This window comes from Haliotis asinina, chromosome 2 (assembly GCF_037392515.1).
Source record: "Haliotis asinina isolate JCU_RB_2024 chromosome 2, JCU_Hal_asi_v2, whole genome shotgun sequence".
In the NCBI taxonomy this organism is placed as follows: Eukaryota; Metazoa; Mollusca; class Gastropoda; order Lepetellida; family Haliotidae; genus Haliotis; species Haliotis asinina.
In genome coordinates this window covers 35,546,196-35,618,284 of record NC_090281.1, presented here as the reverse complement: position 1 = coordinate 35,618,284, position 72,089 = coordinate 35,546,196, and the positions used below count along the sequence as shown (strand labels likewise).

General features: G+C 41.8%; 1 protein-coding gene across 1 annotated transcript; it reads right to left on the bottom strand.

Annotated features, from left to right (window-relative positions):
* Positions 1 to 39,859: 39,859 nt before the first annotated feature.
* LOC137271764 (uncharacterized) lies at positions 39,860 to 70,268 on the bottom strand. Its single transcript, XM_067804168.1, has 9 exons — positions 70,136 to 70,268; positions 51,209 to 51,277; positions 48,675 to 48,712; positions 48,208 to 48,234; positions 44,742 to 44,779; positions 44,312 to 44,419; positions 42,964 to 43,087; positions 42,261 to 42,426; positions 39,860 to 39,960 (listed from the first exon to the last, which is right to left on the bottom strand). The coding sequence occupies exons 1-9, from the start codon at positions 70,266 to 70,268 to the stop codon at positions 39,860 to 39,862; spliced, it is 804 nt and encodes a 267-aa protein (XP_067660269.1).
* Positions 70,269 to 72,089: the final 1,821 nt, after the last annotated feature.

Below are 72,089 nucleotides of genomic sequence, written 5' to 3'. Positions count from 1 at the left end.
ACTGTCCGAGATTACTGTAGAAGTCACGTGGCTTCCATGTTGAGCATTTATATTATGGCTTCCGACTATCTGGCAATATAAGAATTGCTTAAAAACTTATAAAACTTGTAATAAACATAATACCTTACTTGTTGATGGTAAACACTACACTTTAATATTTGTTAGTGATAATTGATCTATAACGCTGATTGCAGTCGGATTTCAAACAGTCCTCGCTCTGCCGCGCGTGTAACCTACTTGTTTCAGCTCTTCTATTGAAACATCAGTGCAGGATGTATGTTAAAAGTACATCATAGCACAATAGAGACAGATTGTGTCAACATTAGATACGACTGGTAATGTAGGAAAGGTGTAGGTCTAGCTGGCTAATTTTCATGCAGAACATCATGTATCGTGTACAAACGTAACATTATGAAGGTGTGACAACCTGCAGAAGAAACAGATCAAACATGTGACTACGAGAAATCTGTTTACGGAAACAGTTATAATGGTGCCCTGTTCATACATAACAAGACCATAGTGACCGGTTATGTTTTGAGAGAAGGAATGTAGAACTGTATTACTCGTAAAGACTTCATTATTATCCACTGGCTCTATTTTATACAGAACATCATTGTATCCTGTACAAGTTTAAGACCATAATAGTATGTATGCATGTTTACTGTTTATTTAGTATAGTATTGTGACTTCCCTCCCTCCGTAGGTGTCTAAAGGGCTATAGGGGCGTTGAGACATCGGATTGAGAGCTACTCCGCAGTTCAGGGGGCCGTTACACAAAACTCTCGTAAGCCTAAGATCTCGTAACTTTTCTCGCAACATTCGTACCTCTTATTTTGTAACACAGGAGATGCGAATGCTACGAGAAAAGTTGCGAGATCTTAGGCATACATGAGTTTCGTGAAACTGGACCCGGGTATACTGTAACATAGGAGGTGCAAATGCTACGAGAAAAGTTACGATATCTTAGGCTTACGAGAGTTTTGTGAAACAAGGCCCAGTACAAGATGTCCTACCTGTGTGACACATGCCTCAGTCTGCTATCCGTGGATGACAACGGTGAAGATTACTAGGCTTTCGCTCCTTCTGCGTGCACCTATTGTGCTATGATCTACTTTCAACACGCATCCTGCATTGATGTTTCAGTAGATGAGGTGAAGCATCTGACTGCATTCAGCGTTACAGACAATGGAGAATGCTATGTGGGTAACACCAGCCGGCTTTATCCAGGCGAAGGAGTCAATGGTGTCTCAGAAAGACACTGAGTAATCATTTTGTCTTATAAAGCTTCTCCACAAATGACCGACTTCACCTGGTTCACTTTTATGACTGGAAGAGCAGTAAGATCACATGAGGTTTGTCAAACTCCCTGTGAATACTGTGTATTCAAACATGTGATATGGCGGAAGTGTTTGGGATGAGTCAAGTCAGAGGTTTTGGTAGGAGTATTGTGCGACCTCTACAAAACCATAGAGGAACTTGTGTCCACGAAAGAATTGAAACTGTAATTGTGTTTGGTCACAGGGGAACACTTCTCAGTACCGGTTTCAAATACCATAAGGTCCTGGAGGTTATAATATTTTGAGTTTTTGATATGTCTTTTCAGGCAATCAGATGAGATGTAACAGACAAACGACTTGTTATTGTGTGCCTCTAGGTTAGAGTCATCGGGTACAGACCACAACTGTTTCCAAAACCTTTCATTGGCATCCATGGGAGGCCGCTTGTCATTTTCACCATCACCCTTTGTTTGAAGTTTGGAATGGCATCAGGCCTTGGAGACCAGTGAAGGTCCGGGGGTAGAATAGGCCTTCAGCAACCTATGCTTGCCATAAAAGGCGCCTATGCTTATCGTAAGAGGCGACTAACGAGATCGGCTGGTCAGGCTCGTTGACTTGGTTGGCCCATGTCATCGGTTCCCGATGGATAGTCTGGTCCAGACTCGATTATTTACAGTCCACCGCCATATAGCTGGAATATTTGCTGAGTGCGAGGTAAAACTAAACTCACTCCCTCAGACCTTGCAGTTGTATAAGGCTAATCATCAGCTCAGGACCCTCGCCCCATGTACACGCAGCCCAGACAGCAAATGGGACTTCTCCCAGGAGACACTGCCTAGTCGAACCCACCAAGGAGCATATGAAGGTTCCCCAACACTGCAGCCTTCTGCATTACCCAGATTGTCACAAGGGCTATGTTCCCGGTAAAGAAACACGGGCACTCTCCTGATCTGACCCAAGAGATCAGGATGTACGAAACCAAGGGCACCGAGAACAATGGGGAGCCTGACGACAGTGTACTTGGGATGCAAGCGAAACATTTCAAAGGCGAGGCCCGCATATTTATCATGCTTTTCCCGAATTTTGCCAATCACATTGTTGTCAAAAGGGACAGAAAATTCAATGATATAAATAATTTCATTGTTTTATCAAAAAGGACAAGATCAGGTTTGTTGGCTGGTATTCGTCTCAGACTGTACATGGGCCATATTCCAGAGAAGTTTGAAAGCATTTTCCAGGACGCCCTGGACACGTTCAGGGCCGCACCACCATGGATGGATCTCGGGGTCAAAGCCACAGGCATGGCGGAGACGATAGTAAAAGCAGCGAGCCATGCCATCGTGTCTTTTAAGATATGTTGTTTATGCCAAGGAAGGGCATCCACTGACAAGGTGTTGGGCAGTCTCTGTAAATTTATTGCATGACTGACATTTCATGTTCACATTTTGATTAAGAATCACATTCTGACGTTTGGAAGTGACTGGTCCTGACCAGGAAAAAGGAAGCCCTCAGTTTCACATTTGAGACCAGTCGACTTCATCCAGGCGAAGGAGTCTGTTGGATTGCTGTTCTGTTCCACACACTGCATGTACACACGATGCAATGGCTTCTAAGACACTTTCGCCACAAAGGATGGACTCTGGTTACACTAGGTGAAGGATTTCTGGTTTATTCCATCGCTGTTCCGTCCGGCAGTACATCGCCATCAACAAAATCAACTTCAAATTTCAGATTGTGTCCAACAACCTTGGCTCGCTTAAAATAGCTGTGGAATTCCTTGCTTTCATCATGAGTCTTCACGTGCATCAGAGGATCATCTGACAAATATATGTGTGCAAAAGTACACAATAAAATTTTATCATGAAGAGCCTCCACATTAATCAAACCCCGACCTCCACAACTGATTGGCATATATAAACGATTAAGAGAGAAACGAGGGTGGTGTGCTCTGTTTTCAGACATGATCCCTCTGGACAGGCGGTCAAGACTCTGGAGATCTTGTTTCGTCCAATCAACTACTTCAAAGGAATAGGAGAGGACTACCACAGCAAAAGTATTGGTGTCTTTGATCTTGTTTCGAGCATTTAGCTCTGAGCTCCAGATTTTCTTTAAGCGATATTTATACTCGGCCCGGTGTTTATCTTGAATCTGGGCATTCTGGAGCTTGTCTCGAACTTGCATTCCAAGATTGGTGTAAGCTTGATCTTCCACAAAACACTCAATAACTGCTGCCCCTTGTAACCTGACTGATCTAGCATTAGCTACCTTGCCACGTTTCAAATGAATTACATTTGTCGACTCAAATACCAAAAGAAATGGACTCGACAAGTGGAACCTGTTCTTTCAAATTGGTATCTCCTTTGGCAAGGAGCTCGATGTCATCCATGAGATGAGTAAGAGGTGTCGGGGATCTGTGCTGAGGAGTCCGGGATGGTAACCCCCCTCCCTATGGAGCCCAAAACTCAATGGATTTTAAGACGGACAAAAAAGCAAAGGACTGAAGGAGTCACCCTGAAATATTCCCCTTCTGATTGAAATAGGTTCCGAAGTCTGCACCTGCCCTTGCGAGTACATCTCAAGTTGAGTCGACCAGTGACTCATTAAAGACCTGCGTAAATCAAGTAGTCGCTAGGGGAGGTCAATACACTGAAGAGACTTCAGAATCCATTCGTGAGGGACAGAGTCATACGCCTTTTTGTAGTCTATCCAGCACATGGTGAGGTTGTGGTGATACATTTTAGCCTCCTTCAAAATCATTTTCTACACAAGAAGTTGATCCTTGCACTCCCAACATCCCTTTCTTGCCCCCTTCTGTCCTCTATAAATAATGTCATTGGAAGAGCAGTAAGATGACACGAGGTTTGTCAAACACCCAGGTTACAGACCACAACTGTTTCCAGAACCTTTCATTGGCATCCATGAGAGGTCGTTTACCAAGGTCACCTTCACCACTCGTTTTAAGATGCCTGTAGATTTTTTTCATCGTTTCTAAAATGTTTATTTTGTTTGATGAGTTTGTTTTTCTTTTCCCATTTTTTCTTTCTTTCAGTCCAAACTCGCCTTAAAGGAATCGACAGTTTATAGAAGTGTAGTAGCGTTAGGATGCGGACAAAACCACAAAGCCACTGGGGTGTGAGAGGCCGGGTATTTTATTCCATAAATGTAATAAAGATGATTTAGTCTGGTTGGTGACACCTGTACTACTTCCAACGTGACACATCTACATCATCCTGCCCACGTTATCTATACACACGAAACACAGTCCAGATCACCATGATCCCGATCCAAATGAAAACACAACCTGTCTGACGATGACCACATGAGATACTGACATGGAAACTAGATCAAATTAAACTTTAAATGACTTGATACCTTACACGCTTGGATGAACACGGAATAATAGAACTTACACACTAGCTTGAGCAAAGGACATGTTTTAAGAGTGACTGACAGGAGAAAAGCATGCAGTGCAAATGAGTATTACTGAAATAGATTACATTGAGACTAGATTGGTGTTTAGAGAGCTAGGGTTAAATATATAATATTGAAGATAAAATAACTGATAAAATTTAGGTAGGTTTAGGCTATTTAATGAAATAGTACATCTCATCAAAATAATATCATGACACAATACTATAAAGATTCACGAGTTTATTATATTTACAGTAGTAACTATAAACAAAGTTGACTCAGCCACAGAAGTACCGTTTCTTTTGTTGCCCTGTACTGTAATTTTAATTTTCTCCAAATTGCCTACGTGTGCATTTTTGCCTCATGGTCTACATTATATTGCTAAGTTTGTACACACTGCATTGAATGAACATGGAAGTCAATCTTGTGAAATACCAATTCTTTCACGTGGTGCAATTCGATGCAGTAAATGGCAGTGTTAAGAAACATCTGGCTAAAATCAGCTCATTCATTCAAATCACCACTCGGACCCCTCCAGATGTGCGTTGACTCACATTTCTCGTTACTACTCACAAATCTGAGCATTGCTGTTTCATGGTCATAGTTTCACCTTTTTAAAAACTTTTTGCATTTAGCTGAACCTGATGTAGTGTTATAAGCGAACGCAAACAATTTTCGCAACCAGCAGTCGAAACAACGATGTACATGTGCTTCCTACTCCTGATAACGAACCAAGTACTACCTCCCAGTCTTTGTACTTCCTACACTCTTACTGCTAACGAACCAAAGTACATACCTCCCAATCTCCGTACTTCCTACACTCCTACTGATAACGAACCAAGTACTACCTCCCAATCTCCGTACTTCCTACACTCCTACTGATAACGAACCAAGTACTACCTCCCAATCTCCGTACTTCCTACACTCCTACTGATAACGAACCAAGTACATACCTCCCAATCTCCGTACTTCCTACACTCCTACTGATAACGAACCAAAGTACATACCTCCCAGTCTCCGTACTTCCTACACTCCTACTGATAACAAACCAAGTACATACCTCCCAGTCTCTGTACTTCCTACACTCCTACTGCTAACGAACCAAGTACATACCACCCAATCTCCGTACTTCCTACACTCCTACTGATAACGAACCAAGTACTACCTCCCAATCTCCGTACTTCCTACACTCCTACTGATAACGAACCAAGTACATACCTCCCAATCTCCGTACTTCCTACACTCCTACTGATAACGAACCAAAGTACATACCTCCCAGTCTCCGTACTTCCTACACTCCTACTGATAACAAACCAAGTACATACCTCCCAGTCTCCGTACTTCCTACACTCCTACTGATAACAAACCAAGTACATACCTCCCAGTCTCTGTACTTCCTACACTCCTACTGCTAACGAACCAAGTACATACCACCCAATCTCCGTACTTCCTACACTCCTACTGATAACGAACCAAGTACTACCTCCCAATCTCCGTACTTCCTACACTCCTACTGATAACGAACCAAGTACATACCTCCCAATCTCCGTACTTCCTACACTCCTACTGATAACGAACCAAAGTACATACCTCCCAGTCTCCGTACTTCCTACACTCCTACTGATAACAAACCAAGTACATACCTCCCAGTCTCTGTACTTCCTACACTCCTACTGCTAACGAACCAAGTACATACCACCCAATCTCTGTACTTCCTACACTCCTACTGATAACGAACCAAGTACTACCTCCCAATCTCTGTACTTCCTACACTCCTACTGATAACGAACCAAGTACTACCTCCCAATCTCTGTACTTCCTACACTCCTACTGATAACGAACCAAGGACATACCTCCCAATCTCAGTACTTCCTACACTCCTACTGATAACGAACCAAGTACATACCTCCCAGTCTCCGTACTTCCTACACTCCTACTGATAACGAACCAAGGACATACCTCCCAATCTCTGTACTTCCTACACTCCTACTGCTAACGAACCAAGTACATACCTCCCAATCTCTGTACTTCCTACACTCCTAGTGTAACGAACCAAGGACTACCTCCCAATCTCTGTATTTCCTACGCTCCTACTGATAACGAATCAAGTACTACCTCCCAATCTCTGTACTTCCTACACTCCTACTGATAACGAACCAAGGACATACCTCCCAATCTCTGTACTTCCTACACTCCTACTGATAACGAACCAAGGACATACCTCCCAGTCTCCGTACTTCCTACACTCCTACTGATAACGAACCAAGGACCTACCTCCCAATCTCTGTACTTCCTACACTCCTACTGATAACGAACCAAGGACATACCTCCCAGTCTCCGTACTTCCTACACTCCTAGTGTAACGGACCAAGTACTACCTCCCAATCTCTGTATTTCCTACACTCCTACTGATAACGAACCAAGTACATACCTCTCAATCTCTGTACTTCCTACACTCCTACTGATAACGAACCAAGTACATACCTCTCAATCTCTGTACTTCCTACACTCCTACTGATAACGAACCAAGTACATACCTCTCAATCTCTGTACTTTTTAAGCCTCCTGGCACCCCTTAAAAACTGCACCCGCGACATACTTGGATGTGCCGATTAGCTTACTACTATTGCTTCTCTGTGACACAGTTAGCGTGAACTGGTCAGGTATGTCTAGTGTTGAATGCAGAGTCGCCTAGACACACTGTGTGTAAGAGCGTGTAACAACAGAGCTATGCGAGCTGTGCACTGAACTCTGTCACAACACCGAACAATAAAGTGTTCTCGATAGTTGAAACGTGGTATGCAGACAAACGGTTACTGAACTATTCGGACACTATTGCAGTAAGGTGTTACACTTTCTTGACTTGAACAAGTCTGACTGTAGATCAACTTCCATGGACATCATCCCCCCAGGTGGTGGTGATAATTGTAGTGGAGATAAATTTTAAAGTCTCTCAGAGAATATCATCGCAAAATGATGTCGTTTCTCAATAACCATAACTTGCTGAAAACCCACAAACTCATTTGAAATGCACAGTACAGAAAAGGATGTCGGCAAAATATCCAAAACAAGGACAGATTGGCTAGAAAGAAATGTATTAGTCACTCGTAAGCCAGAAAGCTGAGGGAAGTTTCCAAATTGTTGATTGAGAATAAACGTTTCAGCAAGAAATATCATCGTAGAAAACAAATGTTTTTTTTTCATGTTTTTTTTGCCACAAGTTCCCATGTGTCTACATTCCGGAAACAGACTGACTAATATATTTAGTCTGTTTAATCCCATTATTCTACATAAACGGATGCATTTGATGTAATCAACTTTGAGTTGATTCACTATCGGACATGAAAGAAAGTGTCACACCTCAACCTGAATGGGCTTGGTTGGTGACATGTAAACCCAGTGTTCACGCGCGAGCGATGAGTTGAGTCGGCTTGTACCCCAAGCAGGAGGATGAATACTGGGACCATGGTTGACTGTTTTTTTCTGCTGTGGTTTAAGTGTCTATATAATAAATTTATTATCACATGTCAGCCATTCTCATATATAATCCTAAAACAATGGCTTTTGTCATTCGTCAATATACCTACTACAGTAGTATAGGGAATGATAGTCCGAAAACACTTTTCAAAAACCCCTCTAAAAAGCCTCATTTAGTAAATGAGGCTTTGGTGGGACCATTAGCTCTTGCTATTATTGCCCCTACTACAAAGCCACGCCATCACGTTTACCGTGACTTGGCAGGCGGTAACACTGTGCCGTACGGTACGATCAATAATTCTTCTCTTACAAACCCCTTACCCGGCCCACCCCTCAAGTAGTACAAGTTAGGTTCGTCGGCTTTCATATCCACTTTATCTATGTTGTAAGTTTTGACCGACCATATAGGATCGGTGGCTCGCTTACGGCTATCGCCCTCGTGTTCCCCCGGCTGGTATAGATACCTCACTAGGGCCCTATCTGGTATTTGTTTCTCCTTCCCACGCAATGGAGCGGCCGACTCTGCTAACACTGATTTTAGTTTGATAGCGTCTGCCGGTTTCTTACCGGTGAGACGGGTGACTTCATGGTTGATTGCCGACACCACCTCGGGTAACCTCGTGACCCATTCGGTCGATCGTTTTCCAGGGGTGGTCATCTCCCTAGCATACTGATGGCCGAACAAGCGCTCAGCCAAAGTCCTATTAAATCTCTCAACTATAGCTTGGCTGCGATGGGCTCCGGCCGTGCCACGTCTGACCTTTGTATCGTGTTTGGCTAGCAGTTGTGAAACGGCACCCATGAACTCCCGTCCGGGGTCAACTTGCAGCTCTGTTGGCCAAGTCAGCGGGCTGCGTTTGTATATGCGTTCTAATCCTTTGGCTACTTTGGCCGAATCTTTCGTGGTCAAGGGTTCGGCTTCCTTGTAACGACTGGCTACGTCCACTACGGTTAAGGCATACTTGTACCTCTTATCATGACGTAGGAACAGTAGGTCTGCCTGGTGAATGCTATTAGGTATGTTAATTCCGAAACTCCTTCTAGGTACGTAGCGTGGCGCCGGCAAATAGATCTGCCACAGGGCTTGTTTTTCAAGCCACGCTTTGGCTTTCTCCGGTGATACTCGCGCCATTTTAGATAGATTATCTACTGCGCTAGCTCCTTTCCAATATCCACGCGGGCTGTAATAAATAGCCTCAAATTTTTTCATGTCCATACGCGTATGTGTTTATACCATCAATAGCTATCCAACGTTTCGTGTCCATAGGCGATAGGGACGTCTTGTTTATAGTCAGTCCGTATATCTTATGTCCATCACTTCTAAGCGTGTTCATCTTATGCCTAAAGGTACGGGTCTTGAACAGGGCCTCCTTGAATCTGGCGTGTTTGATGTGTTGTTTCACCACATACTTCTTAACCCCTTTAGCTTTTCGGATCTCACTATTGTCGGCTTTCAATATGGAGTACATCTTAGGTCTCAAACCTATGTACTCAGCTATTGGCGTGCCAGCACACTCGTCCTTCATCTTACCTAGGACCTTTTTATTTACCGTGCTGTGTAGGGTATGGGTCTTAGGATAGTCGCTGGTGTCGTATAAATCGATGTGTTTTTTCATGTCCTCGTACACGTCCTCGGTTCGAATCTCCATCAGCAGGGAATCCGTGTCAGTGTACAGCACTTCGCACCTGTCGCCGTACTGTTTCTTGAGCTCGTTGTAGTAAAAGTCGTACATCAGGTGTTTGGATAAATCGAGGATGCTCATCCCAACGTAAACAGGTCGGTTGAATTTTATGTGGCTTTTCTTCATGTGTATGGCAACTAGGTCGTCTGTGAATATTTTATTACGGTTGAATGCCGGACTGGCTATCAATTTCCTGAGCTTGTCTTCCTCACTAGATCTAACCAGTTTCACGGTTACGCGTTTCCTCAGGTTTTCCATAGTCTTACCAAACACCGAGTTGTTCATGAGCTTGTAGAGATTTTTCTCAAAATCACTGGTGGCTTTTTTTCGTAGGTCTGTGTTCATTCTGATGTAGGGCTCCATCCATGGGCTCTGGTCGAACATGAGCACCCTGTGTATTTTGGTCAGCCTCATACCCAATGACAGGTACAGCTGTAGGTTGCGATAGTGAACGATGTACTTGGTCTTATTCATTAAGTTAGGCACGAGTTTCTCAACGTCCGCCACACGACCACCTGACAAGTTATGTTGGTACTCAGACATCCAGTCTGTGTTAACCTTCATACGTTCGGGTGCAAGGGGATAGCTGTTGTGCGATGTGTGTAATTCCTTGGGATACTCTAAGTCAACTTCGAGGATATACCCTTTGTTCGAATCTGGTGCAATACTCATAATATCAATGTTTGGTACCCATTCGAATCCTCCTGTAGGTAGATACTGGCTCATGGCCCAGCCGTACAGGTTATTTGCGTCGAGGTAGAGAATGTGATTGGTTGGTTTGTTAGGATCGTAACCTTTCACGTATTGATTATTTGCTTTCGCGTATCGTTTGGATACCATGGAAATCCCACCTCGCAAGCCTTTCTCAATGAATAGGTGCATGTCGTAATCTGTGAGCAATTCTAAATTAACTCCTGTCTTTTTAAGCAAGGCGTCCCACGACAGACCTGGGCTGGTGTAATACCATGCGGGGTCGAGTTTATACTGCTTGAAACATGTTTGCCGAAACGTCTCGAACACGTCGGCTAACAGCAGTACATCTGTCCTCAAGTACAGGTCGTGATAATCGCCAAGGTTCTTACAACCAAGTTTATTCCATACGTTAATCGCGTGCGAGTAATCGTCTCGTGAGACGGACGCCTCATTCAGCTTGCTATAAAAGCAGTCGATAGGAGGTAGTCTGGTCTCTGTGAACTTAGCCCAGCTATCCATGTACTCATATGGGTATACGCCCTTCCTCATGAGCAGGTGTCTAGTCTCGGCGTCTGTGTATCGATCTGTGATAGGGAAGGTATTGTTGGCCTTGACCAGACTGTCGAGTGACGACAGGAGGAATTGAAACGAGTCAATGAACCTAAGTCCGTTTAAGCTGAAGGAGATGTATCTCTCCATGTTGTTGGGGATGCACGTTATATTACCATCGATTTTCGCGATGGCCTGCATGATCAAGTGAGAGTCGTATCCTCTCAAGTTGTGAAAGACAACGGGAATGTTTATTGTCTTAGGATTGATTTTAAGCTTGAGGTTGCACGCGTTGTGAGCGGCGCCTCTATACTTACCAGTTATGTGGCAGTGATCTCTCACCGAATCACCGTTAAGTGGCGAGTCGCACACATGACAGTTAGTGCTACTGGTGTGAGCTATCTTGTCGGCTCTGGTCATACGCATGGGAGCGATTCTATACAATGCATTCCTAATAATTTTTTCTTCCTCCTGCAAGCACTTTAGAAACCTTTCAGCCGCGTCAGGACCCCTATACACTACCGGAGCTTTCGTTTCCCCGTCACAACGGACGACAATGTATCCAAACGAACAGGCTTTATGCTCTTGTGTTTTGTGTGTGAAACTCCCACTAGTGGATGATTCCCCTACAACTAAGGCTTCGAAGTCGGCGTATATGATATAAGGCACAGACATTTGATTCTTGTGATTGTCGAATTTTAGGATATTTTCACCTTCCTTAGGCATGTCGACTCGTATGGCCGTCTGCCCAACACCTTGGCAATCCTCCAGGTGGGATTCTAATAAATCGGCCCGACTGAAACAGTGTAGGCATCGTACACAAAAGTGTTTTTCCCCAACGTGTTTCGACTGGTCGTGCAACAACCGGCTGAGATGTTTTATCCACGTGTAGTGATACTTTTCACCTTTTTGAATCATGAATAAATTAATAACTTGACAATCCTTCACCGGGCTGACCCTGTGTACTATTGTTGTGTTACCTTCGTGTCCAAAGACATTTATAGCCAGATTATTCTGTTTTTCTACTTTAGTGATCTGGGATATTGGGGTGGGTTCATCTATACCATCCCAGTTGAGCCCATCGTCCTGTGGATAATTAGAAGGCCTGTTCGGATTAGTGGCAGCTGGAAATAAGGCTGACCTGATAGATAACCTCAGGCAATCGTTTCCTCTATTCTTAACGTTTACTATGGCTTGTTTGTTCTTATAGTAGGGAGGCAAGGCTAGGTATGACCCACCTCTGAACGGCACGTATTTAGCTATATCTAGATAGACATTATCGATTTTATCTACAGCCCACCCGGACCCTAAGTGTGTGTAGCGTTCTAGGTATTCTCGTATCTGCTGAAAACTTGTATCGATTGATGCGTCAATGGTCTCTGCATGTGTGACGACCTCTTGTTTACCTCGGAAGTAAGGCTGAACATACTCAGTGGTACTCCCAACCTGCTTATCGAGCGACATTTTCACTGTGATCTGAAACTTGATACTTCCTAGATTATTTAGTTCCTGGTTGACCTTATCAGCTATCAGAGGCTTGATATCTGTAATGTCTATGTTTCTATCAACGTGCATGCGCCAACCTCTCAAATAGTTACCTACAGCGCGCTCAGTGCGCACGAACTGTAGGTCAATAGCTCTATTCTGTCGTAATAATTCTACAAGCTGTGGTTTTCTCATACGGGAATACCCGCCTAAACCCAAATCGTGTGCCTCGGCTTTCAGTTGTTTTACAGTGGGAGGTTTTGCTACGGGGGCATGTGATAACAATGCGGTTAACCCGGCTCTCCTCAGGTTTGAATAACCCGTGTGCCCAAGCTGTTTCGCTTGAGCTTTTAATTGTTTTACCGTAGGAGGGGCTTCTAAACCTAGTAATCTCAACAATGCTGACTTCCGCATTCTAGAATACCCGATAACACCTCTCTGTTTTGCGACCCTCTTGAGCTCGCGCACAGTAGACATCGTGTTTACACCTAAGAGAACTAATGTCTAATTGGTTCACAGTAAGGGGAGGTAACTCTTAAGTGGCTATCTTGAGCAGTCGCCTACGTTCTTTTATGTAGCCTTTTTTATTCTCGTATATGAGTTGATGTCTGACTACGTTCGCTCCGTGAGCTTTACATAAACAGTAGTGCCCTTTAACCCCGATACCACACACAGAACACGTGTAGTTAGGACTTCCCATATGGAAACAACAGAACCCCTGATTCCTGCATTTCCTACCACAGGCCTCGGTCTTCCCCATAAGTATATATTCGCATCGGTATGGAGCGGGTCTCATGTTTACTTATATAGGTATTTTAGTTTAATTGCTTAGCAACCAACGCAGTAGCTGCTATACCCAACACTATGAAGCCCAGTTCACGATTCATTTGCCCCTTGGATGGTGTGTAGTACTGAGCGAGTGTGGGTTTATTGAGCGGTTCCAATTGTTTACCAGTTAGTAGATAGTATTCTTTCATTGCTTCATCGACATCGTTGAATGTTTGAACGGCATGGTTTTCACGCGTGAGTTGTTCGTTAATAAAATCGATCCTCTGGAGGCGTTTTTTAGCGTACTCAGCCTGTGCTCTTTGTAATTTCTCAGTAGCGAGATCGTGTCGCTTCCTTTCTTCCTGTATTTCAGCCGCGTGATCATCTCGTAGTTTCGAGAAGAGGAAATTACTCCCGGAAAATGCCAGGGCATTCACTAACGCCCCACCAACCATCATAGCTATCGTGGCCATCCCTATATTTATTTCATTATATTATCAGGTATTATTCCTTGTTTTACTAGGATGTCTTTTGTGGCCATCGCCATACCAAGGTTCATTATGAGCATACCCATATCCTGCAGGTTGAAATCTAGCTTGATAGTTGGTTGTTTAAGCACCATTTTAGTCAACCGAGCGTACCCTACTGCTAGACTGGCTACCACTGTGGCGTGGTATGCGTCGTTGACGAACGTTTTCCCCTCAGACATTATGTATATGATATAAAATATTAAAATTATAACATGATATGCGGGTCAATAGTGGGGCCTGCCGGCGGCGTGGGGGTTACCTCACCGGCAGGGGGTGTGGGGGTATCCCCCACACGTGTGTATAACCATGTTATAACCACGGCAGCAGTTACGCCTACAGCCAACAACAGTCGGGTTGGGTTGGTCACTTTATGTTGGTTACACCACCGTTTTTTACCGGCAGCTACTCTCTTAGGGTTCTTCTGCCTGGTTACTGTAGGGGGTGTGGGGGGTACCACCACTGGGGTCTCCACCGTCACCTCGGGACTCACTGTTTGGGGTGTGGGGGGTACCACCACTGGGGTCTCCTCCTGTGCAGCATCCATCTATACTATTATTATTATTCTTTCTCTCAAATTGACAATGTTTTGCCGTGATAATCGCCGCCGTCACTGGAGCCAACAACATACCATATTTGTGGTACAGCCCGCAGCTGATAGAGCTCACGGCGTGTTCGATAAAAGGGTCTTTATCTAGGTCCTCCCACAGGTAAAGTCGGCGCTCTGGTGGAATGGGAAGGAAGTGTGATACAATACCGGTGTATATCTGGGTCATAGCCGATCCTATTGTCTTTGTCATTTCTGCTCCGAGTCGGGACTCGTATCTAGCGTACAGCTTATCGATTTCTTCGGCTGACATTTTGTTGATTTTATCTGGAGTGTAGTCTCCAAAGTAATGTTTGGCTTTGCCGCCAACAGCCAACGCCACCAGTTTCTCTCGCTTGGGGGAATCCCCAGTTGGGGAACCCTCCACAGACAATTGTTCGAGCAATTCCTCACACTCCATCTTATAATATAACAAGTAAGATTTAGTTTTAACTATATAATACCCGATACAAACAAAACACAGAGAAATGAAGGTTAAGTTGCACACGACAAATACTTCAAATATCATAGCTATGCTTAGCATTTGCTTAGCTTTAGCTTAGCTTTGCTTAGCTTTAGCATACTATATATGCTACTGGTTGGTCGGTCTTTAGAACGAGCTTAGCGTGTTTAGTTTCAGCGAGCTGTTTCTTCACCCGTTCCCGTTCTAATTTACTCATCACATCGTTCTCTCTCAAACACTCCTCGAACGAATCCCTGTCCTTGCAGTGAAATAAGGCCACCCATCGCGTCTGCTCCCTGAGGTCTTTCAACACCGAGTTGAACTTCTGCGTTAGCACCCAGACGCTGTGATTTGCATGTCGGCCGGAGAAGGCCAGGTACGATAGCATGTCTCTCTTTTTTGTTATCTCGCGATTAGCGCTGCAGTCGTCCAGTATAAACAGCGTCGGTTCCCCTTTAAATTTCTCGTGAAGAGCTTTCAACCAGTCCTGCAGGCGTGTTCCAGGGTCGATTTTGTGTACGTCCGGGTCCGTCATCACCCAAGGTCGCGCGTACGTTTTATTCATGCTCAGAGTAGGGCACATGATAACGATGTTATCGAACACATCCTTGTAGTAACCCTCCAACATATCCAACACGAAAACGGTCTTCCCACAGCCAGTCTGCCCGCATATGATAGCACAGTGTGGGTCAGTGGGGAGGTGGGGCAGTTTATTGTTGGGGGGTGTGGGGGGGTACCCCCCATCAGTAGATGGCTTGCACGAATCTCCCATTGTCTATATTAAGTTGCGCGTCCATAATAACGTACAGATATAATTTCAACTTACCAGCGGTTTGAGCCTTCTTAGTAATCTGGATGGTTATCCCTTCGCTGCCGTTATCTATACGGCGCCCGCTACCGTGCAGTTTATCATCATCCGTGGATCGCATGTCCAACCATAGGGCGTACTTGGTGGTCAGGTATTCACCGATCTGCACGGAGCTTAGGTCCAGGTCCTTTATTATGTAATCCCCCACTGGTAGCTTTTTTATCTCATCCCACTGCTGGTGTGGTCTCATACCATGACTGAACAGCTGGTTGGGCACGCCCTCGATGGTCACTTCCACCTTTTCAATCTCGGGGTTGAAAAACTTCTCGCTGTCCCTCTGGAATGGCTCGTAATCCTCCACGGGGACGACCAGGATACCTTTCATCGATCTCGCCGGCACGTTCAGGTTGATATTCCACACAGTGTCGCTCTTATCTCGCACGACTGATCTATGTCTCAGTACGCGATCGTATAGGATAGCCATCTTCCCAGAGTACTGACTTCGAACCTGCCTGGCCAGCTCCGGGCTAGTGACCATGTCGAACTCCAGAGAGATGTTGTCTATGGCATAACTGGCCTCATCACCGTTCGGCGTACGCACTACTTTGCTATAGTCGTTAAACGTGAGCTCGTATTCGAGCCTATCACCCAGCGCGGCCTGGTAAAACGGCGCGTGTCCCGTGAGCAACTCGAAGTCGAGCGGCACGCAGAATCGATTCCCGTATGCTAGAGCGATGGCCTTTTCACCGGCCGATAGCTTGTCTTGTTGGTCTTGCGTGAAGACATACCCTATGCGCGCCCGGGTTGATTTGCTGATACCCTGGTACACATCATTGACTCGTTCTCCATCGCTTTTCCAGAGATCCTTGTAGCAGTGAAACACGTCGCTGTCGTCGATGCTAAGCACCTCGTTACCGCTGATCTTGACGGTCGTTTTCTTGATGATAGCTCGACCCACGTTCCGCACTAGCTCGCGTTTGTCGTTGTCGGAGGTCAACGTGATATTGAACGCCAGTCGAACAGTGCCTGGTACAATGAGGTCATTCTCACCAAGGTTTGGAAATCTAACCAGCAGAGTTTGATTCTGGTCTATCTTGCTGGGATTGTTGGTGATGGTCACCGACTGTCGCACGGCTCTGGCACCTAATGGCTCTCTCAATTTTCTGAAAGGATCTAATTTTCTACCGTACATTGTTATATAAATAAAATATTTTTTTAATATAAAACAATGGACGAAGACATACCTATGGATGAGATACCGGGCGCTAGTGCCCAGGCATCCGATGTGCAGGAGACCTCATTTACTAGTTCACCATTGAGCCAACAACTTTTAGAAACAACGGTAAATGATTATTACGAAGGATTAAAAAGTGATAAAAACTACGTTGAACCAAAGGGTCGAGACTACAATAATTTTTTTATTGATAAAAAGGGTGTTCTACGTCTTAAGTCTGCCCCAAAGGTTGACCTCTTTAACAAGATCAATAAAAAACCACTGGCCTTGTCAACTCTAGCCAGCCGCAATGGTGGTGTTGAATTTATCCATGAACATCTAAACATGCCTGATTACGGTGGTGCAATACCTAAGGCCGTTAAAGAAGATCTGCAAGCTACCAGATCCCACCTCACCACTATAGATGAAATGACACCAGAGCGTGCTACAGAAGCCTCGGACAGCATAGAAAAACTGTTGAGCACCTACTGGGACAAACCGTTACCGGGGTTTGACTTTCCGGTAAGGGAACTGTACGGCTTAGACGAAGCCGTGAAACGCGTGCGTGGAGAACTCGTGAACAACATGGGGAAACTGAACGAAATCGACGAGCACATCGCTAGGGAAAAAACCAAACTCAACGAAACTGAAAACGATGATATGAAGCGTCGTATCAATGAACGAATACGTGATTTAGAAGACGAGAGACGTACACGATTGGAAGCCGCTTCCTCGAATCGTGAACAGCTTCGATCCCAGATCAGTCGTATTCGGGAAACAATCGATAGAATACTGAACGAGGATACAACTTTAGCCAACAGGATTCGGATATTGTTCCGGGAGCAAGGGATCACCATCGCCAGCATTCTGACTGCATTGGGTTTCATCATATCAACCCTGGTGGTGTCACTGGTGGGAGGAACCCCTGTGGGGCCTGCCGGCGGCGGGGGAACTCCAAGTGGCGGTGGTGGTGTTAAAGACTGGATTAAAAAACTCGGGGAAGGCCTAGCTAAACTGGCTGGTAAAGCCGCCGAAGCCCTTCCCGGCATCCTGGGTAGCATCGTCTCGTGGTTGTTGAGCGCTCTGTCTAAAACTGCCATGTGGCTCAGTCAAAACCTGTGGGCAGCCATCGTCGCCGTGGCGGGTCTGGTGTACGTAGCGGCTAAGAAATCTTTAACCAAATAAGTCCCAAAGTTACCCCACCAACCACTAAGGCTGTTTTATTATCAATATGCTGCTGATAGGAGGCCTGCATATGAGGGGCCACCTCCTGTGGTGTTGGTTGAACTTTAGACTCCGGAGGTGGCGCCACTATACCCTTTTCACGTGGTGGGATGTGTGGGATATAGGGGGTGTTAATATCGGGGTTGATACCCAACTTTTGATCCTTCGTGGCTATGACTATTTCGTTGTTATAACCCACCACTTTTTTTATTCTCAGTTGCATATCACTCGGAGACATGTACAGCCCCACGCCGAACACGTAGTTGACTTTCGATCTGGCGTATTCTAACACGTTTTGGTAACGGTCGATAGCCCTCGGGAGATCAACTGGAGAATTGATAGCATCCTCAACGTTGGAAACGAATTGTGTCTGAGCGTCGTAAGCAGTTCCCTTACCGAGGATGTTAGAACGCGTCATCGACTGCGCACCCAACAGCGCCCACACGTACGTTCGAATCGAGTCGTTCAAGCGTATTGTACCAGCACGAGTGAATCCTTTCGATGTTTTTGAGATCATTTTAGTCCAGGCTGTGGCTGCATCAGGACTTGTTTGTTTTATACAGCTGACATGGATCTGTTCATTCGTTGTGGGGCCTGTAAATGTATGACGGTGTGGGTTGTATGAACCATCTTTAGAACCGGCATAATATTTTCCGGACCTGTAGAAGTACACGAGAACTATACCGAGACCATGGTTCACACCAGGAAGGCGAAAGTCTTTATTCGTTGGAATCTCAAACTCCCCACAAATACGTTCATAAGCGCGTCTATCATAGGGGTTATTCGTCATACTCCACGCTTTATCTTGGGGAAGAGGAGCACTTATTTCCTTCAATATTCGTCTCGTTTGATAATAAATATGAAACAAAATAACCGCCTTACTCAGTTCGTCTATACCGTAGTCTGGTGCCACACCCGACCCTGACGTCGCACACCACACAGCAAAGTTGAGTTGGTTCTGCCAAAACTGCATTGGGTTTTGATTCCAGTTTACCACCGCCTGCGCGTTATTAACGGACACGATATATTTTTCAAAGATATTAATAAAGGTTGTTTTAAACCCCGTACCATCTGCATTCACCACGATTTTCAAGTGTGCTAAATCCATATTATAATATATAATTTATATATTATAATATGTACATAACACTTCCAGGAATAACGAGCGGTGAGGCCGTTCAGCTGACGCACGCGATCGATAACACGTCAGGTCAACTCGAAGTCGCACTCTGCGATATCACCTACCTACTGCAATGGACTAACATTAATATCAGCAACAATAAGCTGTTCGTCAGTGGAACTCGCAGCCAGATAACTGACGGCTACTACAGCGTGTGCTCTCTAAACGACGAGGTCTTCAAACCCCTGGGAGCCGAACTCAAAATGAACGACTCAAACGGCACAGTGGTGTTAATCAACAACGGAAGAACCTCATTGAGGCTAGGCCGACCATTAGCGAGGATACTCGGTATGTCTCCTGACGAGATAAAACCAACAACAACCGTCACAGGTACGAAGTTACCCGACCTAGTACCGTACCGAGAGTTATACATTCATCTCGATCAGGTGAGCACAACGTACAACATTCAAGGAGGCCACCCTTCCACTATACTGAGAGCAGTGCCGGTGAAAACTGAGAAATTCAACGACGGTAGAACCGAGTCATTTTCACCACGGCAGTATAAGAGATTAACCCAGGGCAACATACCTGAGCTGACAATATCGGTGTTAGATATAAATCATAATCCTGTAAATATAGGATACCTCAGCTTAACACTTCATGTAACATGACCAGCGCACAAGGACCCGGAGTGAAAAAATGCGTTAATATCGGGATCTCCGACCTCGGAGACACACGCGGTTTCGACGCTCCCGGAGTAGATGGTAAATCGTATGCCTTGCAACTAAAAAACAACATTTACAAACGCGTTGAAATCCCCTCCGGTGGAGCCCTAAGTGATATGATAGATACCACAGGGGCAACAGCAAACACTAAGTACGCCCTCGTCAACACCGGTGATGACAACTGGAGAATATACCCATCATTCGGAGGTAAACTGTTCGACTTAGGCGATGTTGAGAGCACTACCGTCGTCAAAAACAAACCATATATGCTCGTCTTCACCGAAGATGACAAGTGGGTGTTGTTACCCGAGAACGACTGGTTTATCAATATTAGACTCGTCTCTCCCTACGTGTTTACTGATAACAAAGACAACCACCTAAACAAAGTCGTGAACAATGGAACCCTGCTCGTGGCTTACGTCCCAACTCAGAGACGTAGTATAGTCGTCAGCCCAGTCAACACTATAGCAGCCCACATGCTATCGAGTAAACCAGCCATACAAAACGTGAAATTGCAGTTGGTGTCTGAATTCGAAGGCGTGGTCAAGATACTAGAGAGTCTACCGGTAAACTCAACACTGATCATCAAAGTCTACCTAGGGGAACCATCGGTGAATGAGGTCGAGATCGTGAAGGGGATCAAACTCGGGTGGGTGAAACGACACCAGTATCAAGTTTGCAACGTTTACGTGCGGGTGGGTGTCGGCTCCAACACCAGTCTGCAGGGGGTCAACGTGATCGTGGAAAACAAGATATCACTAATCAATATCTTCCTGCCTGACAACATACACTTCATGGGTATGAAGTTAACCCCTGAATTATTATCAGAAAACCAGTTGGAAATTATATCATAATAGTATAATAATGACTAGTCATCATCCCAACACTACGCTTAACGACCTAGGAGACACGGAGGGATTCGATCAGCCTGGTGAGGAAGATGAATTATACATCCTGCACTTCAAAGACAACGTGTACAAACGGGTGCCGTTATCAGATTTTAAAGAACCCAAATGGCTGGTCAACTTAACACCAGCCTCACCTTATATCACAATAGGTGAAAATGGGGTGATCTCTAAGATTAAGAACAACGGTAGTTGGGTCGGGGATTTCATTCCGGAGAGGTCATTAATCATGATGACTGCTGGTCCCGGGAAAAATAGGTTAAGGACTATAGTAACAAATAAATTACCATTTCGCAATAATTATTATAACATACATCTTGATATATCCCCCCCTTTCACACTCATCATAGAAGTCTTCTTTTTCTATTTAGGTAATGAAAACACCTCAAAAGAACAACAAATTTTACCCGGGGTGTCAATACACTGGTTTGATGAACACACAGGCAAATATTGTCGTATTGTTATACAACAGGATACCCACGGGGCCCCTATAAACCGCTTAATAAGCCTCAGTGGGGTTTTTATTACAACAGAAAAGTCTATTAGCCTCTCACCTATTACCCTGATTGATGGTCTAGATCTTGTAGGCTTCAAATACATTGATAGATTTTTAACTGAACCCCAATTAAAATATCTTTCAAAATATATATTATAGGATGGGTCTGTACCCAGTCGTAGAGGAAGTAGCGAAGACATTGGAAACCGTAGATGGGTTCCGCTTGAGGCAGTTATGTGATATGAAACGCCAACTAGAACAAGACCGTGACACGCGGAAAGCACTATGTAAAAAATATAATAGAGCTTTCAATATCGTGGACGGGGCTGACACTACCCTTATGGCAACCAGCATGGGACTAGGGGCGGCAGGCGTTGGGTTGTTAACCACCATCGTGGCTGCACCTATAGTGTTAGGTATTGAAATAACGGCTGGGGTGACAGGGTTGGTAGGGTTGGCGCTTAAGTTAGTATCACGCAGACTTAATCGTAAGGCATTGAAACACGACGAGATAAAGGTTCTGGCCGAAGCAAAGCTAAACACAGTGAGTGAGCGAATTTCCACGGCACTCTCTGACAGTAAGATCTCAGAAGAGGAGTTTCGTTCAATCCTATCTGAACTCACAAAATATAACGGAATGAAACAAGATATTCGGTCCAAGTCTCGTAAGTCTGCTATCAGCGAGGATGAGAAAAAAAAGTACATAGAACAGGGGATACAAAAAGCCCAACAAGCCTTTATTACGAACACCAAAGAGATCATAGGCGGTTCACGTTAAACTGTTTCATCGATATAAACATAACATAGGGGGCGATAGCCGAAAGCGGGCCACCGATCCTATATGGTCAGTCAAAACTTACAACATAGATAAAGTGGATATGAAAGCCGACGAACCTAACTTGTACTACTTGAGGGGTGGGCCGGGTAGGGGGTTTGTAAGAGAAGAATTATTGATCGTACCGTACGGCACAGTGTTACCGCCTGCCAAGTCACGGTAAACGTGATAGCGTGGCTTTGTAGTAGGGGCAATAATAGCAAGAGCTAATGGTCCCACCAAAGCCTCATTTACTAAATGAGGCTTTTTAGAGGGGTTTTTGAAAAGTGTTTTTGGACTATCATTCCCTATACTACTACTACTCAGATTTTATTTCATGTTAGGTTGACATCTACGAAACAGTTTTAGATCCGTTTTTAGGAGATAATTGTTCTTGGTCAGGAAGGCTTGAATTTGTTGTCGGTCCTGTTTGATCAGCGTTTTTCCCGTCTTCACCGGGGTTGGCGGTTTTCCCGAGTCTTGGTTCTAATTTCTTCCTTCATGCGGCGGTGCTTGGCAAGTTCGGCCAAAATCAAACGGAACTCTTCCTCTGAGAGTTTACTGTCCGTGAGCGGCGAAGACATTTAATCGTGGATTGCATTCAGCTTGGCTTGAGCCAACATCCGGATCTGGTCGTGTTTCAAGGTTTTTGCTGCAGCCAACGTGAGATGAATTTTAGTGCGATTCCTGCCAGTCCCGACACCCCGGCGGCTATTTCCATCCGCAGGACGACGGGGGCGGTCACGATGGTGTACAATGAGCCGACGTCTGCCACGCCCAATCCCATACCGGCGGCCATGAGGGCGGTGTTGATCCCGCTAATCACATTTGTCGCCCTGTGGTACTTAGTCCCAGTCGAGGTCGCGTTCTCGTTCCAGTAGGCGTTTAATGTCGCTTATCTGAGGCAAACGAAATTCGTCCACAATTTCGAGCTTTCAAGCCACCTTGGTCACGGCCAGATACAATCCATTTTATTTTCTATAAGTGAGTGAGTGAGTTGCGTTTTACGCCGAACTCAGCACTATTCCAGCTATACGAGTATATGGTGGTGGTCTGTAAATAATCGAGTATGGACCAGACAATCCAGTGATCAACAACATGAGCATCGATCTGCGCACTTGTACTGTCGCAATGAAAACGATCATCGTTCAATTCTTCCATTTTCAAGGGCACGGCGTCGTAAGGTGTTCACCTTGAACGTTGTCCGTCGTGCTCAGCTGATCGAAATGAATGCACAGTTTGCGATACAGAACGAGGTTGGGTAGTTTTGGGCCCGTGACGATGGTCTGCGGTGGTGTGTCATTCGCCGGCAACCCGAGCGTTATGGTGTGAGATTGGTTCAATCTCAAGTTGGTTTTCCTGTTGTTCTATAGGACGACCGTTCCATTTGAATCGTTCATGTTGAATTCGACTCCCCGGGGTTTGAAGATTTCGTTGTTGAGCGAGCACATGCTGCGGTAACCGTGCGTCGATTTAATTCTCTTTATTCAGTTCAACGTGTGAGCCATCGGCCCTATGTACAACAATACGGTCCATGCCTTATATGCAACTACAGCAGAGCTGTGGAGGCAATGCCATCGATTTATTAGGAAATTTATCCAAGTGCGTCCACGTATAAAAAACTATAGCATTCCATAATCCTAAGTGCCTAGATTCATACTACCAAGCAAATGTATAAAAGTTCCAGACAGAATCCACTGTACAGTGTAGTCTATACACCACACAAGAGTGTATGCAAAAGCAGCAGGGCTATATGATGGTACAATCGATCGGTATTGCAAAATAATTATCCATGTCTATCCGGGCATGAAAGCTTTTGCATTCTACGTTCAATGATGTCAGTTTTACGCTGCAGAATAAATATACAAAAGTAATAAGACGATTTATGCAAGTACGACCAATACATACAATCAGTATTCACAGAATGTGTATACAGGGTGTCTAGGCATGGGATGTATACCATTCCGTGGTCAATGATGCATAATTTTACACTTCGAGGTAGATACAGGGTAACAGACCGTATCAAATGCTACATACAGCATGGCTGAAATACTAGACCACTATCAATTGTGCAGAGATGACATACCATTCCATATTCAATGCTGCTTAAAGGTCACATGCAACGTAAAACACAACTTTGCAGATTCTGACATCTTTCGGAAACAAATCATCACAAAATACCAATTCAACCTATAAAGTTGAAAAAATGCGCTGAAAACAAAGCTCGCGAATATGGGAGTTCAAACGATTCACTAAAGTTCCCCTATCGTTGGTGGAAAAAGTGGTTTCAACAGGTGTGCTGCGCTGCACCCATAACGCATGCGCAGTGAATAGGTTCGTGGAGCTTGAAACAGTATGCCTGCCCGGAGCATGAGATCGTGAGCAGTGGTGTAATCTTGGTTGTGTTCACAAACAAGTGAATAATCTACTCGTTACATAAAAAAATAGTGGATTGTGGTAAGCAGCCTCTGTCACAGACAAAGCTCAATGTCTGGTTTAGGCTGGGTTTACACTACGACCGTTTTTTTTTCATGTGTCGCGTTGTATTGCGTTGCTTTGAGTTATGAACGGCGATTGTTCATTCACACTACATGCGAAATCGCTTTGCCCAACGTCTACGATTTGTACCAAAATATATGCCAACTGGCTGCTTTCTATTTAATCACTGCATACAAAGTGGGATTTTCTTCTACCAGCTGAATGAGCCGTTCTGTGTCGATTACCCCCCTTGCCTTTCTTGTAGCCATGCTTATAGAACATAAATCAGAATTCATACATTAAAATAACAGAAACGTACATATGCAAAATATTACTTCTGTTATATATATTGTTCAAGAATGGCAGTGGTTGAGTATAAACTGTTACTTGATATCAACGAAGCACTCAAAAATGCGTGATAATCACTCACCTCATTTTTCATCCACGTGGGTCTTCGGGAAAGTCCCTGTTGCTCGTGCAAAATATGACGTCATCGATAGGAATTCCCATGCGATTTCCCTTGCGTTGCGTCAAAAATAGGTGCAATTGAAACGCATTGAAAAGTCTGTCGTAGTGTATTGCAATAAATGAAATTACATGATGTGCGTTTTTTGTACGCAACGCATCCAAAAACGGTTGTAGTGTAAATGCAGCCTTATTGACACCTATATGTCTGCTAAAGACAACAAGCAATACACAGCTTCAATCATTGACCACATGCAATTTGAACTTAACTATACGCCATAAACAAACTAAATTAATTTATGACTCATGCACCAGAGTCCTGTCTCTGCCACAACATGCAATTAGGCAGGTTTGATACTTGTACACGTGACATATTTTTATGTCTGTGGGTTGTAAACAAACTACATTCATTTTTCTCGGATGACTGGATCTGACGGAAACTGGTGCAAACTCTTGTCAGTTTCAAGTCCTGCTTTGTACTTGGACGAATGACAGTTTCCAGCCACGCAGTAGTTCACCATCTCTACAGAGATGATTTTTGATTGGATCGAATGCAAATTCAGAGAACCTAATTTTACACTACAAAGTGGACATACAAGCGTTTTAAAAAGGCATATGCAAGTTCGGCATATATTCGCGGTCAGTTTTGCAGGATGGTTGTTCAGGTGTGTCCAGGCATTGGGTAAATAACATTACAATAAGTGATGCATAATATAACATTACAGGGTCGATGTACAAAACAATGTAAGAAAAAGGCTTGAGTCCTAGCAGTTGTAACACTTTATCAAATGCATTACCGAGGATACCCATACAAGGCATCGAGACATGAAAAATAGAACGGTTTGTAACCGGTAATTCATGGGTTTTAACAAGGTACAGATATATCGTGTCATAGAAATAATGCTTATACACATCCTATATACTAGTGCATGAAGTTCGGTTAAGTGCAGCACAGAATATATGCTGAGACCACTATCAATGGTACAAGGATAATATAACCAGCCCAGCTACAAACGCAACAATGCAGTACATAAGATCAGTCCAGGTACAGTAAGATGCTGGGATAGAAGTGTCCCACATTTATGATCAACGATATAATGCTACATAGTATTTATTCTAAACAAGAGCTTTGTTACGATGGTTTGAGGTATGGGAAATGAAGACCAAGTTTCTATAACCGATTCATGCTGGGAGGACATGAGTAGGTTGAACTTTGCCATAGTTTGTAATTCTGAATATTTAAGGGGTATGTATCTTTGGCGGAGGTTATCATAAGCTACACACTTCGACAGAAAGTTATATTCAGTCTCCACGCATCCAGTGTTGCAGACTTTACATAGTCTTCCATTCCTTGGGATAAATGAATATCTGCTAGTTTAAATGGCTAGTATATGTGAGCTGCAGCGAAACTGTGGAAGGACACGGTCACGAACGTCATGGCAGTACACACTTGGTTTCATAACCCGCTGCAGTTCTGCGCGACAACACCCACCCACTTCGATCAAAGGTTGGGGATCAACCCCGAGATCAACTCGAGTCACGTTACACCACCCACCATCACCGGAAAATCTTGGATAGTAAAACTACCACCAACCCGAACTCCAGCGATTCCAATGAGGTTCGTCTCTCGTCTTCCAGATCGCGGTGATGTTTTTGATGGCCTCATCGTCTTGTACCTGACCGAGTTTTATTTAGTTTTGTGCTCGTCGATTTCGTTCAGCTTCGTCATATTATTCCCGAGTTCTCCACAAACGGCTCGTAATATCCTGTCTAACCCTGCAGTTCCTGAACGGGCAATTCCAAACCTAGCAAAGGCTCGTTCCCGTACGTGTCCAGTAGCTTTTTTTATGCCGTCTGATGTTTCTTTGGCGCATTGGGACACGTCTCGCAGATCGTCTCTGACGTTTTGCTGATCTTGACGACCTCGGGTGGAAGTCGTTTGGGTCTTGCGCTACTGTAATCTTGAAGTTACTGTTTTCCGGTCAGAGTCGACAGAGCGAGCAGTTTTCTCGTGTGGGTGTAGATTGATCTTCGGATCCGCTCTCAATCGTAGCATGCCCCTACTATCGGTAACAAACTTGGAATAGTTTCGATACAGTGACTCAATATAAATGTTATCTCATTTTAAACCATCGTAACAACCGCTGACAGTCTGTTTCATGAGTTTGTCGCTCGTGTCCTCGTCACCAAAATCACTGAGCAATGGGGATCTATCGCCAACCAAATATTCCATCTCAATGTTGTCGTAACAACCTCCTTTAGCCATGGTTGTGTTCCTGACGATGTAAAAAACTACGTTCAATATAGCAACGATGTCGCTGGCCTATGGACGAAAAGTCAACCCTTTCCGAAGAATTAGACAACACGTGCCGTGCGTCAGTCGGTGACCATCACCAACTCTCCGAGCACAATCGGAGCAAGATCGATGAGAGCCAAACGTTGTTGTGCGTTTTCCCAACCTAGGCGCGAATGACGTCATCGTCCTCAGGATGGCTTGCCTCTCCTTCCAGATCCGTTTAGAATCCAACGATGATAGACGCGAACTCGTGGGAAACATCAGTTTTTGTACCATTGCCAGGAAAACGACCATCAACATCAGCGGGAACGAAATTTTGAGCATCGACGACACGGACGATTTTTTCACTTACGCGGACCTCTGGAGAACGGCGAGCTAACATGCTATACCAGTGCATTTGACCATCCCAGAGTCTGCCGAATCGGTTGCACGTAGGGTATGCTTTAGACCAAACCGATTTCACCACCATGGCCAATAAACATCGAGTTCCTGGAGGTCACATGCCGTTTTACCAAGCAGTGCTGGGCGGTCGACTGGAATACGGACTCATGTTTAACGATCATAGCCAGGTTATTGTGAGCGGCGAGTGTGGCTGCAACATGACAATATTTCGTAGTTAGACAAGGTCACGACCCGGAACTGGCACATCAGATTTGCAACAAGTATCTTGTACGATCTCGCACTACTCACCGGAATATCAATCTGATCGTGCCCCTGGATCGATGACGGGCATTTTGATCCCATTTGTGGAAGAATTTTCACCGTTTCAAAGGGTCAAGAAATGGAACTGGAACCCAGAGAGGAACAAAGTCGAGGACGTGTCTAATCAGCTGATCAACCAAGGCAAGCGCGCAATCAGTGGGACGAAATCCAAAAGTTACTGGCGATCAAGCGTCCACCGGAAATCAACACGATTGTCAACCTGATGCTAGGAGAGTACCTGACGACCAAGTATGCACTGTGGTTGGACATGCGATCCATGGACAACAATTGGTTGCACGGCAGAGGGAGTCGCATCGACAACGGCATTGAGGGGATCACCAAGAAGGCTCAAACCGCCGGTAAATTAACCCTTTATCTGTACGTGATCATTGCGTGTCAGTCAAACGTACACAGGGTGATGAACGACACGGAGGTCGACCCGGGTGTGCATTTGCAGGAATGGTTACGAGATGTTCGAGGGAGAATCGAAACTGTTCGTCCTGAACGTTTGCAACGCCAACAAGGAGATCGTCAAATAGAGAGACATATATGCATGTGTCATATGTGGCGTTCTCGGGACGACACATGAAACACAATGTTTAGGTCCTCACGCAAATATTCAACGCGGTCATGAAAGACCTCAGGGAACAGACGCGATGGGTTTCACAGCAAGGACAGGGATTTCTTCGAGGAATGTCTGCGAGAAAACGACGTGATCCCCACCATACCAGATAGCGACCTCGTGAAAGAACAGCTAGGCAAAACGAAACACACCAAACTCGTTCTGGAAAGTAACCAACCCGTGGCTTACGTAGTAGCAAAATCAAGCAACCTTCTAAGCAAATTACATGCATGCCAATATGGATATGTAAAATGATGACGTTCGAAATGCTCCTGGGGTTTTACCTGACGTTCTTCGCTTTCTGTTTGGGTCATGTGTTGTATTAGATTACAAATGAGAGTGCTGTATTACAAGATGGACAACATGCTCGAACGCATGAACGAGGAGGAACAGAGTGAACAGGGTTATGTCAGGGATAACCGAGAACGACTAGTGGCCCTGGTCATTCGTGGGAAGCGGAAACAATGCTTTGGAAACCATCACTGCCGATAAACTCTATAACCTGTCCGAGGAAAAAACGAGAAACGGTACGCAAGGTACGAATCCCTGAAATGCCGAAATCCAACGGGTCGATGATCATGCAGTGTTACATCGCGATCGCGACATCCTTCCTTCCAATCCACCATTGTGCGAGGATCTCGACGTGGATCTGTTCATCGGTCACGCCTTGAACACCCTCAGCTGCGAGTTGTATCACCAGTACAACGTAGTCTTCGCTCTCATCATATCGGCGATCATCATGGCGAACGCACTGTCAATTTAGACATAAATGTCCGCTCAACGATAGACAAGATGACGGAGCCAAACAACACCGAAACAACGCCTGCAGAGGAGGAGAGGAGACGACCCCTACTCAGCGATCGACAGCGTCACCAAGAAACCCAAGCATCAAAAGAAAAAAAACAGCCACCGGTGAAAAAGCATCCTCGTCAGTCGACCCCAACATGGATGCCGTGGTAGTCACTGTCACCGCAGGGGTCACCACCACCACCGGCGGTGGCCCCACCGAAACCTCAGTTAGAGATAAAACCCCACGTGATCTTATAACCATGTCCAACCTCTTCCAAAAACACACACCAACTGCTAAAGTACCAATTACATACCACTTGTTTCATAAGCAGTGTAGCAAGTATAGAGATTGGGCGGTTCATTACTGAAACGTCGACATTCGACACCATGTGAAAACAAAATGGCTACTAAGACGTTGACAGTCTCTAAACTGAACTGAACTGAACTTTTATTCCCACTGCAAAACTGCAGCATAAGAGATACACGAATAGTGTTTACATTTGCACAAATTATATACTATTAATTTTTAATTAATTTACTTTTCATTACAGTTTTAAGCCAAGATAAACTTTCAGACTTTGGGGATTTCCAGATGAAACTCAGTCCAAGATCGTCGAAAATGCTTTTGATATACATTTGCCCATTTATGTTCACATTTGCCAAATATACACTCGTTGAATATTAATATATTAATATATTAAGAAGCACACTTTTGACGATTTTCCGATTAAAAGTTTAGCCCAAGAGCATATCATTCTGCTTTTAATCACATTTACAAGGGGGAATCTGCCAAACTTGCCATGTAAGTTAGGTGTACTTTTCCCGAGTGATACTAAGTATGTGAGAAAGTGTAGGTGAACATTTTCAAAGCAAGAGGTATTTTCAAAACCCCGGACCTCACATCCATATAAAAGAACAGGGGTGAGCATACATATCAAACAGTTTAAATGACAAGCAATGGAAAGTTTAAGTTTTCTACCTTGGTTTAATACGAAAAACATTGCCTTTGTTGCCTTTTCCACCAGTATACGTTTGGTTTTAGTAAATTTGCTATTCTTTTGTAGTGTAATGCTAAGACGAAAGTCTTTTATATTCTTTTGGGGATCCACCGAAAATAAGGATTTTTTTAATTGGATGTGTTAATTATAAGTTTCCATTTTTTTACAGTAATTATGAAAAGAATCTAACATATTTTGCAAATCACAAGGGTCTGAGGATATAAGGACGGCATCATCAGCATACAGCAATGTAAAAAGTGTAACGAGCGTACCTAAACGGTTGTGGAATCGCCGGGTTTAAGTTGTAAACCACAGCATGACTGTTTACAATAGGATTAAATTGTTGTTACAGTCACATGGGTTATACAGAAAACAAAAACGACGAAGATGCGGATTGAGTATACAACCGTTTATTAACAGTAAAGCACTAACTTCTAAATGGTGTATTCGTCTGGCATGACGATGTCTCTGAGACGTGAAGGCAAAGGTGGGAAGTGCATTCCGGGAAAGAGAAAGAGAGCAAATGAATGCCACACAATACTGTAACTTTGGAAAGCTCAACCCCTGTCCTTGCGATCGTTCAAAAACGTTAACGGTTAACGTTTGCACAGCGTCATGAGACCACTGGGATATTCCGTGGGGGAATGTCTCAAAGGCAAGTGGCTGCACATTTTCAACACCATTCCTGCACTGGTGAGACGCTACTAGAACACAAATGACGTCATGGATCACCCACGTTCTGGACGTTCAAGTGTAACAACGCCAAGACAGGGCAGATGGATAATAGTGACCCATCTTCGCCACAGGTTTAACGTCATCACGGAGTAAGACCACGACGTTCCACCATACGACCTATCCTGACATAACGTCATCGACAAGCTCGCTGAATGTGGTGCCGAAATCATGTCCAAAGACCCTTGTTTTGGTGGAGTAATGTTTTTATAGATGAGTCCAGGTTTACCATTTCCCATAGTGATAGACGTCAACGTGTCTATGACATGTGGCAGAACGTTACGCACAGGCCTACTGTCTTGGTGAAGAATCGCTTTGGTGGTTCCGTGGTGATTTGGGGTGGAATAACAGCAAGTCAAAGAACTCCTTTGGGGATTGCTAAGGGTAGGGTGTGGACTACAGGGATCAGATTCTTAGACCTGTGGTAATTCCTTTTCGGCAACGTCATGGCCCTGGGTTAACATTCCAACAGGACAATGCCCGCCGTCATACGGCAAAGGGTTGCTATGGATTTCTTGCAACACTGCAACGTTTACTTTACTGCCTTGGACTGCAAATTCACCGGATCTCTCCCCGATAGAGCATGTTTGGGACGAGATGGATCAACGTCTACGCCGTCTTCCTCATCGCCAGATAACGTCCTTGACCTTGTAACTCAGTTTGAGAGAATCTGGTGTGACATCCCACAAACCTGCCTTGCACGTTTGATAGTCTCTATGCGTCGTCGATGCACTGCTGTTCTCAATGCCGATGGTGGACATACCCATTATTGAGCTTGTGGCATGGTCGTGTGACCCCTGTCCCGCTTGTGGAATCGTGACGTCATTGTGATTGACTTTTCAATTGAAATTCTCTAGACTTAGTATGGTCTCATTATCCCTCCATTAATGTCTGACATTATTATCGTACTTATCAACAGGGATAATATTTTGATAATGCACAGTTTCTTTGTGTGGTTAGCATATGTGACATAATTAGATTAACTAGTGGCATTAATTGAACACACTAAATAAGTGACATTGAGACAACTCAGTAAATGATAATATTCCAGAAGGTGAACAGATCTCATACTAAAATTGGTGAACACTTTTCGTACCCGATTTCAACTTTGAGTGACACTCAGACTTCCATCCCTTGAAAGAACAACGCTTAAACAACATCTCACATCAAAGGATTTTTACCGTCAACCCAGGGTTCGATGAAACGGTAAGACACCACCTGCCTAATCTCTTTGCTTTTTCTAACCCCTACTCCTGACGAACCAGGTACATACAAGCCCAATCCCTGTGCGTTTACATCCCCTACTATTAACGAACCAAGCACATACGTGTCACGTCTGTGCTTGCTACACTACTGCTGCTAACGAGCCAAGGACATACATGTCAGGTCAGTGCTTGCTACACTACTGCTGCTAACGAGCCAAGCACATACCTGCACAGGATCTGGGACTTCGATTTTCGAAGCTCTCTTAGCGCCAATATAGTCATAGGTTAATGTTAAAGATCACATGCAACCAAAATATCAAACATAATTAAAACACAATTATCACTTACTCATGACATATAATATACATTGCTGCTTGAAAAAACCCCAAATAAACAAAATTATAAAATTACAATCGCGATTCAAAAATGCAATATTTTGTACTTGGGCTTACTTCCCTCGTAACGAAGCCCTCGGGAGACCGAACCCAGTCATAGCGGGTGGGTGTGCACTCAAGTGTAACGACGGCTTCCGATTGGCTGGTTCATTTGCTGATACGCTGAGGGCGCATTGTGTGTACAGAAAGATGATCTGTTTGATGGGCATTTTTAGAAATATGGCGAGTCACAAGAAAGTAAGATTCTTTATGGATAACAACTTCTTTTATTGTACTTGATATCTCGTTTATGTATGGATTCATATACCGTTGACAAACAAAATCATATACACTATAGAACAAGTTGTTATCCATAAAGAATGTATATAGAGATGTTGGGTGTTGTAAATCAAAAATCATCTCAGTAGAGATGGCGAACTACTGCGTTGCTGGAAACTGTCATTCGTCCAAGTACAAAGCAGGACTTGAAACTGACAAGAGTTTGCACCAGTTTCCGTCAGATCCAGTGATCCGAGAAAAACGAATGTACTTTGTTTGCAACCCACAGACATAAAAATATGTCATGTGTACAAGTATCATACCTGCCCAATTACATAATGTGGCAGAGACAGGACTCGGGTGCACGAGTCATAAATCAATTTAGTTTGCTTATGGCGTATAGCCTGATAGGTGTAAAGTTCAAATTGCACGTGGTCAATACTTCAAGCTGTGTACTGCATATTGTCTTTAGCATACAACAGGCAGACCTATAGGTGTCAATAAACAGCTTTCTCATTGAAAGCATTGAGCTTTCTCTCTGACAGAGGCTGCTTACCACAATCAAAACGTTTTTTTCTATGTAACGAGTAGATTATTTACTTGTTTGTGTACACAGCCAAGATTTCACAACTGCTCACGATCTCATACTCCGGTCATGCATACTGTTTAAAGCTCCACGAACCTATTCACTGCGCATGCTTTATGGTTGCAGCGGAGCACAGCTGTTGAAGCCACTTTTCCCCTAACGCTGGGGGAAATTTACTGAATCGTTTGAACTCCGATTTCGCGGGCTTTGTTTTCAGCGCGTTTTTTTTCAACTTTATAGGTTGGATTGGCATTTTAAATGATTTGTTTCGGTAAGTGCATCCAGAAAGATGTCATAATCTGCAAAGTTGTGTTTTGCGTTGCATGTGACATTTACGTTTATATTGCTAGCGAACCAATTACGTACCGTATAGTCATAAGTTAAAGCAGGGAGCCCATATAGGGAATTGTAGATTATCCCTGGTTAAAGTTAACGAATGGAACTTACGACCATCTTAGTGCTAAAAGAGCTTCGACAAATACTACGAATCAAATACGTACCTGTACAACCCTTGTGCTACTATACTCCTCCTGCTATCGTAGCTTATTATATATAGTCCTTACATCCTTATATAAGTTCATGTGACCTCTCGGTTATGATAACAATTTTTTGCCTTCAGCTACTGGTCAGAACTCACATTATATTCTCCTATCACCGGTGTTCACTGAACGGTTTACGTCTCTTGGCTAAGTATGATTTTGGTGTAGATTAAGAAATTATGCTCGCTTCAATTCATTCGTTCTAGTCCATTTCCTGCAATATAAATTGTAATTTTTGTAATTGCTCTCATTAATTACATTTGATGTCCAGAAATTAGTGTTGTAAAGAAATTAGACTCGTCCTTAATCATTTGTTCTGGTCCATTTTCAGTTAAACAGCTTGTAATTTTTTTCCATTTGCTGTCCTTAATCACATTTAATTTCCCTAAATATGGTGTTTGGTGTGCTAGGTTTTAGTCCTTGAAAGGTCATCGGCCGGAAGCCCAGAGGAATGTGGGTCACAGGCCTTTATCTCATCATTTCCGTCCAAAGTAACCCCTGGATAATTACACTCTGCTTTCCTACTTCTATTACAAATTCATAGGAATCTCAGCAGTGTCACAATGTCAAACCAGTGTACATCCGGGTTATAACTGGTCTTCAGCAACTTATGCTTCTCGTGAGAGGCGTCCTACAGGATCAGCTGGTCAGGTTCGCCGACCTGGTCTACGCATGTCTCCCCGATATGTTTAACAAATAGTAAAGTCATTAGTTGATCAAACCGTACATAGTTTTTGATTTACTCTGGCGTATAACACACTAATTAATCTACCTTTATCGGAAACTGAACATTCATCTTAATTATGAATGACATGCAAATTCAAATATTCTCTGTAATTGTACATATTGTTACTGATTAAATCAGTCAGAAACAGATGCAGTTTGTGGAGGTGAAATGTAGACATACAGCTAATTGAAGCTGTATAATAGCGTATTCTTCACTGTCAGATTAATAAGCGCTTACAGTTCAGGCTATGAGGCGTGCTAATGTCTAGTCTCTCAGAATAAAACACAATACAGATGGAAACAAGTAATTAAATACATCTATTATTCGCCTCGCGTGAGCCATTATGAATGGTACCCCTAGAATGCTGCAGACAATGGCCATGATAGTCTCCTTGTAGTATTATCTCCCAGGCATGTAATGCAGGGGGACATAGTCGACGCCTCGTCTGTCCGCCCCTAATCATTTTGTTTCCGGAGCATAACTCAAAAACCGTTCAATATTTTTAGACCCAAATTGATAGATATAATAATCTGAACGTGTGGCTGTGTCTTTTGCTATTTACAGATTTTTCGCATTTTTATTTTATGTTATTTATTTTTTGCTTTTGTTTTTTGCTTCGTTTCCGGAGCAGATATACCAATCATAACCCAAAGTGTTGTCTTTTGTTATTTACAGGCTTTTGTGATTTATTATTTTCTCGGTTTCCATGGAAATGTTTCGGACTTAATCTTAAAAGTGAGAGGTGTGTTTCATTTTCGGAGTAGAACTCTAAAACGTTTTAATATCTGTCAGCAAAACTTGTTAGATATATCAGTCAAACCCCAAAGTGGTGTCTTCGCTATTTACAGTTTTTGTGATTTATTATTTTCTTGCTTTCCATGGAAACGTTTCGGACTTAATCTCAAAAGTGAGAGGTGTGTTTCGTTTCCGGAGCACAACTCTAAAACCATTTCATATCTTTCAACAGGTCGTGGCAGATATACGAGACACTGAAGCAAACCCAAAAAAACAAACAAACAGAAAACACATCAGTTTTGGAGACAGGGACATTGGTAAATTAATAAATGCAAAAAATACCATTCTCTTCTGCTGTCAAAAACCTAGATGTTGTGATTCACGTTGACCTGCAAATGGAGAGCCGGGTTACCAACACTTGCAGAAGCGGCTATCATTGTAGTGTATTGACATAGTAGTAGCGAATTAAGCACGTTATCACCGCAGAGAGAGTTGTCTTGTCATGCAGGGAGTTACCTCCCCTTGTGTACTCTTGCGTTTTTGGACATTAAAGATTCAGCCAAGCACATGGTTAGCAGACGCCATTGTTTCATGTCATGCCTCATGTTGTTCTGCCAAGTTGAGAACATAACACTCATCATCTTCGCAACATTGGTCACATTCGACAAATTCTCTCCAGATAGCCACATGTGTCCTTACACGCTCGTTAGTGCAATCATGTTTAAACTACTGCAACAGTTTGCATTACGTCTTGCCAGAGAGACTCCCCACAAAGCTGCAGAAGGTGTAGAACACTGGTGCAAAGATCATCAGCAGAACAAAGAAGCGCTCTCACATCACGGCTGCCTTGAAGTCCTTGCTCTGGATGCCAGTGCGAGCAAGAATAGCATCTAAGACTCTCACGCTTGCTTATCAGTACTTTCACTAAACTGCGTCAAGTTATCTAATTGACATATTCTCCAAGCAGACTGTCACCAACCCTCGACAACTTCAAATCTCACTTAAAGACTTTCCTTTTTCTAGAATACCATCACTGCTAGATTTCTGTGTACCCACTCATTTCTAAATACTGTGTATATTCCCTTACAGTAGACACTTAGTGCCTGGAGTATTTTCAGCGCTTTATAAATTCACTAATTATGCATGTATAATTATACAAATTACACTGAAGTAACAGTATGTTTTAGGAAAATAAAATCTTTTGTGCTATTGTATGTTGTGTTTTTCTAGTTAAATTTCATATTTATTACTTGGGTGGAAGTTTTCTATTATTCAACTGAAACTGGGTTAGAATTGGCCTTCACCCCTGTTTGTCTAAGTGTAGACTAACGGAATCAGGTGGTCAGGTTCACGGACTCGGCTGACACGTCACTGTATCCCTATTGCGTAGATCGATGTTCATGATGTCAGTCACCTGATTGCATGTTCCTGACTTGATTATTTACTAACTGTTGTCATAGATTTGGAATATTAGTAGAGAATTCAGTGATCAACATCATGAGCATCTCTCTATGCAATTGGAATACGATAACATGCATCAACCAACACACTGATCCTAGCTAATCTGAATTCCCCTTGGTATCTGGAAAAAACTCGCTTGGACATAATATACATTATACACACTTCAAAAGAAGTTCAGCAGGTCATTTCGGTATGTTTTGACAGCAATCGCCATGAAAACAATCCCTATGCCTGAATTCCGTTAATGATCTGGTTGTTGTGTTTTTCGCGCAAACGCATACCAAAATGTCTTTGTAAACCTCTACCATAAATAAATGAATACGATACTGAAATAATGTATGCACAAAAGGTTTTCCACGTAGTGCATGCGCAGTAAATGAGAAGCCTGACTAGAGACATCGACTATAAAAGGCCAAACTCGTCACTTCATTGCGAAATTTACGACTTAAACGAAATAACAACTGCCAAGATTGAGAGAAAGCGTTATGGTGTGGGGAACCATGTCATACACGTGCACATCAGAGCTTGTGGTGGTTCAAGGCAAGTTTGCAGCAAATCGCTACATCGATCAAATCCTGCGACCTCACCTCCACCCAATTTGAAACCGCCAGGGGGTATCAACAATGCTCGACTCCACACATGTCAAGCAACTGATACAAGGGGATGTCAATAAGTTTTGAGCCTTGCATAGAAAAACACATAATACTGGTATGAACCACATTTATTTTTCAACATTGACCCCTTGTGAGTCAAGACACTTGTTCCATCTTTTCTGCCAGTCGCCGATGCCATCTCTGTAGAAGGCGCCGTTTTGGTCCTCAAACCAAGCCTCAGTAGCAACAATAAGCTCATTATCATTCTGAAATCTACGACCACGCAAGTGTTTCTTGAGATTTGGGAACAGATGGTAATCACTTGGTGCCAGGTCTGGAGAGTAAGGGGGATGCTGCAAGATTTCGTACCCGCATTCCTGGACAGCAGCGGCTGCGACGCGAGAGGTGTGTACTGGAGCATTGTCCTGATGTAGAAGAATACCTCCTCTGATCTTGCCCCGGTGCTTCTCCTTGATTGACTGTCGCACTTGCCTCAACAGTTAGCGTGATATTCCCCATTCATTGTTCTTCCTTTTGGTAAGTAATCTATGTGGATGACGCCTTTGCTATCCCAGAAGACTGTCGCCATTACCTTCTGCACTGATCTGGAGGCTTTGAACTTTTTCTGGGAGAAGTGGGAGAAGTGACATGTTTCCATTCCATCGATTCTTGTTTGCTCTCAGGATCATAGTGATGGATCCAGGTGTCATCACAGGTTACTAGCCTAAAGTGAAAATCTTCTTGATTCTTGTTGTATCTGGTTAGCATGGAGTTGCTTATGGTGACCCTTGCTTGTTTCACTTCATCTGTAAGCATTCTTGGCACCCATCTTGCACACACATTAGACATGACGAGATGTTCATGAAAAATTGTCTCGATGGATCCGTGTGAAATGCCTGTGGTCTCCTCTAACTCGTGGAGTGTGATTCGATGATTTTCCAGCACAAATCTATGCACTCTGTCAATGTTTTCCTGACTAGTGCTTGTTGTTGGGCGACCTGGACGGGGGTCATCTTCAAGACTCTCTCTACCATGCTTAAATTCATTGACCCATCGTTTGATGGTAGCAGATGAAGGGGAAGACTTCCCATAAACTGCTGAAAGCCTTTCTTCAATGTTCTTCGCCGAGTTTCCTACAAGAACTAAAAACTTAAACACTGCTCTATAATCAATTTTATTTATTTTCACTGCCGTGAGAGGGGTCTCTTTCTGTCAATGTGAGCTGTTCAATAACTTCTGAGAGTAGGATGCCAAAACTTGTATATCACATCAGCTACACCCCAATGTTCAATGTCGTACCATTGGCTGTGACACCTGGGTATGAAAAACGCTCAAGGCTCAAAACATATTGATCCCCTCTTACCCATCTCTCCCCTACGTCAAACGGCAATGCCCTTCCCTGATTTTCCAAAGCGAATGATCTGAACCCGATCAAGCTCCTGTGGGACAAACAAATGTACCATTTGGATTAAACTATGTTACTAAATATAGCATTTGGACCTAGCTGTGTTTACAAGATGTAGCATTAATTATGTCTAAACTGTGCCACCAAATGTGGAAAAATTGATACTAGTAATACGTGTTACCAGTCCTAGTGTTACCAGAAGACTTAGCTCTTCCGCATAATGGAACATTAAGACTAAAGCGCATAACTGGATGTAGAAATAAGACTAAAAGGTGCCACCAGATTTGACTACACTGTGTCACCATGTAATTGATTATATATTAAGACTATATTTTCACAACAGATATTATCAGTCAATGCCCCCCACTTCACATTTCATGGGGCCGGTCAGGTAGACTAAATGTTAAAGCGTCTACTCTTCACGCCGAAGATCCGAGTTCGATTCCTCACATGGGTACAGTGTATGAAGCCCATTTCTGGTGTTTCCCACAGGGATATTGCTGAAATATTGCTATGAGCGTAAAATGTAACTCACTCACTCACATTCCATGCCAACATGTAGATATAGCTGCACTTACGAAATTGTCAACGTGGTAGTCAATAACCGGTTTTACTTTTTAATTAGTGTCTGGTATAATCTATGGATGGTCTTATTGCTGCCTAGTAAGCCGCTTGATGATATCACTGTGTGCCGGGAAGTCCCGTATCAAGTCAGTCGCCCGACCCAGTTTCCAGTCCTTGAAGTCAAACCCTGGAAAAATATTAGATGGTGATTAATAATTATAATAATAACCGTTTATATACGTCAATATATTCTGGAGATCGAGGTTTGATTAATGTGGAGGCTCTTCATGATATTGTGTATTGCATTGTGCAGGGAATTCCATAGCAATTTGAAGCGTGCCAAGGTTGTTGGACACAACCTGAAATTTGAGGTTGATGTTCTTGATGGCCATGTTCTTCTGGGCGTACAACGATTGGAGTAAACCAGGTGAAGTCCTTCACCAAGTTTGCCCAGAGTCGGTTACTTGTGGGGAAGCATTCTGAGGATCCAGTCTACGTGCAGTGGCGGTACAGACCTTGAAGATTATTAAAGAGGAAATGGGAAACCAGTGCAAGGTTTCGATGGAATGTGTGATGAGTTCATTTCTAGGAACAGAGTAACAGTCCAACTGACTCCTTCGCCTGGATGAAGTCGGTTGGTCTCAAATGTGAAACTGAAGGTTTACTTTTTGTTCAGGACCAGTCATTTCCTCCCACTCGCAATCGTCTAAATGTGACTTCTACCATATGCATTCAGAGTGCAATACAAACCAGGTAATCAGAATGATGCTGATGTACTGACACGACTCCACAAGAATAAAGTCACTAAGATAAGTAGCACCCGGTCATCTATTCTAGCAGAGGAATATGTAAATTTTCTAACACAAAGATCGGTGCCAAGATGAATCAGGCTAGAAGAGATCCAGAGACTGTCAGAGACTGGGCAAGAGAAATCGGAACTATAGAGATGCAATCAAGAGGATTCGTGGGACAAACTGTACATGGCTCAAAATCATGTATTTCTAATCACGCTACAGGTGGATGGAGAACTAGTATGAAATAACATTTAAACGTACAACAACTATCCATTACTTTTATAGTGTTAAATGTGTACAGGGTGCGTTCTGTATGGAATGTGTTCGACTACATTTTGCATGACTCCAACATTCCGTCTCATAAACCCGTGTCAACACAAATCGTCTCTGTTGTGGTATGATGTACTTGCAACACACACCCAGTATTCATGAAAACAGGTCGCACGCTCTGTTGAGCGCGGGCAATTTGAAAGGACAGGAGAACACGTGAGTTGTCAAGCGCGCTCAATTCAAACTGGACTAAACCAATTATGGATCAAAAGAGAAGAGAAGAGTGCAGCCACAGCGGTTCATAAAGTATTTTCTGATAATCATCTTGGCCAGCTCTGAAAGAAGATCTGAATCTCACATGCCTGAAAACATCTTAGACATCTTCTTAAATTGATCAATATTACCTCCTAAGTGAAGTAATGATCTCATAGGTATATTGCTGTGATTGCTACAGTTAGCTCTACACAGGCATCTCTTTAGAGCTGCTATTTTAAGTGAATCGATAAAGGAATGACTATCCGTCGTCCTAATTCCCCCTACCCGGTAGTCTTTTTTCAAAGTTACCCTATTTTGTCTGGCTTCCCATTCCATACAAATGAAAAAAAATGCTCCAAGTTTTTTATTAAACATACATTATGTGAAAAAGTTTGTGGATTCATCATGTGTTATTGAGCACGGTGTAGATGTTCAGTGTCATGGTGGAAATGTGACGAGCGGAAAAGTCACAATAAGAATCATCTACTGAGAGTTCAGTGCATGTAGTGTCGTGCATTGGTGAAAGTGCTGCATCTCCCAGCGTGTTTAAATCAGGTGAGAAAACCCCTGACATACAGGATGTGTGTAGTGGCAGTGGAGTCAACCAACAAAATATAGAGATTATGTAATGTATGGAATAGTGAAGAAGTCAGTGGAAGCATTTGCGTCTACATCCAGAACTAGCCAACCAGTTGACTGACCATTGTTTTTACTGTTTTAAATAACTAGGCCTTTTTTCTTTTCTTTTGTTAAGAAATAAAAGAAAAAAGGATAGTGAATGAGGGAATGTAATGTATCGGTGATAACAAGGTGTGCAATTAGCATTAACTGGGTGACCGGGAGCAGCATGACCTGTATGTTAACTGAGGAATAAAGTATAGGACTTTCAAGGCGTGTATTGAACTCTCCCTTGGCAAATAAAGCTTTGAAACCCATTACCCTTTGAAAAAACAATGGCTACCTACTCGCCTGACTGCATCAACAATTGATTACTCGGGTGGTCCAGCTCGCTGACTTGGTTGACATGTCATCACATTGCAAATTGCAAAGGTTGATGCGCAAGGTAAATCACTGGACTATCTGGTTCACAATCGAATATTTTCTAACCAGTTAGAAATACTTGGAAGACTACAGAATGCGGTGACAGACAACAAACAAACCAGTTTACCTGGAAAGGCAGCATCTCCGATAAGTACAAATCCGGATCCTTGTATAGCCTCGATGGCGATCCATGTTGAGTGTGGCATTATTGTTTCATATACACAGTCAGCATCTTGAAGGACATCACACAGGGAGATGGTGGTGAGAGTGCCGCTATTGTCGATGGTGTGGACCTACGACAGAACATAGTTCACGTGCTTATAGCTATAGAATTGCACATCCAAGACTGGAAGACCAAATATGAAGATTTATCATTTTCGGACAGTGGTATTTAGTTTCAGGTTATTTTCTGTTTTAAGAGGACGCTGATTCTATTACAGCGCACTGATGTTAGTTAGTTAGTTAGTTAGTTAGTTAGTTAGTTAGTTAGTTAGTTAGTTAGTTAGTTAGTTAGATAGATAAATTCAAATATTGCATTTTAGGATCACCTTAGCTTTCCCTCCTGCATGCCTTGAACATAGACTTGAACATGCAGGATTGGAAGACCAAAGATGAAATATTTATCATTTTTGAACTGTAGTATTTAGTTTCCCGTTATTGTCTGTATTAAGAGAATGCGAGACAAATGCAAATTCTAAGATATACGCTGATTCTATTACAACACAATGATTTTATTTATTTATTTATTTATTTGTTTGTTTGTTTGTTTGTTTCTTTCTTTGTTTCATAAGATTAAAAAATTAAAAAATGCATTTTATGGTCATGTTCACCTTAGCTTTTCCTCCTGCATGCCAATAGTAGATCTGTTCTTCCTTCAGCCAATGCCAGGCACTGAAGTCACCCTCCTCCAGGAGATAGTATATATTGCTCCCTGCTGACCGGACCGCTCGGAAACTGAAGCAGGAGCAGGAAAACAAGATGACCGTTTTTGCACGATCAATAATTAGAGAAAATATTGAAGTCTGTTATCATTAGCTACCGTGCGTGAATACTGCGCAGTGGCTGGCTCTCTTAAGGTGCAAAATATCATTTCGGTTATGGTAATATTTTGACCGATAACTGTTTGGTTTAACTGAATAACCCCCGTTCGTACTGACCGATTTACATCAAAATAGTAGCTTTGGAATGTTCATGTCATGATTTATAGTCCGTTTGGCCCAAAAGCGGACCGATGAATTGCAATCTTACTCGAAAACTAATAAACATAACATGCTCGATGAAACGCTGATCATAATGAGAGCATAATACAAACTCTGTCAGGTTTTTTGCAGAAAAATTCTCCTTAAAATAAAAAAGTTGTTAACAAACTATCACTAAAATATTGAAACAGTTCACTAATTGTTAGTTAGAGATTGTTGTTTGTTGGTCTGTTACAGAATGCTAAGTCAAGGAGTGAGGGGTCGGACGGCAGGGACTCCGAACCAACCCCTAAGCATTCATGTACTGGCACACATACATTCAAGGATATTCAAGGAACACCAAGTTTATATTCTCATATTCTTTATTCTGTCTCACTCCATGTCTCAAACTTCAACTTCACAAACAGACAGGGCAGACTCCTACAACGCGCAGGAACGGGGTGGCGTGGGCTGGCTTCCCTCACTTAAAAGCGCACGCCCTTCTATCGGCGCCAAACCTGTCTTTTACATGGTTCGAGCCTCACCAGATCTTGATCTCATGTTTCAACGCATCGTTTTTATTCCTTAAGCCTCTGTCTGACTTTGCCCTCATGAATATTTTGTCTCATGAATATTGATTGATTTGGTTTTGTTTCAATGTAAGATTACTCTGATAAGATTACTCTCACATATTCTCGCCATATTCTCTCGACACTTTCTGTCCCCAAACCATGTCTAACCGCTATGACTCACGATCAAACCTGCAAGTCTAAATACAGAATCTGAAGTAACTCTCTCATGGTTTCAGGGAAACATTTGTACCCTGTAAAAATCTATCGAAGTATCGATAGTTTTTTGCTTCTACCATCGATTAATTGCTATCGAATCAATACAGTTGCAATCAATCAATAGTTCGATGCATCGTTACAGCACTACATACAAGCACTCAGTGCAACGTTAGCAACAACCTAACAGCAAACAAACTCCCTCACTCACTTACTCGGGTTCGGACACCGTGACACTTCTCTCGCTACGCCAGTTCTCTGAGAAGAACCCGCCCTCAGGATGTGGCTTGAGGCCCAGCCGTTCAACTAGTATTTGTACAAACCTGAAATGTGATGTGATGCTCATAACGATATATATGCTGAAGAAAGTATAACGGGTTCACAAGGACAAGCGTTCCTTTATTTATTTCCAAGGTGTGTTCGCAAGCTTTGTATCGTATATCTTGTAAAGAAACCTGGTAAAAACATGAGAACACTTGTGCATTCATGTGATCAAATATTTATATATTTCATTCTGTTAAAGCTGAATATTTGCTGTGTAACATTAAAATTTATTTTTGTGCTGTGAATATACGTTATCGCCAGGAAGAAGACCATTCAGATGGAATATGAGTGCGCTTTAAACAACATGTCAGTCATACGTACGGATTTTCAGATATGCGACTCTCATGTTCGGCATGTGCCTGAATAAAAATGAAAAAATAAACAGGCTCTCAAACAGGTTTGAGATGGGATTGCCCCTTTTATGCCTATCATAAAACATGAGCGGGGAAATTCGAATTGTCATTATTAATCTAAGTTCAACAGTTGGGACACGGGAAAATATTCTGAAATTGACATATACTACGACATGGGAGCAAGGTTATCGCAATTCAGCTTGTTTGGAGGCTGTCCAACCTGCTGGAACATATCTCGCAAATACTAATTGCAGCTTGATCATGATTACAATAATGTTATTTAGAATGACATGAAAGGTTATTAGACTGTCCATGATTTGATTTGTTTATCGTGTTTATCCGTCCTGGGTATTCATTCGTGAAGCAATAAAGCAGATCATTCTGATCACTTATCACTATTCATTTCTTTCCGCAACCTCTTTGAAGATGTCTTTCCGGCTTTCACCGGAATAACACGAGTGGGCCACGAATGATCTCCATTCGTGACCAACTGGTGACATTACTATCATAAAAGTGGAATTTTTAAATGAGTTCACTGAAAAATGTATGAATGATCAAAAAAGGTCAGACTAAATATTCCCTGATATTTGAAGTATATGCCCAATGTTAAAGACCGAAGTTGATTAGTTACATACAGGTTCAGTACTGTCGGTTTGAATCTAACAGTGATTTTCCTAAACTTGCTGGAAGCGCACGTACAATCCCCCTGGCCAGCCCTACGTGATCGTCTGACATACACTCAGTTGGACCAATTAGAACCGTTATGTCACCTAACACATGTGCGTGTGTTTGAATCTCCCACCGTCAGTTGCATGATTCTTATCAAGAACTCCACATTGGACAACACAAATCTGTTTGCTATGTTCTTAGTACCTTCATTATGACGATATGTGTTTGTCCTGGTTTTTTTAAACAATAACATAATGCCACAAACGATGTAACTAGTCGGCATTATGTTTATCAAAGCACCGTAACCATTGCGCGCGCTCTGATTGGTTTGTCGCGCGATCTGATCGGTTTGTCGCATTTTCGCATATAACAAGCATGCAGATGGGGGCGAGTCTTCATGGAGTTTGCAGAAAGGGGCGAGTAGGGACGAATGGAATGATCTCATTGTCCTCGTCGTTGTTGTATTTTTGTGTCCTAATATGATTTAAATATCATTCTGACCCGTGCACGATCATACAAAGTGCAGATCTTTGTTTGTCAAATTTCTATTTTGAAAATGTTTCAGATGCAAAGTAACTTAAGAAATTACTTAAAGACTATTATCAAGGTATTTTTAAGAAAGATATTTTTATTTGTTTTAGCCCTCCCGTTCTTTTGCATAATTAGTGTCACTTGTACCAATACGGTTTCCTCAATGTATTGCAATGCTATTTATTTGCCAATACACAACCTTACTAAAGGCCACTTTTTACCCGGGTCTTCACCGTTGTCACTAGGATAAGTACCAATCCAGTAAATTCTGCCATCAATGACAATGTACTGGTCACCCGTTCTCAGTAGGGAGGTGCAAATGGGTAAGCGTCGTAAGTGAAAACCTACACAAAATCTGAGTGAAAACATGTTACATTTAAAGTTTGGCGTATGGTCTAATACGTATGATTTTTTAAGCAGCACTATTTTACAAATAGCCATACAGCTGTTATTTAAATGTGGCACCTTGAATTATAAAATGTTATAAAATGTTATTACATGATACGTAATGTGATGAAGTATTTGAGTATGACTTTGGCATACATCTCTGTAACATACGTCTCTGCCCAAAACTTTAACAATATGTGTGTCAACAGACTTCTAATCCTTACTACTCATTATGACTTGTTTTCTATAAGGCCAACAAACAGTCTCAAATCAAACCCGATAACAAGATTAGTTGACAATCTGAGGGCGCAGTAGATCAAATAATGAGTAGCAAAATCATTGATCGATAGCCTGTTGCAAGAACAGAAATGTCATGAAAATGACCAGTCACGTTTTGCAGTACAAACAGTAACCTATGTAACCCAACGTTCAATTGTTTCAACTAAGATTTTTATTATAAAGAATAATACTTGTTCTGACCTTAAAACATGAATTAAAACACACCAGGATCCTTTTCTTCAGGTTTACAAGGTCCTAGCCTTTCTTCCTTTACTGTTTAGTCCTATTTAAGAAAAAATATCAGGATAATCAATATTAATTTATCATCATAAATTTGTCAAAAGGAACATAGCAGGACTGTACCCACGATCGTCCTTTGTCATGAAGACCGGTCCTTTTGCTTTCTGCCTTTACCGATATTCTGTCTGAATTTCTGCTCTACTTTTTCCCACTTGGAATAAGAAAGAAATGCGTAACATGAATACATTTCGATACATACGTTAGGGCATAATTATGCTCTTCCGCATGACAAAGACCCAGGATTAATTCAAACGTTATTACAAATATATTAACTCTGCTCTATATGCTAGTAATGTACCTTTCATTTGTACGCCAATTCTTCCATCCCATCGAACAATCCAATATTCATTTCAATAGTCACATCATTCAGAGAGGTGGCCATCTCTTTACTAACACATAATCATTATGTGAAAATAAAACATCATTAAATAACACTTATAGCCAGTTTAAATATTATTGGTTTGAAAAAAACAAAACTTATTTCTGGTTTTAAAAGGACCCGTGAAGGTCACGGGGAAAAATTGGCACGGTTGCCATAAAAGGCGACTATGCTTGTCGTAAGAGGTGACCGATGGTGAGACTCGCTGACTTGGTTGACACATGTCATCGGTTCCCAATTGCGCTGATCGATGCTCATGTTGTTGGTCACTGGATTGTCTGGTCCAGACTCGATTATTTACAGACCACCGCCATATAGCTGGAATATTGCTGAGTGCGGCGTAAAATTAAACTGACTCACTCTGGTTTCAAATGAACTGGCATTTACATTGTACGCTTGAAACATTCAACAAATGTAGTTACCTACGTTACCATCTACAACGTATGTAGCATGTTACTACCAGTTGACGCCCCAGCACCGCTTTCCTATTTGTTAGGATGGTAGTTAAAACACGGAATGACGATATGAAAGAATTACGCTTTGTAAAATGTTTAAACATGACGTCTTCAATTAAGCATGCTATCACGTGATTTATCAACAATATTACCTGATACGACTGGTTTCTATCGCAGCTATATTGTTTCGAACACTTAATTCTGTACTTTCTAGTAACGTGTGTACGTGTTGTTGGTATAATGTTTTGCATGAAGTGGTATAAAAACTGAACTTAATTATTGGCATGATAAGAGTATGTATTGCTTGATTTCTACTCATTTTCTTTATGGTGTTAAAACGTATTTTCTTCAATATTTATCAAATGTTATGGTAAAAACCTGTCGTAATTAAACTGGTAAATCTTTTGAGTATGAATAATTGAAATTGTACTTACCTTAATCCAGAAAGGTACGCTTCGACACTGTCATCCAGAAAAACACAACGTATGTATGAAAAGTTTGGCGACACTAATCTAATTTGAAAACTTTGCCTTCTTATCTGAGTGCTGCATAATAAGTATATTGTTCTTTAAATACTTAAACTGAAACCCAAATTGCATAATCAAAATGACAGTAGTAACTTAGGTGAATCGTCTCCGACATGGCGACAGTAACGTATGTATCGTTTTAACAACTTTGACTTTTCCCGCATTTTCAGTATATAATTACAGAAGACCTGAAACAGTGTTTATTGGGTATGATGAGTGTATAACTTTGTGCATAATGATATATACTGGGCACAGCCTGAGCAAATGGCTGGCGGCATCAATTGCACCTCATTAGTGAGAATGGGTGTGGTGCTCATGAAAAAACATTTACTTCGTTCGGAAAAGCATTAATGTTTAAACTCGTCTTCTCTCACCTCTACGTCAGCACCTGCGGCAGCATTTCGTGAAGATCCTGGAACGAAATTCGTCAATAATAGAAGCGTTGGTCTTTCGAGGGATAAGATACTGACGTACAAAAGAAACTAAGCATCTGGAGTTTGGGAAATATTTTTCCCAAACAACGTAAATATTTTATATGGGTTTTTGTGACTTCAGTTCACAAACATCTTGTACGTATTGCCTAAAAAAGCCAAACACTACTTTCATTGGTGCGCCAGTTTACTATCCATTTATATTGTCAGTGGATGGGTGAGTTGGGTTTTATGTCGCTTTTGGCAATATTCCAGCAATAACACGGCAATGGACACCAGAGATGACATTCACACATTGTACCCATCCATTATAATAAGACCCATTAGAACCATTGTTTTTCATTACAAACAGGCTCATTTATATATTTTCACTATTAAAATGGGCCATAAGTCGGGTTAGTAGTTTTTATTCAAGTTTATTCAGTTTCTGTTTGCGATTGATTTAGGAAACTTTGCATTCGTGATAATTTATAGGGTTTTGTTCTAATTTTTTTAGCGTTTGGTCTGTATTTTGAAAATTTGGCGAATCGAGATACGTAGCATATCGTAACCAACGTATTCACATACGTACCCGTGAGCCCTCGTCGATGTTAGAAAGTGGGATGCGATCAACCAAGGCAGTGACCCTGACCACTCTTACACATTAGTTGCCTTGACGACAAGAATAGTTGGCAGAAGACTCACGTGGACCTTCATGGGTTAATTCTATACACTAGATCAGTAACTGTTGAAATAGTGACGACATTGTCAGTGGCTGACTTGTCCAAGTTACTTAGATCGATACTCATGCCGTTGTTCACAGGATTGGCGGGTCGAGAAAATAATCATCTCATGATTGTAAACCCAGTGACTGTTTCGTGCAATCTGATTGGTTAATTGAGACGAACAGTGCCTTGGCACACAAGAATATATCATCAGATAATAGTAAAGTGATTGAAGAACCATAAAATAATATCTTTCAATAATCTTGAATAAAACATTATCTGCTCTGCACATTTCAAGCATTCGCGTATTTAATTTGGTACAATATTCCAAGTTCAAAGATTATCATTCAGGGAAAGAATACCTTAAGTATCGATGACTTTCACTTTAAGCAAAAAAGTAAATCAAATAGTAAAAGTAAATAAAGTGAAATAAAGATTGCGAATCCTGATAATTTTACCTTGCAAATGAACATTTAAATATCAGAACTGTATTCAACTTAGGATAAATGTTGTTTAACAAACGATCATAGATTCAAATCGCTATTACTGGTTTGTATTACAGATGGTAAGGACAGTAGCTGGAGCGGTGAAACAAATGCACGTGCGGTGCTACAACCCTACTTGCTCTCTGTGTTTCATTTAATGTGCATACACCCTTGTCATACAAACCAATCATAGCGGTTTGAAACTGAGATCTGATTGACTTGGCAAGGTAAAACTATGAGGATTTGTTATCTTAATTTCAGTTTATAGGACTTGTTAGAGTTTAGAGGTTTGTACTGGATCGGAGCAAGATGGTTGCCATCGTTGTCTCAACCGTGACTGGAGCAGCGTTTTTAATTGGCATTGGTTTTCGTTTGTCTGCCAATAACACTACTAAGCTGATCACATCTGTTTTAAGAGATGTGCTCTGAAAGGGCAGATTTGTTGTCAGCCTTTTCAACTGATGTTTAATAAGGAGATACTAAGTCCTAATTAGAAGATACTAAGTCCTAATTAGGAGATACTATGTACTTATTAGGAGATAATAAGTACTAATTAGGAAATATTATGTCCTAATTAGGAGATAAAAAATTCAGGCTTTGGCACTAGGACGCTTCCGTAAGATCCTTTACAGAGGCCAACAGAGTAAAAATTGTGCAGTGTTTTCAACTGTCACAGCGTTGGAAGCGCTTGTCACAAAAACCGAACCGAGGCAAGCTGGGCCGCCATTTTGTTTCGATTTACTGCCACACCTTTCTAGTATCTATATGTTATGTATATAGGTCATACTTATATAAACATCAGACTCGAGCGCCTGTGGGGACCGACTCTTCTTTGAAGTTACGGAAAGGGGCGAGTCAAAACCATGTGGTCATCCATGACTGGACCAGTCCAAGTAACGTTACGTGAGGTGGAGAAGGTAGCATAAAATGGAATTCTTTCATTGTCATTGTAATTCCGGAGGTGTTGCAGATTAACACGAAGACGTGTAATATGTTATTGTTCAAGCTTGATTTAGAAAAGAGTTACACTGTTTTGTGTATTATATTGAGTGTTATCCATTTCGAATATGACTTAACTTATCCCCCCGCCAGATAATAGCTTAACCCCTCTTCTTACGCTTAATAGGCAAATTTTAGCGTTTTAAACGCTGACGCCGAAGGTCTTAAACGAATCAACATTGATTTGAATGTCAGCATGAAGTTTTAAATGCTAAAATTTGCTTAAGTTGAATTCCAATGAAACGCGGAAGTATCAAAAAGTTAAAGGAGTGAATTAACTCACTCTCACCGTATATAATAGCAGGAAGGCAAACCAGGACGGCGACGGAGAACAGGCTCACAAGCATTGTGTCTGTAACTGAAATGGAAATGTACATAACGACATACATGAAGTGTTAACCATAAGGCAATAGTGCTTATGCAACGCCATGGACAATATAAGCCTTGATCCCAGTCTTTAACGTTACAAGCCCTTGAGGTATTAACATTACCCAAGATAAAAGATACTAATATTTTCGTTATATTCCTGTAAATTGACAATTGTCTATTCCCTCTTTAATCACGTGATTATTCCTATAATTCACTATCCCTAGTATTCTCCAACAAATGTATTTGTTTTGGAATTATAATATAGTACATAACATGCACATGTTAATTACTACAGCGTTTACATATTTTTATTGGTTCCAAAGGTATACAAAGTATTGTTGGGAATTGCTTGAATTCTCACGATTAATGATTGGATCATTACCAACCAAGAATCATCGAAAAATATTGGTTAGCGACATTTTTATAATTTTCCTGTACAGTGTGTTACTGCAGGTAAGTATAACCTGATGCAACTTGATACTTTAAAGTGATGACTAATATACCATGAACATACACTTCCTGAAGTCTTCAAGGAATACTGAGTCATGACTTTTCAGTTTGTGAAGAGAGTTTTCCAAGAACGAAACATGTTTCCAGGCACTGACAACTTCGAACATATGTTCCACAGACAAGTGTTTCATAGACCAAATCAGTAGTTCCAAAATCGTTTGTGTTTGATTATTAGAAAATATGATCGATTGTTTGGTCGTTTGGTGACTTCAACTAATCTTCGATTGTTTTAATCAATCGGACCACCGCTAATATAGATACCCGATGATATGGTGTGCAGGTAAGATATCAATACATTGACATATTCATAAACATCCATAAATCGTTGAAGAGATCATGTATAGATTATGTCAGGTACAAATTGATACAGTTTAGAGTCGTGCATGTACTGAGGAGAGAAGGCTGTTAGATACTACTTTATGAATGTACTCAAATCACGTCACTGGTAACAAGTCCACGAAAGAATACAATTTAAAATCATACGACTTATCTAACAGTCAGTTTCTACGATCTCCTCTCCATATCTTCTAACTCATACCGCAGGTAATAAAATCATTGTGCCGACCCATAGATGCATCCAGGGTATAGTGGAGAGTTATCGGAATGTATACCCTGGGGATATCGAGGATATCCCTTCCTTATATGCCTTGAAGTCTGACCTAAAGACTCATCTCTTAATAACCACTGATAATTGTCCACTCGGTTTTTGTTTGGGCATAGAGCATACGATGTGTGGTGTGGAGTTCATTGTTAAGAAATTGCTTGTGTCTATTTGAATGGTTATTGAACTCACAAATAATGATGTATAACTTGACGAGTTTTACGTTTTAATAGCGTTGTGATTACTTTATTATTATCAATAATAAAATCACTGCTAAAATTCAGCAAATATATTTTGAGATGACTTCCCCGACTGTAAGTTTTACGAAGTCGTCACAGAACCGCATTTATATTAAGGCACCGGATATATTGCAAACACAGGCAAAGTCTCTTATGGGAACCGTCTTTAGGATCCATTGTTTATGTTGAATACAGACGAAGAAACTTTTGTAAACCTGTGTTTTCATCTAAAACGTCAGTAGCCTAGTGGTTAAAGGGTTCGATCGTCACGTCAAAGCCCCGTGTTCCATTCCCCACGTGGGCACAATGTACGAAGTCCATTTCTGGTGTCCTCTGTCGCGATATTGCTAAACGTGGTGTACAACTAAAGTCACTCATTCACGTCACCACTATTCGTTGAAATATATTTAATATCGGTTACATTTATGACATGAAACATACACAACAAATGAAGGTTCAACAAGGTGAAAACCCATGACCTCTTTAATGTAAAATATATTAACTCGATTTTCTAATGTAATGCAAATGATAAATGCATCACTTCAGTGGTTAAGCAAACGTGTATGTCACGGATAGAATGAGTGTGTCAGCGAGAACACTAAGGTATTTACCGAACGGTTTAAGTATGCCTTAAAGCCTTGTAGGTTATGCCATATATAACTTGACCAAATGCCCCCTCATTGTTATTTGTGTAACTGCTCTAAAATTGTACTGGATACATGACGTTCTGCATAAAATAGAGTCAATGGCTAACGACTGAGGTATATACAAGTAATATTTCTACATTCAATTTCTCAGAACATAACCGGTCACTACGGTGGTGTTATGTATGAACAGGGCACCATTATAACTGTTTCAGTAAACAGAGTTCTCGTAGTCACATTTGTGATCTATTTCTTCTGCAGGTTGCCTCACCTTCACAGTGTTAAATTTGTACACGATACATGATGTTCTGCACGAAAACTATCCAGCTAGACCTTCATCTTTCCTACATTACCGGTCGTATCTAATGTTGACCACGTCTGTCTCTATTGTGCTGTGATGTACCTTTGGCATACACCACGCTTTGATATTTCAACAAAAGAGCTGGAACAAGTAGGTCGCACGCTCTACCGAGCGCGACCTATATTCCCTTCAGACCACAGTTATTTTCCTTTTTCAAAACATCGCCCTGGGTTGACCTGCTCGATTTTGTTGTATCCATTCTCAAGAATGGTCATCGGAGCAGAAACACGCTAAACAGCCTTGAACTTGGGGTCACATCATGTAAGGCTGGTGTCAGTACCATGTGCAGATTGGGGACCAAAAAAGAAACTTGCAATAAAGTACAGTCGGACCCTATTTTTAAGCTATCAAAATGTGGTCTGAGGTCTATCAGTACACGTACAAGTCTGCAAATGAATAAAATTCCATCAGTACTAGGCCCAGACACTGTGTAACACTCACAGAAAATTGGAAAGCCAAAACTCATGCACAACTTCACTCACACTCCCTTGACACCATGCTGTATCTATAGCATTTGAGGGTTCATTTTTGTCATTAATTCACTTCAAATACTATTATCCTTTGTCCGTAATTCCAAAAACCAAATGGAAATTGTAAAAAAGTCCAAGTGTTATGGGAAAGGACATTGGAAGTCAGTTCGCACTACAGGGTATGGTGATAAAGTATGCCACGACTGATGGAGACACGAAGTCTGCAGGTGGTATAGACAAAGTTCTGAAAGTGTTGGATGCTATATGGAAAGCTGCAAAGGCAAGCTGACCCCACTCACGTGGCTAAAGGACATTATCTAGCCTCATGTGAGAATGTTGAGTTTTGATTAGTCCACGTGACTCTGATATAATACCATGTACGGTGTCGGCTCACGAAGTCGACTTTTGGATTTTTTATTAGGCTCAGGATCGACCAGCGATCCGCTTTGAAGTTTGGGTGTTATTTTAGCACATGATTAATTGCCTGTGACGAGTTATTACAAGGCTGGTTATTACAAGGCTGGTTGATGGAAGTGAACACATCGCACACAGAAGCTGACCGTACCTAAACATGATCAAAACGATCAAAATGATGAACACATTTAATAAGAAGAAATATGATAGTGAACATTTGATTTCGAAATGGCTAATGCTCAGCTTGAACACAACTTTATTCCGACATCTGGTGATGGCCGTTATTTATGTGTAGCTGGATTCAAATATAGAGTCAACAAAAGGAAACGAGACTAGATTTCCTGGAAATGCATAGAGAAGGATTGCAATGCAACAGTATCAACCGTGAATGACATTGCCACCATGTTGAAAGATAACCACAGTCATCCAAACGTCCAAATGGATATTAAGGTATTTATTTCTTGCAGTCATGTATATTCTTGATCATACTCAGTAAGAAAACATAGCATGTAAGATGTCGATGATACCTGTGTATTTCTACACATAATGTATACATACATTTACATACATAACAGATGACATTTCTGTTTGTTTTCAGGTGAAGGAATCCTTGGAAAAGCTGAAGATGAAGGCATCGTTGAAATGAGGTTGAATTACAACAGTCTTTCATACATATATTTGGCTTGTTCTCTCATTAAGTACGCTCTCATCCGAATAATCCGGATTATACTCTTCTAACAACACGTAGACCTGTCATTGTCTCTATAATACAGTGTTAATTGCTAAAATGTCCAAACGCCCAGGACGCAGACCTCTTCCCTTCACTCATCCGTGATGATTTGGCCAAAGGTCGACCACCATGTACATCCATCTTGATCCGCGAGCGGGAAGTATGAAAGTCTTGTAATCCCGCTACGAAAGTCGTATCACCCCGCTACGCCTCGGTGATGACTCGAAGCGAGAAAAGCGTGCATCGACAAGTCTTTACTAACGTGCGGTGCACTGAGGTCAAACAGTGGCATCTCACGTATATAAACACAAGTCGGTTCGATGCGTGTTGTTTTGTTTTGATTTAGTGAAAACATTCAGCTAGATAAATGCTTTATCTAGGGAAATACGGGGTTTTATTAGTCCCTCGACACGATGTGATAACTTACAGTACCGACAATGTTACAGAGCAGATTTCAATCCACATATGTTTCCTGGCACGACTAGTACACATACAATGGAAGCAATGAGGGTACTGACTCATGATGTCAAAGCGTGGTGCAGCATGATACTAAAAGAACTGATGAAAGATCATGCAGGTAACATGAAAACCCTTCGTGGGATCCGACCCAGAGTCCCCGAAGCCATCCTCCTGTGCTATTGCGGCGATTGCTCTAAGTGTGTCCGGTATTCAGTTGTGTGGCGGTGGTGTAACAAACAACTGGTGACAGCGGTACATGTTCCTCGGCTGCAATAGTATCACTCATTTCAACATGGATGACAATGATAAACACTTACCTAATGAGATTCTGAAATTGAAGTCAAGTGTGGAAGTTGTCGAACAAATGAAACTGTACACAGACACACAGAAATGTGAAGCTGCTAATCGATCACTCAGTATTTCTTTGCCAAAGAACGTGGACCAAGGAACATGATTTGGAAGGCTTCGTTGATAATTCATGAGCGTAACAATGGCGCAGGGACATCAGCTATCAACAGATGCGATCATTCTGGGGTCTGTGATCATTCTGGGGTCTGCAGACTGTGCGATCACTTGAACACATGGACAAGGAGGCTGCCTATCACAAGGACTATCAGAAGAGTCCCATTGTTGTCAAAAGGAAACGTTTAAAGCATAGATTCAAAATCAGTGAACATTTGAAGTCTAAACAGACTGACAAACAGAATAGAGACTACAGAAAGGGTCAGTTAGATCCTGTGCCATGTTTCAGCAAGAAACCACGCCCCTCTCCCGATGCAGTCGCAGTGCTCTGTTCCATGCTTCGGCCACCTTTTCATTGTCCACTAGTCGCATTGCCTCCATGTCATCCTTGCTGGACTCTTGTTTCAGGTCATGCTTGCTGACTGAAGTGGGACGCAACAGCCTCACTGAAGTAGAGATTCCATCGCAGTCAGGAGTTGATAGCCCAGTGCCATCCAGACTCGACTTGGTGACCAGGGAAAGTCTTTTGCTCTAAACCTAGTGACAGTCCTTGGTATCTGTGGTAGAGAGGCACTTTCAGACTCTTCCCATTCATCGGTGAGACCATTGTTCCAGGGAGTATAGCCTTTGCTGAACTGTGACTTGATTCTCTTGTTGACGCTTTTCATCGTGATTATCTCGAACAGAACTAAGCGCAAGACCTACCTATATACCCCATCTCTGTGTGTTGTCAAGGGCACTGACAAGCAAGTATTTGTATTAGAAATGAACGTGAAAGGTCCTCTTGTGAAAAAAACCCTGTCAGTTGCCATATATATATATATATGAATTGTATATACTTTTGTACATGGGCTGTTTGCTACAAACGGAAATACACTCTCTTCAATGAACGTGAAAAGCCCTCTTGTGAAAAAAACCCATCTTTTCGCTTGATGCAATTCGATAAAGTAAATGATAGGGTGAACATGTCACCTGAGCACATCAACTCATTCATTTACATTATCAACACTCGGAACTATCCGAATGTGCGTTGTCAAATGTATTGTGTGCTTCCTCTATTCCTACTGCTAATGAACCATGTACATACCTGCCCAATCTCTGTGCTTTCTCATGATTCTACTGCTAACGAATCAAATACATATATAGTCCGTTTGGCCCCAAAGCGTACCGATAAACTAATAAACATTATGATAATATTCTCAACGAAACGCTGGTCAGAATCACAACATCATACCACCTCTGTGAGGTTTTTGCAGAATTTCTGTCATAAAAACAGAAAAGTTGTTGGATATCATCAAAATACTGACACAGTTACCTGCCCAATCTTTATGCTTGCTAACGGAGCAAGCACATACCTGCCCAATCTTTATGCTTGCTGTATTACTACTTCTAAACAATCAAGTACCTACCTGCACAATCCTTGTACTTGCTACGTTCCTACCGCTATCGTTGCTTGTTATATATAGTTCATAAGTTCATGTGAACTCGTTGTTACGGTTGAACTAGTCTATCAGTTCGGCCATTGAACCGAACTCCCATGATACTCGCTTGTCAGTGGTTACCATTGATCGGTGTACGTGTCTTGGTTGAATATAATGTTGGTGTTGATAAAGGAATTATTATGGTTCTTTGTCGTTCGTTCTTTTACATTTTCTGTAAAAAAAAAACTTGTTATTCGTTTAAATTAGTGTTGTAAAGAAAGTAGTCACGTCCTTAATCATTGTGTTCTGATCCATTTTCGGTAAAATCACTTTAATGTTTCCATTTGCTGTCCTTAATTACAATGGATATCCCTAAATGAGGCGATTGCCAATATGCCACTCCTGAATATTCATTCTCAGTGTTAAAATTTGCTTTAAACTTCTGTAGCGTCACAATGCCAGACCCGTGAACATACTAGGTTATAGCTGGCTTTCAGCAACCAACGCTTGTGGTAAGTCCAATTCTGGTGTCCCCTGTCGCGCTATTGCTAAAAGTGGTGTACAACTTTAAGTCACTCATTCACGTCACCACTATTCGTTGAAATATATTTAATATCGGTTACATTTATGACATGAAACATACACAACAAATGAAGGTTCTACAAGGTGAAAACCCACGACCTCTTTAATGTAAAATATATTAACTCGATTTTCTAATGTAATACAAATGATAAATGCATCACTTCAGTGGTTAAGCAAACGTGTGTGTCACGGATAGAATGAGTGTGTCAGCGAGAACACTAAGGTATTTACCGAACTGTTTAAGTATGCCTTAAAGCCTTGTAGGTTATGCCATATATAACTTGACCAAATGCCCCCTCATTGTTATTTGTGTAACTGCTCTAAAATTGAACTGGATACATGACGTTCTGCATAAAATAGAGTCAATGGCTACCGACTGAGGTATATACAAGTAATATTTCTGCATTCAATTTCTCAGAACATAACCGGTCACTATGGTGGTGTTATGTATGAACAGGGCACCATTATAACTGTTTCAGTAAACAGATTTCTCGTAGTCACATTTGTGATCTATTTCTTCTGCAGGTTGCCTCACCTTCATAGTGTTAAATTTGTAAACGATACATGATGTTCTGCACGAAAACTATCCAGCTAGACCTTCATCTTTCCTACATTACCGGTCGTATCTAATGTTGACCACGTCTGTCTCTATTGTGCTATGATGTACTTTTAGCATACACCATGCTCTGATATTTCAACAAAAGAGCTGGAACAAGTAGGTCGCACGCTCTAACGAGCGCGACCTATATTCCCTTCAGACCACAGTTATTTTCCTTTTCCAAAACATCGCCCTGGGTTGACCTGCTCGATTTTGTTGTATCCATTCTCAAGAATGGTCATCGGAGCAGAAACACGCTAAACAGCCTTGAACTTGGGGTCACATCATGTAAGGCTGGTGTCAGTACCATGTGCAGATTGGGGACCAAAAAAGAAACTTGCAATAAAGTACAGTCGGACCCTTTCTTAAGCTGTCAAAATGTGGTCTGAGGTCTATCAGTACACATACAAGTCTGCAAATGAATAAAATTCCATCAGTACTAGGCCCAGACATGTGTAACACTCACAGAAAATTGGAAAGCCATAACTCATGCACAACTTCACTCACACTCCCTTGACACCATGCTGTTTCTGTAGCATTCATTTTTGTGTTCATTTTTGTCATTAATTCACTTCAAATACTATTATCCTTTGTCCGTAATTCCAAAAACCAAATGGAAATTGTAAAAAAATCAAAGTGTTATGGGAAAGGACATTGGAAGTCTGCTCGCACTACAGGGTATGGTGATAAAGTATGCCACGACTGATGGAGACACGAAGTCTGCAGATGGTATAGACAAAGTCCTGAAAGTGTTGGATGCTATATGGAAAGCTGCAAAGGCAAGCTGACCCTACCCACGTGGCTGAAGGACATTATCTAGCCTCATGTACAGAGCAGATTTCAATCAAGATGTTCAGTGGCACGACTCGTATACATAAAATGGAAGCAAAGAAGGTACTGACTCATGATGTTAAAGCGTGGTGCAGCATGATACTAAATGAACTGAAGAAAGATCATGCAGGTAACATGAAAACTCTTCGTGGTATCCGACCCAGAGTCCCCGAAGCCATCCTCCTGTGCTATTGCGGCGACTGCTCTAAGTGTGTCCGGTATTCAGTTGTGTGGCGGTGGTGTAACAAACAACTGGTGACAGCGGTACATGTTCCTCGGCTGCAATAGTATCACTCATTTCAACATGGATGACAATGATAAACACTTACCTAATGAGATTCTGAAATTGAAGTCAAGTGTGGAAACTGTACACAGACACACAGAAATGTGAAGCTGCTAATCGATCACTCAGTATTTCTTTGCCAAAGAACGTGGACCAAGGAACATGATTTGGAAGGCTTCTTTGACAATACATGAGCGTAACAATGGCGCAGGGACATCAGCTATCAACAGATGCGATCATTCTGGGGTCAAACTTTCAAGTCAGACTGTGCGATCACTTGAACACATGGACAAGGAGGCTGCCTATCACAAGGACTATCAGAAGAGTCCCATTGTTGTCAAAAGGAAACGTTTAAAGCATAGATTCAAAATCAGTGAACATTTGAAGTCTAAACAGACTGACAAACAGAATAGAGACTACAGAAAGGGTCAGTTAGATCCTGTGCCATGTTTCAGCAAGAAACCATGCCCCTCTCCCGATGCAGTCGCAGTGCTCTGTTCCATGCTTCGGCCACCTTTTCATTGTCCACTAGTCGCATTGCCTCCATGTCATCCTTGCTGGACTCTTGTTTCAGGTCATGCTTGCTGACTGAAGTGGGACGCAACTGCCTCACTGAAGTAGAGATTCCATCGCAGTCAGGAGTTGATAGCCCAGTGCCATCCAGACTCGACTTGGTGACCAGGGAAAGTCTTTTGCACTAAACCTAGTGACAGTCCTTGGTATCTGTGGTAGAGAGGCACTTTCAGACTCTTCCCATTCATCGGTGAGACCAATGTTCCAGGGATTATAGCCTTTGCTGAACTGTGACTTGATTCTCTTGTTGATGCTTTTCATCGTGATTATCTCGAACAGAACTAAGCGCAAGACCTACATATATACCCCATCTCTGTGTGTTGTCAAGGGCACTGACAATCAAGTATATGTATTAGAAATGTATTGGCAACTCAAGACATGTCTAATGCTAGTGGTCTCAGTTGCGCCATACATACACACCAGGTGTCAGGTGAGGGGTGTCACACTTGGCGACACGCTGCACTTGATTGGTCATGCACAGCTAACTAAGCAGCAAATCAGTTTAAGGAGGAAAGATGGGGCTTTCCAATGAATAGAAATGTTCATGTTTGTTGATAAATAAAAATGGAAACATTTTGGTGTAAAATGCATGCATGTATATAAAACGTGACAAAACATTTACCTGTTAGAGGTAGTTCGGATGTTCCTACACCAATATGCTGATTGTTTTCATAATACTCACGTGGCATTTAGAGAAAGTTATTGTACAGCTGAAACTGTTTTTATATTACAGTGTCTTGTACAAAAATATCTTTCTAAAAATGGTGGACGTTTCTAGTGTATGTATGTAGATTTTAAGAGGATTTGGATACTCTGAGCGGACAATTACATTGATATTCAATAAGAAATAAAGGTGTACGTGGTAATTATTCACAGTGTCGACAAATATGTATACTTAAATAAAGACATCAGTTAGACTATCGACTATCGACTATTTTTATCAATCTGTATACTTAAGGTTCAGTAATACAGGGCAGTCATGAAGAAAACCTAAACCTGAATGAACATTAACAGCCCAAAGCTGCAAGAAACTATGCGTAACAAATGACGACTGTTCCAAGGTCAAGGTCGCAGAACAGTCAGTATCTTGCGTGGCCACCATTAACATCAATGGTTGCTTGGTAGCAGGTAACGTCTGTGGATGAGGGCCACGCTGTCGAACACGACCATCCAATTCGCCCACAGATGTTCAATACGGTTAAGATCCGGTGATCGTGAGGGCCAATCAAGAACCTGAACGTTGTTCTGGGCCAGGAAACCTGGTTATTCTTGCTGTATGCTGTTTGTGAACACTCTTGTATCAAAAACCAGTAAGACTTGTTATAAAACAGGGTGAGGGAGGGGGGATCTTAGGCGTATATAAACATGTATCTACTATCGCAGTCTTAGCTGAATGTAGTAGACATTAGAAATAATATGTGGATTATTGCGTGAAATGTGTGAAATATTGGTGTAATTGTTAAGAAATGAGAAAAGTATATATCAAATTGTGATTCTTTACCAAATATGTGTAAACTCAATAAATTATTTGGCCTCACATGGTGTGAGTATTCTGATTAAATCTGCAAAGTTCATTAGGGAAGCTGTGAAATGTAAATTGCACTAGTTGAACAGTGATGCACAAATACCTGTCAATTGCCATACATACGTATATATGAATTGTATATACTTTTGTACATGGGCTGTTTGCTACAAACGGAAATACACTCTCTTCAATGAACGTGAAAAGCCCTCTTGTGAAAAAACCCATCTTTTCGCTTGATGCAATTCGATAAAGTAAATGACAGGGTGAACATGTCACCTGAGCACATCAACTCATTCATTTATATTATCAACACTCGGAACTATCCGAATGTGCGTTGTCAAATGCATTGTGTGCTTCCTCTATTCCTACTGCTAATGAACCATGTACATACCTGCCCAATCTGTGCTTTCTCATGATTCTACTGCTAACGAATCAAATACATATATAGTCCGTTTGGCCCCAAAGCGTACCGATAAACTAATAAACATAATATTCTCAACGAAACGCTGGTCAGAATCACAACATCATACCACCTCTGTGAGGTTTTTGCAGAATTTCTGTCATAAAAATAGAAAAGTTGTTGGACAAACTATCATCAAAATACTGACACAGTTACCTGCCCAATCTTTATGCTTGCTAACGGAGCAAGCACATACCTGCCCAATCTTTATGCTTGCTGAATTCCTACTTCTAAACAATCAAGTACCTACCTGCACAACCCTGGTACTTGCTACGTTCCTACCGCTAACGTTGCTTGTTATATATAGTTCATAAGTTCATGTGAACTCGTTGTTACGGTTGAACTAGTCTATCAGTTCGGCCATTGAACCGAACTCCCATGATACTCGCTTGTCAGTGGTTACCATTGATCGGTGTAGTGTCTTGGTTGAATATAATGTTGGTGTTGATAAAGGAATTATTATGGTTCTTTGTCGTTCGTTCTTTTACATTTTCTGTAAAAAAAACCTTGTTATTCGTTTAAATTAGTGTTGTAAAGAAATTAGTCACGTCCTTAATCATTGTGTTCTGATGCATTTTCGGTAAAATCACTTTAATGTTTCCATTTGCTGTCCTTAGTTACAATGGATATCCCTAAATGAGGCGCTTGGTATGCTTGGCTTAAGTCCTTGAAAGGTTACGTGCCGAAAGCCAGAAGTGATAGGGGTCACAGGTGTTTATTTCATCATGTCCTTTCAAAGTAACCCAGAATATGCCACTCCTGAATATTCATTCTCAGTGTTAAAATTTGCTTTAAACTCCTGTAGCGTCACAATGCCAGACCCGTGAACATACTAGGTTATAGCTGGCTTTCAGCAACAAACCTTGTCGTGAGATGCGAGATCGGGTGGTTAGGCTCACCTGAACAAATAAGGGAACACAAGTAGTATATACAAAAGGGGGGTTCTGGACCGCTGAGCAAAATCGAGTGCAAATTTGCAGGGAAAACCAGAGATACACCCACATCTAGTACTAATTATATGAACACGTTCACAAAAAAACGCCCACATATAACTCGCATCTCTGGGTGTACCTCCAATTAAAAATAAAAAAAGTACAGGATATAAAATGCCCACAACCATGTTGTTGAGATGTTATGTTGAGATCAGGTCAGGTTATTTATCCGTTCGGGAAACGAAGAAAAAACATCACATATCACAAGCCCGATATATGAACCCAGTACTATACCAGGAAACCCAGTACTATACCAGTACTCCATGGGCCCCTTCCACATGGACTAAAACTCAAACTATAAACGATGTATGTTGTTTTGTTTGCATGCAGTCCATGTAGAAAAAAATATTGTGTATTTTTCTACCGAACCTATTCTCATCCAAGGTCTGGAAGCAGCAACTCAACTTCTCTGTCATCTTTCTTTTTCATTATGGGTGAGTGGCAGATTTTGTCGAGTCTGCACAGAAATGGCTCCCCCACCAACCATAGGTGTTCTATCCCACCGATTCTTTCTTGTATCTTATAGCCATAGACTGGAAACGTTTCCTCTGATGAATTACGAAACAGCAACAGTCTATTCTTCCCTTCGTATTTGGCTATGGCAAACTTTGTGCATGTGTAGACTCCTTCCGGAACTTCAGAAGCTTTTCTATGTTTACTACATGGTGGTGCTGCTACTTCCAACCCTTTTGGCCCACCGTAGTTTGGTAATTGGTGAGGCATATTTTCCAATTTAAACCCTCGAGTGGGTTCTGAGTCTCCTGATAGTAGTCGGTAAATACATTGATCTTTCTTACATGTGCAGTTCTTTGCTAAATTTCTAACGAGTTTTGTATACTGTAGGGTCCATCCAGCACAGACCCCATCATATAAATTTTCTATATTCAGGAGAAACCCAGGTAAGATTAGGCATTCTGGAATCTCGAGCGGGAGGCGTTCCTGAGGTGTGTAGTCTATGTCTATATTTTTCCATAAAACACCTTGCTTGCTTCCAACAGGGTGGTCAGTTGCACCACACTTACATGTTGAGTTATCTCCATCAAAGATTAGAGGGCTGCTTTGGTTAAGAGTGAAGCATTTATTCTCAGGCTCCGAGCAGTTTTCCATTATCTGTGAAATTGCCTTGGTTCGTAAAGGTGAACAAAATCAATAACTTCTCCGTTTTTGACATACTCACGGAAGATGCACAAGCAGAGTTCTAGAAATTGTTTTGGAATTTGGTATCGTTCGTAGATGTATCCCAATCTCTCCAGGGTTTGTTTCTCTTGGTCAGACAGAAATACATGTGATACACCTACAATTTTTTCTACGTTAGAAGTGGTCCTCGTAGGGGTTAGTGAAAGGAAGCCACCACCATCTGAGGCCCCTCAAATTTCCATATATCGAGCTTGTGATATGTGGTATTTTTTCTTTCTTTCCCGAACGGATAAATTACCTAACCTGATCTCAACATAAGCTTCTCGCAATGGTTTGGTTGTGGGCATTATATATCCTGTACGTTTTTATTTTTAATTGGAGGTACACCCAGAGATGCGAGGTTAGAGTTATATGTGGACGTGTTTTGTTGAACATGTTCGTATAATTAGTACTAGATGTGGGTGACGTTCCTGGGGTGTATATAATTAGTACTAGATGTGGGAGACGTTCCTGGGGTGTATATAATTAGTACTAGATGTGGGAGACGTTCCTGAGGTGTATATAATTAGTACTAGATATGGGTGACGTTCCTGAGGCGTATGTAATAAGTACTAGATGTGGGAGACGTTCCTGAGGTGTATATAATAAGTACTAGATGTGGGTGACGTTCCTGAGGCGTATGTAATAAGTACTAGATGTGGGTGACGTTCCTGAGGTGGATATAATTAGTACTACATGTGGGTGACGTTCCTGAGGTGTATATAATTAGTACTAGATGTGGGTGACGTTCCTGGGGTGTATATAATTAATACTAGATGTGGGTGGCGTTCCTGAGGTGGATATAATTAGTACTAGATGTGGGTGACGTTCCTGAGGTGGATATAATTAGTACTAGATATGGGAGACGTTCCTGGGGTGTATATAATAAGTACTAGATGTGGGAGACGTTCCTGAGGTGTATATAATGAGTACTAGATATGGGTGACGTTCCTGAGGCGTATGTAATAAGTACTAGATGTGGGAGACGTTCCTGAGGTGTATATAATTAGTACTAGATGTGGGTGACGTTCCTGAGGCGTATGTAATAAGTACTAGATGTGGGTGACGTTCCTGAGGTGGATATAATTAGTACTACATGTGGGTGACGTTCCTGAGGTGTATATAATTAGTACTAGATGTGGGTGACGTTCCTGGGGTGTATATAATTAGTACTAGATGTGGGTGGCGTTCCTGAGGTGGATATAATTAGTACTACATGTGGGTGGCGTTCCTGAGGTGTATATAATTAGTACTAGATGTGGGTGACGTTCCTGAGGTGTATATAATTAGTACTAAATGTGGGAGACGTTCCTGAGGTGTATATAATTAGTACTACATGTGGGTGACGTTCCTGAGGTGTATATAATTAGTACTAGATGTGGGTGACGTTCCTGATCATGAGGTGTATATAATAAGTACTAGATGTGGGTGACGTTCCTGAGGTGTATATAATTAGTACTAGATGTGGGTGACGTTCCTGAGGTGTATATAATAAGTACTAGATGTGGGTGGCGTTCCTGAGGCGTATGTAATAAGTACTAGATGTGGGTGGCGTTCCTGAGGTGGATATAATTAGTACTAGATGTGGGTGACGTTCCTGATCATGAGGTGTATATAATTAGTACTAGATGTGGGTGACGTTCCTGATCATGAGGTGTATATAATTAGTACTAGATGTGGGTGACGTTCCTGAGGTGTATATAATAAGTACTAGATGTGGGTGACGTTCCTGAGGTGTATATAATTAGTACTAGATGTGGGTGACGTTCCTGGGGTGTATATAATTAGTACTAGATGTGGGTGGCGTTCCTGAGGTGGATATAATTAGTACTACATGTGGGTGGCGTTCCTGAGGTGTATATAATTAGTACTAGATGTGGGTGACGTTCCTGAGGTGTATATAATTAGTACTAGATGTGGGTGACGTTCCTGAGGTGTATATAATAAGTACTAGATGTGGGTGACGTTCCTGATCATGAGGTGTATATAATTAGTACTAGATGTGGGTGACGTTCCTGAGGTGTATATAATTAGTACTAGATGTGGGTGACGTTCCTGAGGTGTATATAATTAGTACTAGATGTGGGAGACGTTCCTGAGGTGTATATAATAAGTACTAGATGTGGGTGACGTTCCTGAGGTGTATATAATTAGTACTAGATGTGGGTGACGTTCCTGATCATGAGGTGTATATAATAAGTACTAGATGTGGGTGACGTTCCTGAGGTGTATATAATTAGTACTAGATGTGGGTGACGTTCCTGATCATGAGGTGTATATAATTAGTACTAGATGTGGGTGGCGTTCCTGAGGTGGATATAATTAGTACTACATGTGGGTGGCGTTCCTGAGGTGGATATAATTAGTACTACATGTGGGTGACGTTCCTGAGGTGCATATAATTAGTACTAGATGTGGGAGACGTTCCTGAGGTGTATATAATTAGTACTACATGTGGGTGACGTTCCTGAGGTGTATATAATTAGTACTAGATGTGGGTGACGTTCCTGATCATGAGGTGTATATAATTAGTACTAGATGTGGGAGACGTTCCTGAGGTGTATATAATAAGTACTAGATGTGGGTGACGTTCCTGAGGTGTATATAATTAGTACTAGATGTGGGTGACGTTCCTGATCATGAGGTGTATATAATAAGTACAAGATGTGGGTGACGTTCCTGAGGTGTATATAATTAGTACTAGATGTGGGTGACGTTCCTGATCATGAGGTGTATATAATTAGTACTAGATGTGGGTGACGTTCCTGATCATGAGGTGTATATAATTAGTACTAGATGTGAGAGACGTTTCTGAGGTGTATGTAATAAGTACTAGATGTGGGTGACGTTCCTGAGGTGTATATAATTAGTACTAGATGTGGGTGACGTTCCTGAGGTGTATATAATTAGTACTAGATGTGGGTGACGTTCCTGAGGTGTATATAATTAGTACTACACGTGGGTGACGTTCCTGAGGTGTATATAATTAGTACTAGATGTGGGTGACGTTCCTGAGGTGTATATAATTAGTACTAGATGTGGGTGACGTTCCTGAGGTGTATATAATTAGTACTAGATGTGGGTGACGTTCCTGAGGTGTATATAATAAGTACTAGATGTGGGTGACGTTCCTGAGGTGGATATAATTAGTACTAGATGTGGGTGACGTTCCTGAGGTGTATATAGTTAGTACTAGATGTGGGTGACGTTCCTGAGGTGTATATAATAAGTACTAGATGTGGGTGACGTTCCTGATCATGAGGTGTATATAATTAGTACTAGATGTGGGAGACGTTCCTGAGGTGTATATAATAAGTACAAGATGTGGGTGACGTTCCTGAGGTGTATATAATTAGTACTAGATGTGGGTGACGTTCCTGATCATGAGGTGTATATAATTAGTACTAGATGTGGGTGACGTTCCTGATCATGAGGTGTATATAATTAGTACTAGATGTGAGAGACGTTTCTGAGGTGTATGTAATAAGTACTAGATGTGGGTGACGTTCCTGAGGTGTATATAATTAGTACTAGATGTGGGTGACGTTCCTGAGGTGTATATAATTAGTACTAGATGTGGGTGACGTTCCTGAGGTGTATATAATTAGTACTACACGTGGGTGACGTTCCTGAGGTGTATATAATTAGTACTACATGTGGGTGACGTTCCTGAGGTGTATATAATTAGTACTAGATGTGGGTGACGTTCCTGAGGTGTATATAATTAGTACTAGATGTGGGTGACGTTCCTGAGGTGTATATAATAAGTACTAGATGTGGGTGACGTTCCTGAGGTGTATATAATAAGTACTAGATGTGGGTGACGTTCCTGAGGTGGATATAATTAGTACTAGATGTGGGTGACGTTCCTGAGGTGTATATAGTTAGTACTAGATGTGGGTGACGTTCCTGAGGTGTATATAATAAGTACTAGATGTGGGTGACGTTCCTGATCATGAGGTGTATATAATTAGTACTAGATGTGGGAGACGTTCCTGAGGTGTATATAATTAGTACTGGATGTGGGTGACGTTCCTGAGGTGTATATAATTAGTACTAGATGTGGGAGACGTTCCTGAGGTGTATGTAATAAGTACTAGATGTGGGTGACGTTCCTGAGGTGTATATAATTAGTACTAGATGTGGGTGACGTTCCTGAGGTGTATATAATAAGTACTAGATGTGGGAGACGTTCCTGAGGTGTATGTAATAAGTACTAGATGTGGGAGACGTTCCTGAGGTGTATATAATAAGTACTAGATGTGGGTGACGTTCCTGATCATGAGGTGTATATAATAAGTACTAGATGTGGGTGACGTTCCTGAGGTGTATATAATTAGTACTAGATGTGGGTGACGTTCCTGGGGTGTATATAATTAGTACTAGATGTGGGTGACGTTCCTGAGGTGTATATAATTAGTACTAGATGTGGGTGACGTTCCTGAGGTGTATATAATAAGTACTAGATGTGGGTGACGTTCCTGATCATGAGGTGTATATAATTAGTACTAGATGTGGGTGACGTTCCTGAGGTGTATATAATTAGTACTACATGTGGGTGACGTTCCTGAGGTGTATATAATAAGTACTAGATGTGGGTGACGTTCCTGGGGTGTATATAATTAGTACTAGATGTGGGTGACGTTCCTGAGGTGTATATAATAAGTACTAGATGTGGGTGACGTTCCTGAGGTGTATATAATTAGTACTAGATGTGGGTGACGTTCCTGAGGTGTATATAATAAGTACTAGATGTGGGTGTATCTCTAGTTTTCCCTGCAAATTTGCAGGCGATTTTGCTCAGCGGTCCAGAACCCCATTACATATACTAAATACACGTGCACCTTTATTCTTTTCCAGGTTTTTCTTACTCTCTCATTCACATACTTCTGCGAAATTGAGCACGCATCTTAAGTAGGAATGACATGCAAATTGAAATTGTCTGTACAGTTGTACGTGTTCATTGATTAAATGAGATAGAAACAGATGCAGATTGAGGAGGCTAAATATAGACGCTAAAGCTAAATGAAGCTGTATAGTAACCTGTTCTTCGCTGTTTTCGCAGCGGTCAGAATAATGAATGCATGGTTAGGTCCCATAAGTCCGACCTTTGGATGCGTGGAAACAAACTGGTCGGTCTGGAGGGTTATGGCGTTCAGGTCGACTAGTTCAAGACAACAGGCTGTCAATGTTTTCACAACGACATGGTCAATGCTAAAATGTTCACCGGAACATAACTGAACAAGTTATTTATGCAATCATTGCTGCAGTAACATTGCTCAATAACGTTCATTGTTGTCTTTAAATAAAATGTCATATAATACATAATCTAATTTTATAAGTGCTACATATAAGGTTGACAGCTAACTATACATAAAATAACATACAATACATAATATAATGTGTTACAGATATAGTAATATATAGCCAAACCAAAGAATCGTGAGCTTAAGAACTTAACAGAATACGACGTACTGTCTAAGTACTGCATCAGCGTGCTGTCGTTTCTTACAAACTTGCAAGCAATTTTTCCAATCGTCGTTCCAAATCTCTGTATTTATTCTTCTTGTGGGTCAGTCTTTGGCCGACATTATACTGAAGCATCTTTGCCTCATTTAGACCCTGTTCGTCTGCCAGGAACTTGGCCATCTCGAAGATGGTTTGGATGCTGTTTTCCTACCACCTTCTTCAGACGTCCGTGCCAACCCTCAAGGTTGTTGCACGTGCGTGGACCGTCGGTGTCGAAATGGTTCCAGCTGCCAACATTCAGGTCCTCAATCCACTGAGATTTGACGTAGTCAGCCATATATATCAAAGTTGATGTTGTGTTTTCATTTGTAAGACGTAAGTATATATAAAATTCCAATGTAACTTGAATTCAATACAAGTTAATTTACAGTGATAAAATGAGAATGAAAAAGTGACGTCATATGACTCACATGTATTTTGCCTGGGTTCAGCTGGAGCCCAAAGTTTCCTGTTGTCTCCTTGATAAGACGGAAAGCTCTGGTGTAAGTCTCCCTCCCTGTTTGGCAGCAACAGGAAGAGCAAAGGAAACATCTGGTCGGATATCTTGGCGTGGATCGTGTACAGTTGTCGAAAAGTTTACCTTTGTTTCAGCGTGAACAGGCCCGTGGTTGTGATCGCTAGGTAATTTCGAAATGATGTCGTTCACTGTGGAGACTGTTGATTTGCAGTTTGTCTTAATGCATCTCTACGAGATCCATTCTTCCTCTTTGCTCTTGTTCACACTGTACATATAACCATTTGCACAAAAGTATCTTCCACCACGAGAAGTGGGAAGAAACTTGCCATAACGGAGTTGTGAGAATGACAGATGAAAACTGTCATTTCCAACATTCTTATAGCATGCAAGTTTAAATAAGAAGTTGAATAACTCACCAGTAAGCAACATAATCAAAGTCACTGAATGAGATTCACTAACACTCTCGCACACATGCCATGTTTCGTTTCCTGAGTGAACACATTTCACATTTTGTTGAATACCAGTGTCATAATCCCTTAAAACAACACTGTTGTCACAGCATCAAACATCAAAGGATTTTTACCTCGACCCAAAGGTCAAACTTACGGGACTACCCCGAACGCATACAGCTGTGTTGTGTTGTCCCGCTTCACCTATTTTACTCGCTATAGCGATGTGGTTCATGCCTGGTTGATTACTCAGGATTAGGGGAAGTGGATTTGGGACAGTCCATATATTGTGATCACAGGGAGTTGAGCTACCATGTCTGACTAAAAGAATGACATAACTCGGTAACAGAATTAATGAATACTGTAAAGGCTAAAATCATTATTTTTCAATTTTATGCAAAAATGCTCATTAAGTTCATTTACTGACAAATTTATGTTTTCATTTAGTATCATAAAATAGGTTAAATTCAAAATATTTCATTTCCAAATTCATATTTCCAAATAATAACAGTGATCAAGCCACTATCTGCATAATCATAACAAAAGCACATGGCAATATTTATAAACAGTTGGTCAGGTGACCTAATTTGCATGTCAGTCTGCCCCTGGTGGCTACCTGAGTGCATATCACCTTGCAGTCAAGAAGGTCACACCATTTTGAAAAGGTTACCAAGTCCATGTGGCTACACAAGATGTGAGTAAAATTTTGTCATATGTCCTATTTAATTGCTTTCAAGAATGTTTAATGTAATGAATATAAGCCATTATTGTCGTAGAAATGTTTCTGGTGTCAAATATGTCATTTGAAGGGAAATTTACTGTAAATTTGTATGTTTCTGTTATTTTCATGACTAAGCCTAAATGAACTGTGTGAAATGGTTTTGAAATGTTGTTTAAAGCCATAAATAAGTAAAATTATGTTAAATAAGGTTTGTTAACATTTGCATATTAATTTTGATATTTTTTTATGATCTGTAGTACAGAGGTTCTTTGTTTGTTTTTATTGTAGTTTTTGAACCTCGTCACACCTCGGCA

Excerpts from the sequence above, each read along its gene's own strand:
- LOC137271764 (XM_067804168.1), bottom strand. The coding sequence starts at position 70,268 with ATGGCCAAGTTCCTGGCAGACGAACAGGGTCTAAATGAGGCAAAGATG. Across the intron at positions 44,780-48,207 it reads GCGTACCTTTCTGGATTAAG|GCACATGCCGAACATGAGAG; the intron begins GTAAGTACAATT and ends ATTTTTATTCAG. Across the intron at positions 42,427-42,963 it reads ATGCAGGAGGAAAAGCTAAG|GTCCACACCATCGACAATAG; the intron begins GTGAACATGACC and ends GTTCTGTCGTAG.